The sequence below is a fragment of the Liolophura sinensis genome, chromosome 4, assembly GCF_032854445.1.
Source record: "Liolophura sinensis isolate JHLJ2023 chromosome 4, CUHK_Ljap_v2, whole genome shotgun sequence".
Lineage (NCBI taxonomy): Eukaryota > Metazoa > Mollusca > Polyplacophora > Chitonida > Chitonidae > Liolophura > Liolophura sinensis.
In genome coordinates this window covers 4,091,409-4,163,497 of record NC_088298.1, presented here as the reverse complement: position 1 = coordinate 4,163,497, position 72,089 = coordinate 4,091,409, and positions in this window count along the sequence as shown.

Sequence of the window (72,089 nt, the reverse complement as noted above, 5' to 3'; positions counted from 1 at the left end):
ACTCTAGGCATTTGTGCAGTATTGTCATTTTGTTCTACATGTTATTTGGTGAAATCTCATTAAATTAATAAAATATGATACTTTTTAGAAAGGTTCCGATTGAAATATGTTTAGGCCAGGTGCTGTTTTATCCTGTAAAATCATGGCCACCGTTTTTCACACAGACCTCTTCTTTTCTCAACGTAAGAGCTTTAATGAAAACTACAAGGACACAGACCAACATTACAATTTCCGTTTTTCGGGAGGGGACGAATGTAATTCTGTGTATTTTAGGGTGTAAAGTCTTTCTTTGCTGCCAGCCTGCCATTTTTGTTGTACAGGTGCATGATTGGTATCAAAATGATGGAAATTGTTTAGGCTTTGGGCAGGTATGAGTTTTACAACAGGAGGACACAAGGAGACAGGTGGTGATGAGGCTGCGATTGACGTCTCCTTGGCGTTGCTAGGCACCCCTCCCATCTGCCGGCATAGAAAGGTCCAGACTTTAACTGTCAACTTATATCAAGATTTTTATGGCTTCTTTCTCACAAGCTGGGTCAGGTATGCGCCAAAGCTTATTGGTCACGGAATGTTTGGGACTGAGCTACAGCGCTAAACGTTAACATGGTCACATATGGAAAATTAATGGGGGTCTGTGGCCACATGGCCTTCTGTCATGGCGGTCGTTACTGACAGGGATGCTATTCTGTTACCTAAGGGTCCCAGTTGAGACATGATTAGCCGCGTGTCAGCTCTCCAGCAAGTTCAGAGGTTTAGGTCGATGTGCGTACTCTATCACTGTCAACGTTTGTAACTGGCTGAGTTAGACCTCTGTCCACCGAACAAGGACATTGACGAATTAGGTTCATCAAAAACCTCACCTGAAAGTACTTAAGATGATATCGGGAAGATGTGAAAACTACATATCCGGCATATTGTACACATGCCATTTTCTCTTGGCCATTGACCGTTTGCATATCGTCCATTCAAAACGGAAAATAGGTTGTATGGAACGCGACGTTGTTTAATAACAAACTTTAGGATCAGAAACTTGAGGATTTGAGTCAGATATATGTCTGTTAGTCAAAGACAGTCATGCGTCAAACTACCCAAATTAACAGTGCGAAGATAGATGTGACTGCTCTTCACTAAAGTTTATATTTGTTCAGTTTGCTTTCAAAAACATACAAAACAGCGTTTCTTTGACACAAACAGTTCGAAAATGATCCTTTCGCCCAGTCATGAAGCGACAGTGTTTTCAGTGACTGTGAATGCATTATACTTACATGATGTGTTGTAATTTCAAACCCCTCCCCCCCAAGATCCCTACACCCATCCCTGATTCCTCCGGATTTCACGATGTGTGTTCACCAGGTGAAGCAAAGGGTCCCCTTTTGATCAAGATGTCTTTAAAATGTTTCATTTCAAATTTATTACAGGGATTTTTTACCGGGAGGTTTCTTTAATTCTTGCTTCATAAAGTTTATGGGTGCCTATAGCGAGACAGTCAACAAGTAATGTGGATGGGCGATGAAAACGGGTTTATCATTAGATGCTACATAGAGAAAGAATAAACAAAAACTGGCATTGATGAAATTCCACCTTTACCAATCTGTTGTTGATAACGTTGTATATAACTGACGAATTTTCTTGTACTCGGAGTTCCCGGAGTAAACCATAGCCCTTTGGCAGGTGTCTGACAAACGTGCTGATTTAAAGCGGTAGCTGAGTTATAGCGCGAAAGATGGAATCGAACCTGCGATCTCAATAATTCTGAGAGACAGATCTGCTGGGGCTGAAGCAATCTGAGCCACCGAGGGCAACAAGACTACTATTAGATATTTGCATTGCGCAAAACATTTATAGATAATAAGTAAATTACGAAATTTCTGTCACTTATCAATATCACCAAGGAAATTAATGACATTTTTGAAAGTATATGGTGGGTTATGATGAAATTTTGGAGTTAAATTCCATATTGACTGTTAATGATAAAATTTGTAATGTGTACTCTCAAGAAGTAAATGTGTACACTTTTGTACACTTGTTTGTGTACCACGCGATACAGACAGTACACAAGATGCAAAGTGTACATTTGTTATAATGAATGTGTATCAGTGGTAAACACAAATGTTTTTAAAGAGCATCCCATGAATGATTTTGCTATAATGGTGGATTAAACGGAGATTTTTGGTTCTAGTCAAGGAAAGCTCTCAGGAGAGACTTCAAAATAGCTGTGATAAAGTAATATTCAATTGGGAAAACAAAGCACACAAAACACACATTTCTCATCGCATGTAAATTAGAAGTTAGCAACTCCGGGAAAGGGATATAATGTATAGGTCTTTTCATTTATGGATATGTCCTCCCCAGCTAGCCAGACGACAGCCATTATTCCCCGATTCCATAACGTATATCAATGATGCAGAGTTCAACGTGAACGAGTAAGTTGGGTTTTAAAGCCGATACCATTTGGTCGTTTCAATCTCCGCGACCAGACAGTGGCCATTATGCATTGTTCACATTCCGGGCCTTACCTATGCGCTTCCGGTCTAGAGTCTGACGGCCCGAGCTTTGACCGACGTGGATAAATGTGAACCGCGTGTAAACAGTATACTCCGGTTCCAACGAGGTGCTTAAAAAGTGATCCGATTAATGAAATACGCGTTAGAATGACTGTTGGACAAATTGTTCGTCAGCTGTACCAACAGGGCGAGCAGAAAGGGAGGGACTCTGCTGAGAGTAAAGCCTTATCCATCATGGATGTCAACTCGATGACTTGGCTGTCAGTCATTTGGCCAAGGCGGAGTTCCGATTACAGCCTCTCGGGTTTCCACGATGGCACGTGCAGAAAGTCGGCACGGTTTTATGCTTAGCTGTACCGTATATCTGTGTATGTCTACATATAAATGGTCGAATGCACGTGCATTTTTGTGGGAAACTTCATACAAGATTTTACCACGTGACTGCGTTTTAGAACATGAACATGAACCATGCTTAGCCAGTAAGCATTTAAAACACAACATCCTTGTTTAATTCTAAAGGAGATATCTAGAACAATAGTTGTGTGTGGTAAAAAATGGTTTGCTTTGTCTGCGCATGTCCTGTAATATGTTTCAAAAGAATGGAACGAAGCAATTTGTCCTTAACTGATGGCCGGCAGGTAAAGATTTACAAACGATTGGTCAATCAAAGAATGGCTACAGAAAACATGATGAAACCAAGACAATTAAACTTCGTCTTAGTAAACGAATTCCAAATTAGATGGTTGTTAAATAATTAACGGTTCTAGGATTACGCTGGGCAAAGAAAGGAATTCATTCTTTGTCTATTGAAGTCTATATATGTATATATAGTGTTTTTTCAAATCAAATATATTTATGAGGCTAAAGATCAGTGCCTGTTTACATCTTTTTTCTTTCTCTCGTTATACAATGTGTCCGGAGCAAAGTAAAGCTATGTAGAGCAACAAGAATTTGGGGTTGGGGGGAACGAGCTGGTGGTATTTATGTATATATGTACTTAGCAATTTTTCAGTCAGATGACGACGAGTCAAAAGGTGTGTGTGTGTGTGTATACGAAGCCCATGTTGAAGACACCAGACGTGTCACCCCACCCAGTCACATTATACTGACACTGGGCCAGCCAGCTCTGTTCCCTTCCTGTAACCTCAGTGTTTTTTTTTTTTTGTTTTTTTTTTTGTTTGTTTTTTTTTTTTTTTTTTTTTTTTTTTTTTTTTTTTTGAAATCTTTGGTATGACCCGAGCGGGGCGTGATCCCAAGCCTCCCGACTTCGAAGTTCTAACCATTTATTTATTTATTTATTTATTTATTTTGTTGATTGGTGTTTTACGCCGTACTCAAGAATATTTCACTTATACGATGGTGGCCACCATTATGGTGGCAGACCGTTATAACCATTAGCATTATTTATTATCCATTAGCAACAGAATGTCACTATACAAATACAACGCTGTCTTTTTATATTTTACATTACAGTTTTTTTTAAATGCATGGAGCTGATTCTGTGTGAAGACATTTTTTGCCTGTATATTCAAATATTAAAACTCCAAATTATAATGATTGTTTTGTAACGCTCAACATTTGTCTGTACTATTTACTATTGTTGTGTACAAGTTTAACCCATAGTGGTTTGAATAGAGTTTCAAATGTAGACATCGGTCTTTGTTGACTTTATTAACTGCCTGCGTGAATTCGTGCCTGCGTGCAGTGTTCTGGCGAATTTGAGGACAGCATCAACAGTCCAGAACCCTTGTATGTGGTTATGGGTGGTTAAGATCCCTTTCCGTAGGTTCCACTAATAAGAAATATGAGACAAATGTCACTACAGGCATATTTTTAGGTGCCGCCTCAGTGAAGGATAATACTCAAGACACTGGAGGGACGCTCCATCCACTCACAGTACACCGGCATCATACAGACATGAGCGTACACAGTTACAGTATACTTACACCAAACAATCTGCACCACACATGAATTTCCACCGGTCACAGTATAGGCCTGCTGACATCAAACATTACATGTAATTTATATAATGCAAAAATAGGATATATTTTTAAATGTTTTTGAGCAAAAATCCCCACCTATCCGATTTAATGTTTTACTGATCACTGATACAGTCCAATATATGGATATATATTGGATAAAAGATTAAAAAAAGAAAAAGACATGGCAGTGGTAAGATTCGAACTCCTGAACAGTGATAACGCTTAGCGGAGTCACAAACTGCGGATGACATTTTAGAGCCCTTCTCAGTCTGGAGTAGTCCAGCCAAGGAGGAATAATTATACGGCCTGACATTATTCAATTGGAAGAGCCCTTCACTCGCGACAACAAACAATGGCGAGCTATTTTTGGAAGCGGCCAGCGAGAAGAGGAAGAGACGGGTCTCGCTAAGGTTATGTCATGAGTCATATAATTTTGTCGAATGTTGCGGCGATCCGTCTTCTGTTAGGTCCGCGCTTAATCGACGGCTAGCCTCGGGACAAAGCCCCCGAGGGTCGCTCCAGACAATCCTTTAAGTCCTGGCCTCATAAAATCGTCTGGGATCGCCGAATCAGAGACGATTCAACCATCGCTCAATGGCTGGTCCGTGGATTATGTTGACTTTCCTTTTCATTCTCTCCACAGGACTGGCTATGGCGCTTTTTGTTAGCTTTGGGGACATGTTGTTATTCCTGCAAACAGTTCCTCGGTGATAGTAATCTTGTAAAATATCATTACGCGTGGTTGGAGTTTTGTCTAAGATGATAACCAGCAGACCGGAAGTCCTTACGCGCGGTTTCGGGTTTCAAATGTGATGGACCATCGGAAGTCGTATAATGGATTCACTTCCGGTGTAACTTTTAAGACAAAGCCCCTAAGAGAAACAACTCTCTCGCACGCCATCATCGAGGTGATAATGACAGTCTCTTTTGCGGGAACGTTCCATTATTTCTTCCATTTTCTAGGTCTCATCACGCGATGCCAAACCTTGGATCTCAGGTCGATGTGTATGCGTGAAATAAAAACTTCCGGTTCTGCGCGTGAACGCGAGACGTATTTTGCTCCATAAACATTGCACTTGTTATTCAAAACATTTCACAAACAAGAAAAAAACAAGTCAGAAAAGACTGAAGTGTGTTCATAAATTTAGATGCATGCGGATTTAGCAAGTATAAAAGACTACCATGTAGAGAATAAAACCAGAGGAGAGACGAGAGGTTGATAGTGTAGGCATGCAGATGATCCGGTGAAATGCGACCTCTTGTCAGTTTACTTCAATGAAGGTTTTATTCTAACTGTTCATGTAAATACATACACAGTTTAACAATAAGTGATATTCGGCTTCTACGAAAATATCACGAAAGCGACGGGATTTCGCGAAGCATTACAACATAAAAATACATAGGATCATTTGTACAGAAAGAACACGAGTGCTCTATCGTTTGGTATTCAGTTCCAAACCGGTGATTGCACCCGTTTTAAACACAAACCAGTGAACGTCGAGCAGACAGATGCGCCTATATCGACCTGTGAAAGCAGCTCAGAGTGGCACGGCCATTAAAACACTGGCTATCTTTGATGTCCAGGGGGTGTACAGGTGTCAAGGTATGGCTTACAACACCTCGTTAGCACGACAGATCGATATCGATTTATCACTGCACGTGTAAACTGACCATCTCTTACACTGTGGTTTGTGGTCTGTGGGGAATTAGTGTGGAAGTCAAACTGCGCCCATTGTCAGATGAAAAACGCCGTTGGCAGAACAATATCAAATCGATGTCACCAACATATTAAAATACCAATGGTATAAACCAAAAAGGACGTTCCTGGTCACTAATCGCAACGTCCATTCTCAAACCGACGTTAAACAGAAGCCACCATTATGGAACTAAAAGGTCATAGAAGCAGGAAGGTAGGAAAGAGTCGTGTACAGTGAAGTGTGCCGACAACACTTTCGAGTGATGGATGAAAGGCGTTAGGGATGTTCTGGGCGCGTTAGTGTAATGAGAATATATTCAAATCGTGCTCAGTGTTATACAGGTATCTTAGTTGTGCTTTGAAAATGTTTACGGCTTTAACGTGGCGATACGTAGTTAAACTGCCCCTATATGGCACTGGTCAATCAGGATTAAACGCAGTTACGCAGCAGAGCGCCAGAGATGGCGGGCACTCGAGTGAATTTATATTGATCATATATTCTTTGCGATTTGCCGAATGCGACAATAGCCTCGGTGAGGATTTTATTCTAACTGCTCATGCCCTAAAAGCTTAAATATATACTAGCAACTTATACAGACCCCAGTCACCGACACGGCATGAACATGTCCTATACTTGTCTCTTTACATACACTGATAGAAATATTTAGGTCAATTGACTCAAAATCTGAGTTATACAATCTGGCTAATTAAACTCAGAAAATTGAGTCATATAAGCAGATCAGCTGAGTGTTGAAAAAATACTGTGAGTTTTCCGATTAACCAAGTGAGCCAGGAATAAAACCAGATAAGTTTCATGACTCATATGACTCATAGATAAGTCATATGACTCAGCTGATCTGGTCATATGACCCAGTTTTTTGAGTTGAATTAGCCCAGTTGTATAACTCAGATTTTTTTTAGTTCTTTAACCTAATCTTTTCTCCAGAATGTAAGCTTGGTGTCAAGCATTGAAGTAGTGAAACAGCCAGCCAGAAAATGATTTACTTAACCCGGAGAGAGAATTAAGTCCGGAACATCCGCTTATTATTCCTTTTATTCATTGGTAAATATTTATTCATTGGTTAATATTTATTCATTGGTGGATATTTATTGGTGGGTATTTATTCATTGACAGTATTGAATACTCGCTCAATAAAAAGCCTGACGGTCAATGAATTTAAAACGAGCAAGAGCGTCCATTTTTGTAATGTTACGTCGTACAACAATAATTACATTCATTTATTTACTTATTTCATGTTCTTATGCAAGACTTTGTTCACATGGAAACCAGGGATGTTCTGTCTTTCACTGCCATTGTTACAAAAGCAGTCAAATTGACGTTGTATGTATATATGCTTGGTTTTACGTCGTCCTTAACAGTTTTTCAGTCATATGACGAGTAGACAGGTGTGTGTACATGTAATGTGTCTTCTTGTGACGGCGACAAACAGACGGTGGAGCTTTGGACATATGGTGTGGGCCTACATCGTATGTTACAGTCTGCGGTGTAACCAAAGATCTCATGATTCCTAAACGTCATCAGGAAAAGTTCCACGCTCTCTATGTTAATTATAGGGATAATGACATTTGCCCGTTCACTTTTTGGCTTAACTGGATTTACCAGCGATGTTTTCTTCAACTCCTAAACCCCACCAGTGCGTGTAAATAATGGGAGGTTTACCCTGAGGCTGACCATTGTCCACTTCACGCGGTCAGACTTCTGTCAAGTGACCATAATACTGGAGTTGACCCCAAAGGCCAGCACTGGTTTCGGATGACCACCTTTTGTTAGGAGATTAACGCTGATTGGATGAACTGTGCACCTGTTTGACAGCTGTGGACCAATGAGATTACACATGTCTCAACAGTTATTGAATTAGTGTCGAGAAGGGCCAGATCTGATAAAGCAAGATGGATGAACAAAGTGGTGAACTGGAACGCTGATGTACATGCATGACCAAAATGACGCTATGCTCACTTGGCGGGAAAATTCATCAGTGAAATTGAGACTGCATGGAACTATATGGGTTACATTGATCGTTGACGAGAAAATAATTTTAAAGGAGAAGAAAACTTTAAAACATGACACTATAGGCTGAAAAGAGCACATTTTTTTCTATCTGGTGGTGCCTGCTGCATAATTTTGCGATTTTTCCTCGCCATACACGTAAAGCTTGAAAACGGCAAAGATGGCATAAATCGCTGAATCAATGTCGTCTTCCATCTTTAACACCCTGTAATTTATGCAGGGGGTGTGTTGCCCCTCAGCCAGTGAGAGTCGTTAAAACTCGAAACCTACGTCCAACATTCCGGTTTCCCGAGCGTCAAGCGGAAAAAGAACTGTACAGTTTCCTACCTTCTGGGAAGAAGAGTTCTACCGGAAATGTACGGACAGCACTTCGGCGGTTTCCGCCGGCAATTCTCCTCCTAACACAGAAGACTTCAGGACTAGTTCTTGGGCAAAATGGAGTCGCCCACAGCGGATGTTGGCGCTGACTTTATTTATAATTTATCAACTTGAGGTACATATTAGAATTTTTTATGGAGTGCACCTGCGAGGAAATACATACCCTTTTCAATGGTATTTGATTGATATTTAAATTTTCTTCTTCTTTAAAAGATACTAGAAGTTGAGACTGTCTGATATAATATTAGGGCAAGTATCCTTTAAATGTATTTTTTTTATATGATTTGGTGTTTTACGCCGTACGCAAGAATATTTCACATATACAACGGCGGCGAGCATTATGATGGAGAAAAACCGGACAGAGCCCGGGAGAAACCCACGACCATTCATAGGATGCTGACAGACTTTCCCACGAACGACCGAAGAGAAAGTAGTCCTTAAAATCGAGTTTGCTTTATAGGATGTAACAGATGTTGATTCAAAGCCAACTTTAGTTAGGACAGCGAATCTTTTTGCTCCGGGCACTCCGGTTTTCCGGTTTTCTCCATCCATTAAAACTAGTCACTGTCATAGAAGTGAAAGATTCTTGAGAACGGCCTTTAACCCCTATAAAATAAAGGATTTAACTCCGGTCATATAGGCGTAAAGCATGAATAAGATAAATCTATTCATCGAAACACAAATTCGTATAACCACCCTTCAACCAAACGAACCTTCCGGGTCAATGAGTAAGGGGCTTACACTGTAAATCAGCAGGTGCCTGACAACCTGTAAATTCTAACACGTCTGGATTTTCTTTGGATAAAATCCCATTATTATCTATCGTGTTTTTTTTACGATTATAAAACAAAAGCTGTCGGTGTTTATAACGACCTTGTTTATATCTAAAATCTCTTCCACTGTGACAACATTTGAGAAAAATGAAGACCGAAGCATGAACTGGTACTTATAAAAATGACACGAAACTTTCGATAATGATTTTTGTTAGCGGTAGTGAACATGTTCTATAATAAATTCTACTATATCCTGCTTGGTGGCTGGAATTGTAAGTCACATTGGGAATCAAATAATGGGGAAACGGGGCATGAGTGCGCAAGGGTTAAATTGTACATGCAGCTTTCTGGGATCACCCAGATCTTCCAGCAACTGATTTAAAATTCATTCTTATTAAGACGAACGATCCCCTTAGCATAATTACGAAACATCTTAGGCTGTCGGAGCAAGTTTGCATTCTAACACGTCTTCGATTCGCTGTGGACTTTGTGTTTGGTCTCACCGGAGGCTCACTTTCCGTGACAGATGTGACAGCTACGATCGCGTTTAACGAAAATTGTGATGGAGAGAGAGAAAACAGGGTGATTTCAAAGCAAATTGTTTTTAGTCCCATTGGAACTGCTGTCATTCAGAAATGTCACGTTATGGTGGCTCAAATTACGATCTTTAATTTGCGCATCGGTCTGTATTGTTGCAGTATAATCCCAATAATCAGCTCTAGGAGCACAGACGGAAGAGGCTTGCTGGGCAATAATAGTGTGAGACAAAAGTCTCAGGGCCGGAGACAGTTGGTTAACAGAGGCAAGGAGCCCCGGGTTAGGCTTGGTGGGGTGGAGGGTAGGGGATTGAAGGGCTTAGACTGGTGCTAGATTTAAACGATTTGATAATTAGCGGGCTGGTTGGCATAAATTTAAATTACGGCCTATCCCCGGTGGATTGGCGTAATCTAAAAACGCGAAACCGCTTAAAGATTAAACGCAAATAAAGTCAAATACACTTAAACACTCAGAATAGTTACTTAAAATAGCATTATTGAAAGTCCTAAATCCGTGCATTAAGCTGATGATGTCTGAACAGTGTATATGGCAATTTTATACAATATAAGAAACATCTATAAATTGACTACAAAGAGCTATTAATTTGTCTTTCAGCACACATAACAATGCTTTGCTCTTATCTAACTTATATTTCATATTAATTTTGAAACCCATTTCCCGCAGTCGTATAGGTGAAATATTCTTGAGTACGGCGTAAAACACCAATCAAAAAAATAAAACCTATATCACTCTGCTCAACGATACTGTTCCTTTAGGGAAAGGAAGAAAACTGTGAAAAAATTTAATTTCTTGAGGAGGTTGAATGTAGACATAATGTTTGTTCGAAAAGCAAGTATATCTACCCCAAGCCACGTTTTCAAGCTCAAAGAAGAGAACAAATGGCGTGTGAACTGACTGGCTGGGCCGGAAAAAGCGTAGTTATTGACTGACAAACTCACTTGTGAAAAAAAAAACAACCCCGCGCAATCTACTTTTCACCAAATGCACCTTCCATTAAAATGCTAACAAGGCAAGCAAGCAGACTCCAACGACAATTTCCAGGTTATCAGGCGAAACCTGAGGGCATCCATCCACTGAGGTTTATTTTATTACCTTTCGCTACTTCCCGCAGTCTGACTTTTCGTAGTATATATGTATACTTAGACAAATGATGTAAAAAGTCCTTTTCCGTTTATTTAGTAGGAATGATGTTTTATCACCGGGCGTTAACACGATCACTGTTTTTCCATTAACTCGTTTACACAGTCCTCCAGCTCATGTCCCCATGATGCAGTAGCCATTAGCGATAAAACAAACGAAAGCCCATAACGTTGACAGTCACGCAACAGCCGATGTCTTACTAGAGATTCCGTTTCCTTTAGTACATTCACTCTAACACACTCACATTTCAACTTTTTTTTGCATTAAAAAACTGTAAAAGTTAACTGTATTTCTCTTAGTTGTTGAATTCGTGATTCATTTGATTGGGGTTAAAGTAACTGATTTATTTTTAAGTGGTGTTTTACTCCGCATTCCGGAATATTTCCCTTATACGACGGCGGCCAGCTAATAGTGGGAGGACACCGGGCAGTGCCTGCAGGAAGATAGGGGTTTAAGGCATTATTCGTGGATACTGAACAGATACGACTACATTCAGCGTTATGGATGGAGGAAACCTGGACAGAGACCGGGGAAAACCCCAACACGTCCTGACTCAAAGCCGCAGCCCAACCGACGGACTCTTCATTATCCGCATAACACATGTCCGGCGCGGAGAAATGAATAAGGTAGAATTTTTCACACAGATCGTGACGTCCAGCTTTATTGTTTGAGTTAACCATAATGCCAACGGGCAAATCACCGCCTGTCACCAGAAATCTGGCAAACTTCTTGATTTAAACCAGCCAAAGCTTAACTTGCGTCTGAGGCCTCACTGTTCATAGGTAGCAATTTCATCTCATGCTTTAAACTTCACTGACACGTACAACTCGAAACCGTTCATATATTCGGTATACAGGGATTCCCGAAGTCATCTGAAGTGTATAGACAAGTCAAAGCCAACATCAGTAAACCATCTCTTAACAGCAAAATTGTTTAAACGTTTGGATCGAACAAGTCAAACCAACGTCCGGCATGTTTTTAAATTCGAACTTCCATCAATGACCACCGAAGCTATTTGGCTAGACTAGACGAGACTTGACTACACTATGTATGCCACGCCGTCTTAATCGGGGTTCGCGGCTGTGCGTGGGAAGGTTTGCCAGCAACCTACGGATGGGTTCTCCAGGCTCTGCTCGGTTTCCTCGCATGTGCCATAATACTGGAGAACGTCGTGTAAGTAAAATATTCTTGAGAACGGCATAAAATAGTCGTGAAATAAATAAATACATAAATACTCGGGGTGGTTTAGGTGATCAACATTGTGGTATCAAATATTGTTCTGTCGCCACTCTTTCGGGTTCTATACACCAAGTATGATGTCAATTTCACTCCGTTTGTATAAACACAGTGTTACACCAAATGGCAGATCTATCAATCGCCATTTTGGGTCATATACAATTGTAGTACGTTCTTCTATACCCACTGTGTTATGTCGTATTTAGTAGTTTCAACAAGTACCTCACTGTCGTTAGTATTTGATATATTTATTTGTTTGATTGGTGTTTTACGCCGAACACAAGAATATTTCACTTATACTACGGCGGCCAGCAATATGATGGGGGGTGGCGGGGTGGGGGTGGGTGGACCGGTGAGATCCCGGGGAAACCCTCGGTCATCCGCATGTTGCTGGCAGGAGAGGAAGCCAACATGGGCTAGACATGAACTCCCAGCGACCGCATTGGTGAGAGACTCATGAGTCATTGCGTAGCGCTGAAATGCTAATGACCGTTCCTATTTAGAATCCTTTACGCCAATGATTCGTTGTACTCGGTAATTGTTAAGTACGACGTTAAACCCCAAGCACTCACTCACTCACTCACTTACTCACTCTAAGGATTCCTTAGTTGTCATATGACTGAAAAATTGCTAAGTACGACGTTAAACCCTAAGCACTCACTCACTCGCTCACTTTAAGGATTCCTTCGTCGTCATATGACTGAAAAATCGTTAAGTACGACGTTAAATACCAAGCACTCACTCACTTACTGTTTGGGGTCATATTTATATATACATAAAGGATGCCTCCGCAATCGTTGCTTTGGGTAGTCTGTAATATGAAAACATGTATAACATATTGTCATTACCTCATTCAAAATCCCGTGTTTCCCAAGATATCCACCTGACTTTTCTGTACAATGCTTTTTCGACCTTGACCCACATACGAAAATCGACGAAATGGCGCAGGTGGTTTCAGAGGCGAAATCGAAGGAAATTGGCCGATGCTGTTAATTAGAAGCTGGTCCCAGATCTGTATTGGTATCAGGTAGAATGATCGCCATATGTACATTAACAAAGTCGTGAGTTGCATAAATAATGCAGATATTAATTCAGATATTTATTCAGTCATTTCTTTGATTGGTATTTTATGCCGTTTAAATAAGGGTGTTTCACTTATACGAAGGCGGCCAGCATTATTGTGGGAAGCAACCGGGCAGAGTCTGACAAACCTTCCCAGGGAGAGGAAGCTAGCATGAGCTAGACTTAAACTCACAGATGCCGCATTGGAGAGAAGCACGTGAGATCATTGTGCCGCGCTGGCACGCTTACCACCTCGATCACGGAGGCCCCGACCTTTCAATCGCTAAATGCATCCCAGCTTGTGCAGGAGGTGTGGGTTCTACTCCGGCCTTGGACAGAGGATTCGTAAACACCAGCTGCCGTCACTGTTAGTAGAGATTGTGTGATAATAAGCGATCGACGACGGTACGGTCGTGTGTGGCCGTTTGTGGTGTCGCTTATCACTATGTACATCAATATGTGGTGCACATGTCGTGGGTTAGTGCTTCAAAAGCTTGCCAAACGCGGTCGAGATTTACCCTGGGCACCCTGATTGTGTGAACAATGGTGCAAATAAATGAAATAATAAATCAATGAATAAACGTCTTAAAGAATTATACTAGTGCTTTCGTATGGTGTATTTGGCCTGTTCTTGTTCATTCGCTCAAGCGTTGTTTGTCTGTAAACAAACGGCACCAGACCAGTGAGGCCTCAGGTTGGAATCCAACTCTCGCTGGTATGCGCTTGCGGTTTAATGTCAAGGAGGCTTGTCAAGAGCCTAGCGAAAGCCAGTGGTTTAATAGGCACAGGGGTTTACTCCAATCTTAAACATAAGTATAAGTGAAAAGTTTATGAAATCATGCAGTATTAAACATCAATAAAATCTATAAATCCATGAATATCTGAAGTATCAATCACAGCACAACATGTACGCAGATTGAGTGACTCGAAAGCTAATTTGGCAAAACGACCTTTTCTACCTCCCTTTCATGAGAGAAGTCTGTAATCATGCTTTGGTGCGTTCTCTAATACCGCGTTTTACAATGTCACCGTCCAGGCATGTCCGCTTGTGTAGTGCTACTGTATACATTATATGATATAAACCTGTTGGTTCCGTTGACAAAGCCTCATCATGCATTGAGGAAATTCAATCTGCCCAGAGACATTTATGGCTATTAGCCGAGTACGGTGTTGAATGGATCTAGCCACACCATTCCGGTTGTCCAAATGGGCCTGAAATCCTTAACGATTCGACCATTAGTGGCCATCCCACATACAAGCGTTCTGCGACGCTTTGGGAGAAAAAAGGTCGAGGACGTTAACACTGGTCAGCATCGACCCGGCTTGTTAAGAGCGTTGTGCTGGACAAAAGAATGACCAGACCCTCCTTTGGACCACCTGTTTGCGGCTTAAGGAATCTATCTTTCAGACCGATTCCCGGAAATGTTTCGTGTCTATAATTGTAGCGTCCCTGGGCGACAGGGCTCAGAACGAAAGTGGAGCTCAGCGAAGATGACTATAAAGCTGTGCTCTAACACGGCAAGTCTTTGGAGAACGTAAATCTCTAGTCGTTCAATTTCTGCCTTTGAATTGATTACTTGCAATAGGAAAATATTGTCACCACATGGGACCTGCGTTTGGAACCGCGTCTGAGTCGCCCTCGAAGCGCTGACAGAATCGGAATTGAGTAGTTTTACACATCCTCCGTTGAGGGAAAGCTCCTGCGCTAACCTTGTCCCTAAATCCAATGGCGGCCATGTTTTTTTTAAATTTTCCATTGATATGTAATATTTGTTTATCATTATCCAGTTTTCTGTACAGCTTTACATAATGTCAATGTACAGGCATGTAAAGAAAATGTAGCCTCGTTTGTCCAAGTTTTGGTACCATCAAAATGGCCACTGCTTATCCCACCGTCTTCCTTGCACTATATAAGCATACAGAAATCCTTTACGCTAGAGAACAGCAGAGCGCTGACTGTGCATATAAACGCCTCTCTGGGTAAGTGTTGGGGTCAATCAGCAGATTATTCCAGAATTAACGCAAATATGAAGAGAATTTCCAAGGAAAAAATTTGCGATCAGATTAGATGTAGTTATCGGACATAAAGCAGATGTAATGTTTGGACAACACGATGAGTTTTGAGACGCTCGGTTGATATCTAAGCGGTTCTGTTGACGCTGTTGTCCGCCATGATGGCTACGGTAAACATTGCTCCGCGGAGACGCAATCTGGTGTAAAGAATACCCCATGACGCAAGAGACGCGGGCGGTCTTTCATCGAAGTCGCTGAGACAGCTTGAGTATTCAAAAACTCATTACATACCGTTTATACATCAGTAGTTTTTTTTATAGTTGGTCACATCGTGGAAACCATGCTTTCATCTGTTTACAGAGGAAGTATACTAGAGCTTGAGCAAAAGTAAAAAAACACTGAATTACCCAGTTGTCAGACAATGGTTAATTTGAATTTAATTTCCACTTTGCATTGATAGTGCTTTAGGAAAAACAAAGAAACAATAGTATATACATCTGGTCTGTACATTCGCTGCCGTGATTGCGCATTGCCGTGATTGTCCATCGCCGTGATTGTCCATTCCTGCCCCTGTATGTTTGGTCAGTGTCTCCACAAGTGTAAATCCACTTCCAGCTTTGATTGATTGATTTATTTGATTGGTGTTTTATGCCGTACACTCAAGAATATTTCACTTATACGACGGTAGCCATCATTTTGGGAGGAAAGCAGAGTCCAGGGGAAACCTGCGACCATCCGTTGATTGCTCGAAGACCTTCCTACGTACAACCGGAGAGGAAGGTTGCACTGAACTTGAACTCACAGCGTCCGATTGGCCATTGCGCCAGGATGGCATGCTAACCACTCTGCCACAGAGGCCCCTTCAGGTTTAAAAGTTAAGGCTCCATTACTAACGTCAGTGAATCCTCCAGCAGTGCGTAGCATGCATTAGCCCAACAATTCAACATGTATGGCACGCGTGATCATGGAAGTCATCACTCATAAGAATGACTGCTAAAACACGGAAGGGAATCAACTGAGAAGACGACATACGTAACCAATCAATCACTAACAAGAACAAATAACGGTTGTGTTCTGGCCAATAAAACTGTCTAACAGGCACTCCTTGGAAAGAACGATGGAGTTCAACAACTCAACGGTTATTGCTAAGGAGATGTCAAGACGATACGAGGACAATGAAGTGTCGTGTCGTGCAAATGTCATGTTTTGTCCCGTGAGGAGATCCCTGGCGGAGGGATAAATTGGAGCTAGGTGATTCGTCAGGGGAGGTTAATATGTTGTTGACGTCGGCAGAAAAGAATTATCTCATTGAAAAGGTCGTGTTGGAAATATAATAGTTATTTTGGGGTTGTATCTTTCATTACTAATGAAGCCGCATGACAAGGCACATGAAAAATCGTTTGGCAATCATAGTAAACGTTTACCAGTATAAACAGAACTTCAAGAAAGTTACAAGCTAGTTGTCCAGTATTCTAAGCTTTTTTTGAGACAGCTTGGCGTAAAGCTAGAGGTCAGACGAACCGCCAAGGTTTCCCCCTGCAAGTCGACCTATAAATCACGAAACTATAGCAAATATGTTAATTTTATGGAAGTTGCCCGAGAGTTGGTATAAAGTTTAAGCATCACCATAAATAGCTGAATAAAACCCTGACGCATTGAAAAAAGTCACATGACCGTATCATACTTTTTTGTGTGGTCAAATTTCAACTTCTTCAAAGTCGTCGCTCTTTTTTTTACAGTTTCGTCTTGCGCTTTTCTACGAAAATTTACAAATTACTTTTGTGAAAGTTAATTAAAGTGAAAGAAAACAAGAAAATATTAGGTAAGCATTAAAAGAAGTACCATTAAAGCTGTGTCAGAAAAAAAACTTTTAAAAACTTTTTATAGATTTTTTTCACCAAATTAAATGCAGTCAAAAGTATGGTGATCTTCACGGGGCATAACTTTCCTCTGGCTCTAAACATAAAGCTGTAGGTTGTCTGACGTCATTCTCTTCAGGTGGTTTAGGGCTCTTACGATTATACGGAAACACCGGTGTCGTCAGCCTAGTCTAGCTAATCGTGTGACGTTATTAACAGTTACTGAAACGTGATAGGTCCCCATAAGCTGGCGACAAAATCGTAAACGGCCTTGATCGCAAAACACAAAAAACGTACAATTTTGTTTCAACACACATAAAACTGATACATTTCACGACGGCTGATGTACAGTTTCACGATTTGTAGGTCGATTTTCATCAAGAACTCATGGAGGTTCGTCTGACCTATAGCTTTACGCCAAGCTCTCTAGGAAAGACTTAGAATACTGGACAACTATAACTTCCAAATCTGTTGAAATTCGGTTTTATTTTGGTAAACGTTTACATTAATTGTTTTCACATGTGCCCTGCCACGTGGCTTCATCAGTATAAAATATATGACCCCATAATAACTATTGCTTCACAAACCTCACCTTTTCAAAAAGATGATTCCTTTCAGCCGACGTCAGCAAGATATTAACATCCTATTACGAATCACTCAGTTCCTATTTCCTCCAGCTCGGATCTCCTCACGGACAAAACATGACTTTTGTACGACACGTCGCTATCGCCATCATGTCGTTTTGACATTCCCGTAACAATAATGGTCGAGTTGTTGAACGTCATCGTTTCTAAGAAAACTCAAACAAATAAGATGTTGTTTTTTTTGTACAACTTATGTAGCACTTTGTCCCTTGTTATGTCAAGATGGGATCATGTGTTCTGTTGCGCCAAGCAACGTTTTAAGACATATTAATTAAAACTTCAAGTAATCCACGATCAATCTAATTACGAAGTTCTTATGTTGAATTTTGTGTACAAAGCTTCAGATCCGTTTACTACACTTTACTGACGAATATAAACGTTCAATCATACGCCAGGAAAGGCGATCCGATCGTGTCGCGATGGCCAACTTCTTAAGGCGTCACCCTCGTGTCTAAAACTATGCAAAGGCTAAAAATCTTTTCTTGGTCAATTTTTGAGTTTTTCTAAAATTTTTGATTTTTGTAAAAATATTTTTAAAAATTAAGAGAAGAAAATAATAAATGACACACAATTAATCTTCATGCGCAATAATTTTCTTAATAATTTATTTTTCATGAGGATAAATTAGTATAATAAAAGGTTTTTTCACCTGCAGAAAGAAAATTGTGTCTTCTGAATTAGGAAATTTTAATAAAACTTTCAAGAAAACTTTTTGACAATGTAAAGCAGACAATCTTGATACATTTTCAATGCGCCTATAGGATAACCTGAGGAGGTAAGTTTACAGCCATGTTCACTTTTATACAGAATAGGTGTTACTTAGATTGATGTTTTCCCGTTGTCTAAGGGATCATATCACTTTTATCTGCTAATAGCAAGATTTTCTTCACAAAACAAAGCTAAAAGCAGCTTAATTTCTGAGACGGTTCCCAGAGGAATGGGTTGATGGTAGATCTTAGCCCTCGGTACGTAACATGTATTACCTCGACAGTGACGCTTATGCTTGCTACGACACGGCAAAGTTGTTTTGAGTAAATGTCAAGCCTTTGCGTGCAAAAGCCAATATTCTTTGAAGCATATTTTTGTCCAACACCATTAAGGTAATCAAACTCTGTCTCTACAGAGTAGTCAAAGTACTTAACGGGTAAACATGAAACCCAACTCATGTTATGGCTTAGCCCAGATGTAATAAAACAGTTCCGGGCAGCCTTGTCTGAAATTGTTGTACCATCGAGACTTGTAGTATGAAATCTCCTAAACACAGACCGCCTGCATCTGAAAAAATAAACCCTGTCACAAAAGAGCGCCATTGCTTTAATGACAGCCATATCGGGACAGTTAATGTACAAAACAGAAAACATAACCTCTGCACGGCGACAAACACAAGAACTGAACTATAATTAATGAGGTGTACAACTGCTTTTTTTGGGGGGGGGGAGGGAACATGTTCCATTCTTCATAGAAGGGCTGATTTGATTTGCGGTACACCCAAAAATATTTGAGTCGCCGGCGAGTTTTTAATGGTTGGGGGAAATCGGAAGAAACCATCGGCCTGTGACAAGTAACTGCCGAACTTTCCCATGTGGGATATAAACATATAAACTGGTTCCCTTCCACCATAAAGTTGTATATGTGAAATATTCTTGAGTAGGCCTACGGCGTAAAATGCAAATAAATAAATAAATAAATCAATAAATAAATAAATAAACGTATAAACTAACATGGTACACTATTTGGATACTGATTTATTTATTCGCCTAGAATATTTCTTACGTCTTTCCAACATCCCTGAAATCTGTTGACTGCTTCTCGTTACATGAATCCGTGTTAATTTCGTTCTTTAAACATATAATAAATTGCAATTAACAACACTGCAATTTTGTACCTGCTTCAGCTTAAGCCATTGGGCTAGAGGTCGCACACTTGGCTACTATTCAAACATTTAGACTAAAAATCTAAGAGAGGGAAATTGACAAGAAGCCGGATTTCACCGGTAATGCGTGTGACCATCACATTGGCGTCACTGCTCTGGGTTTGTTGTCTAAGCTTAGTCTTGTGTATCGTGACAAGCTACTGACGGAGTTTCCGAGGTTTGACGAAGAGATTTTCATCCGAAGAGCGGAATATATATGTCACATCTATTTGGTTTTAAATGCATGCAAGTCATATCAGATGAACTTCATGTATGACCGCCTGAAGGGACATACGGCACTTTATTTGACCATGTCAGGCTCACAGGAAATGGAGGCCGGCATGACAATCGGAGTTTCATTGTGCGAGGCTGGGACATACCCGGTGTGTCCTGTAACAACCCAAAGACCAACGCCTTACACGTAACGACTGCAGTATTCATAAGCGAGCGCTTACGACCCGATGAGTTTGGTCTTAAGCTCCTGTAGTTTGTTCTTTTACAGAGTCGCTTATATTCAGCTGGCACACTCGCTACCAAAATTGTCAGTATATAGCAAGGAAATTGCAGTTAAAACACTTTTTCTAATTCATGATGTTGAAATCCATATACACTATTTGGACGGCATGAACCAATTGCCTCGAGTGACGTCATAATTATTAAAAAACCAGCGAAATGCTGGATATTGGGCAGAGTTCAACCTGTTTTGAAGGAGGGTAACACCAGTTACCAGAACAGCTGTTGACTTTACTGTAAACCGTGTTTCTGACACTGCCATGTTTGAAACTGTTCACATGTTTTAGTATAATATAACCTAAATAAGTGAATTTTACTTTATCTCTTGTAGTATATGATTTCCCCCAGTATGTGTTTAGAGATGGATAGATAAGAAAACTTAAAGCCTTCTCGTTATTCGCAGAGACAGTAGTGTGGGATTTGTTAGTGCAAAGAGTTTTTTTCATCGCTTGTCGGTGCAGTCATTGTAAACCAAATCATTCTCCATGCCCATTGCCCAGCATGCAACTTGCTTTTGAATAATTGTGACGTCACCCGAGGCAACGTGTTCTTGGTGTCGAAACTAACATTATGGAGTTTAACATTATGAATTAAAAAAAGTATTCTAACTGAAATTTCTTTGTAATAATATGGATGTCCAACGTATCAATATGTAGAGCCTGGGTTGTTACGTGACACTGGCTAAAGGCAATTTTGGTAGCGAGTATGTCTGAGTTTACGGACAGTTGAATACAGGCGATTCTCTAAAGGAAATAAACTATAACTGATCAGACCCTGTGTTATGTATATAGTAATTTGTGATCTAGACTTTTGAGTCTGAAATAAAGAATTATTATTATTATTATTATTATTATTATTATTATTATTATTATTATTATATACATGAGAATATTGTACATATAGTTCTCCGTACATCATTGTTATGCTGTAAGTGGGAAGGTCTTCGAGCAACCTGCCGACGATCGTGGGTTTCCCCCGGGCTCTGCCCGGTTTCCTCCCACCATAATGCTGGCCGCCATCGTGTAAGTGAAACATTCTTGAGTACGGTGTAAAACAGAAATCAAATAAATAAATAAATAAATAAATAAATAGCTAAATAAAACATTGCATCTTTTTTATTTGTCAATGTCTGACCTACATTCTTCCTTCTGTGTATGTTATAGCCTGCACTGTGATTCAATCGAGCGTTCTCGAGGCTCCGTTGTTTATGAGTTTAGTGCCATTGTTAATAGAGTGTACATTCTGGAAATATGTATCGGTGTTGTAAACATGTTTACGATCAAACCATTCAGAATTTTCTTTGACGTTAGTCTGAAAATATGAGCGATAGAGTTGTGAAGCTCGCAGACATTCATTCAAGTCTACTTGTGAGCAGCTATTTACTCAGGTCCATTTGAGAGCAGTCATATTTACTCTCATTCACTGTGTAGGGTTTAGCCGAGTATGGAGATATCGACTTTCAGGCTATTCGAAGTTCGTCCACTGCACTCCATTTTCTGTACAAAGCACTTTGTGAGCTTCTGTTTCGCCACTTGCTATTATTTGGAGACGTCATTTTGGAGCTTGTATCGCTCATTGTCTATTTGTGCGACCACGTACAATTCATCTCAGTTTACCTTGAAAGTGCCTTTGTGTATTTTTCCGAGGAAACATACAACCACAGCTCTGCATCACGGACGCTATGACAACCAGTTTGCCCTGATAAGTTACACATTCACAGGCAGTTGGGGAATAAACTACTTATCGGACTTTCATTCGTAGATTGAGAAATTCATCTTAACTGTGGGTTCTGTATTTACCTGGGCTGACTCGCCTTTGGAAGCCAGAATATTCCATCTGGATTTGGATGCTGTGAGATATTGTTTGTATTGTTTTGTATATTATTGTCAGTTGTATTATTTGTCTATTCTGCTAACATATCTGTATTGTTTTGTATATTATTGTCAGTTGTATTATTTGTCTATTTTGTTAACATATCTGTATTGAGCTTACTCAAGTCTTCTTGTTTCTTTGTTTGATCTCCTGTAAGGCCTATCGCTGATCTGAGAGTTAAACAAGCCAGTTGTTTCTCATCTTTACTCTCCGATAGTGGTACCCTTACATGAATGCAGTGAACCAATAGGCTGGCCAGTCTTTCAGAATTTTTCTAGGTTGGATAAACCAGAGCAAGTTCTTCATCAAGGGTATAGGCGCACATTTTAGTATTTTTTGGCGGGTTGAGCATAACAGAACTGCATAGGTGGAGTGTCATGTCTGGTATCTTCTGCATGGTGTTTAATTGGTGCAGCACCATATCAATGTGTCCACTCTTATAACTGCTTGCTAGAAAGCGGAACCAATTGTACCGTCTTACTTTTGCTGAAGACCAACTGTCTGTGGTGTACGTCTATACGTCACACGTGGGAAATTTCGTCAGGAACTTGTCAGAGGTCGGTGGTTTTATCCACAGGTTCCCCAGGTTGGTGGTTTTATCCTCCTGTTCCATCTGCCCTTAAAAATGACGGTATGAAAAATTAGTATGGCGTTAAACAAAAATCAAATAAACAAATATTAAATAGGTATAACTTTCACTTCGACAGTTAAACACTATGAATAAAACACTTTAAATTTTGGATGAATTGCATTAAACACTATAACAGCCGATACGATGGACAAACATAAATCCTCATGATTGGGGGAGAACAAACAACTCGATTTACCTAATATAGCTTTCCAAAAAAACGTCAGTTGGTGACTCGTGCATTGATATGAATTGTCGAGAAGAGTGCTGGTGTCTCTTTCTTTCCCTTTTTCCCAAGTGCAAAGATAAGCTGCATATTTTAACTTATGAAAATTAAATATACAGAGCGGATTATCGAATACTTCTTTTCACGTAAAGAGTTTTTACAAGACCTCAGCATTTTTGTGTCATCACCGTCTCTTGCGTTGCTTTTTTATCAGTGTTGCGTAACTGAAAAACACGACCCGGAAATACCAATGCTTTATAAAATCGACCTTTACATTAGGAGGATTCTTTTATGCTGACGTCAGCAAGTTATTAACCTCCTCTGACGAATCACTCAGCTCCAATTTATCTCTCCGCCAGGGATCTTCTTAAGAGACAAAATATCACATTTGCACGACATGCCGCTATCGCCATCATATTGCCATGACATGTTTTTAGCAATAACCATCGAGTTGTTGAGCTTTATCGTTTCTAAGAAAACTCTTTTCTCTCCTGTTGGACATGCTCATTTTATACGGTTAAAGTGCATGTTAGTGACTGATTGAATGGCTATTTTTTAATTTGTTGGCTTTTTTCCCTGGGAAGTTTCATTTTGACATGTTACATGTTTTGCAGACATTGTTGAGGAGGAATGAATGAGAGTTCAAATCTTGGACAAAGTGCATTTCATTGCTTTCATTACTGATTTGTGCATCTTCACTAAATCATATCAAACAGTATATACATCGATATACGCTTTTGCAACACTGCTGACCCGACGGCGATGCTGACTTATTCCTACCGGAACTTGACAGATCGTACTTGTTATCCAATGAGACATTCACCTTCATCATTAACATCCAATCAGATACTGACCTGTTCAAGTTTGGAAAGGATCTATGCACAGTGAACATTTCAATCGCGCCAATCAAATGCATTGTTTTATTTATTTATTTATTTATTTATTTATTTATTTATTCGATTGGTGTTTCATGCCGTACTCAAGAATATTTCACTTATATGACGGCGGCCAGAATCATGGTGAGAGGAAACCAGGCTGAGCCCAGGGGAAACCCACGACCATCCACAGGCTGCTGACAGACCTTCATCAAATGCATTGTATGTTGCAAGAAACGGAACATCTGATGGAACATCTTGTGGAGGCGATGGAAATCCCTAAGAAATATTCTGACATTGGGTTTATGACAGCAAACCAGCATCTAGCTGGCCTGAGACACCAATTATTTTTCCGCAAGTGGCATGGTTAACGTTTACTGCTTTAAATCAGCCCCAAACGCTCCGCGGTTAATAAACTTTGGTGCATACCAGGTCCAGCCTGTGAGAAAGCAGCCATAAAAATATTGACATAGGTTGACCATCAAAATCTGGACCTTTGTATGCCTGCAGCTGAAAGGGGCTCCAAACAACGCCAAAGGGATGTCACTACCCGACACCTTGTGTCCACTTTAAAATTGCTAAACATTACTAAAACTCATGTTAGCCTAAAGTTTAGACACTTTTCATTCCAAGCATGCACTTGTGCAAAAAAAAATGACAGGCTGACAGAAAACACACAGAATTACATCCGAAACGGAAGTGGTAACAGGGTCGTGATACCAGTTGCTGCATGCCCCCACTCGCTTTGTCCGCGCACGTGCAAGGAGTAGAGAACATTGTGTTAACATAGTTTTCCCGTCATCCATCATGAAAGCGGACGAACTACGCATGTCCGTGTTGTTTAGTCTTTACTGTCCATCAAGAAGGAACTGCTATTTGATTGGATGCTTGGATACTTAATATTCATCAGCTATGTATGGAGACGGGTGGATCGGTTATTCCTTCCTCCTGGATTAAGGCAGTAAGCGTAGATATATCTATGTACCTGGCTTCATGAAGATGTATTCGTGGGGTTTTTGGAGTCACCAAAACGAGGCTCACGTGCGCTTTAATTTGCTGCAGTCTAACGTTCACAAATCACAAATATATGGTATGTATGGTTAAACGTCGTACTTAACAATTTGCCAGTCACTGAAATCATTATCTACATATATATATACTGTGATTCCATGCCACCAAAATGTTATCGCCACTGAAGTATCATGCTAAAGACACCAGACATGACACCCCACCCAACCACATCATAATGACACCGAGCCAACAAGTGATGTTTCCGTGCTCTAACCTCTAACGCCGTGACCCTCAGGTTTACGGAAGCCGTCCCACAAATATATGGTGTGTATATTTGTACGTTAGACTTAGGGATATTTACCAGTAACTTATGGCCTATCCTGAGTGGTTTACCGCCGGCCTTTCAGTTTTCTCCACCCTTAAAACTGATCGGTTCCCGGGGGCACTCCCCCCACCTCCCCACCTCTCAACTCTCAACTTCAAACACTCTTGAACAAGTGAAATATTCTGGAGTACGGCGTAAAACATCAAATATGCATGCACGATCTCACGTATGCACCAATCGACTGACCCATGATGGACTGGCAATTTACTTCCTGCAGTCAGCAATGTTCTGAGAAACTTTTTTTCGTATTGAGGCCATCCTATATAGAAGGCTTTTATTGCTTGTAATGCATTTATTTGTTTCTGATTGATAACATACAATAATTTACTGTTCTGGTGTCTAATGTCTTCTTGTGATTCTTGCTTTTTTCTGCCTCCCTGTTTGCACTTTCATGAATCCGATAAATTACAGAGCATAAAAAGGAAAACGAACGTATATATCCATTGCTTTTGACAGTGATTGGTTGTTTGTGTTATGTATAATTGTAAAATTTACGGTATGTCATAAATTTTATTCCCAGTGTTAACAATAGCCGAATGATGGCTTGTCTTCATACTTGACCGGCTTGGTCGGCTCCTTCCTGGCTTGATTGATTGATTGTTTGATTGCTTGGTTGATTCAGCTCAGTTCTCACCTTCTTAACTGTTATGCAAGAAATTCGAATGAATTTTTCAGATCGATTCCGACATTTTATAAGCGAGAAGACGGAGATGGTTGCCAACTTCAATACATCCATTCCGAGTTTCATCACGTCCAAAAGTACTATCTGGAATATCGACCGAAAAACTCTGGGCAATCACCGTGGAAATCATTCGATCCTCTCTGTTTTGAGCGTGTGCCAAGCTATCACTCTCACATCCCTTAACGCTGTTAGCATGACGGTCTATCCCTACAGCTGTTCAATTCGTTCATCGAATTAGTCCGTTTTTCATATTTATGTACACTCCGCTTGTTTGCATAACCCCGTATTTCCTCGTTGCACGGGTTAATGCTCTGTTTATTCATCTACTTTTTCAAAAAGAAAAAAACCATACAAACACGCTAGGCACCATTTTTTCTCTTAAATGGTGTGAGATTGTTGCGTTTTGTTGCGGAATTCTTTTGATGTGTTAAGTGAATAGATCTACCATTGTCTGCGCAAACATCCGGGCTATTTTTTTTTTCGCTGCCGTCACTAATGATGGCCATTTTTCTTTGGACTGTGTAGCAGGAACAATTTATTTGATGAAATCTTGGCAGAGTTGTGCAGCTCCATTCTGCTCCACAAAAGCCTAGACATTGATTTAATTTTTCTTGTCTTCCTCTCGCCGTCACTTTATAGGCTTGGCTCGTGTTTATATGGCGAATGTTTTGCTTGAAAGGTTTGGTATACAGTTACTTATATATGTATACACACATACAAAGCTCTATTTATGACCGATTTTATTTGATGAACTATACAAGACTGGCTTCGACAAAGGACGTGTGGCGATTAAGGCTTGGCTCTTTTTTCATATAGAAAATGTAAATGTTTGCACCGGTATGTATGCTGGGGTTTTACGCCGTACTCAGTAATTTTTCAATCATTCATATGACCTATCATAATGGAGTCATTAGACGTGTATGTACATATACTGTATCTTCTTGTGACAGGGTAAGTCCATGCGGCCAAAGTGCTGCAGACACTGAAGCATCATGCTGAAGACATCAGACAAGACACACCCAACCCATACAGTCAAATAATACTGACACTGGGCCAACCAGCCAGATTTCCTTTCTTTAACATCTCAACACTGACGAGGCAGCAGAAAGTACCAATCTTTTAAGTCTTTAGTATAATATCGAGATCTCCCGACTTCGGCTCTAATCATTAGGCCCCGGAAGTGATCTTATGTATATGGTGTTACGTAGTTACGTTTACATATACCTGTAGATGGATGCTTGTATATTGAATATAAATATTGTGAGAAAGGTTTTGTTACTGTGCTGATTACGTACGCTAACCGACTGAGCCACGGAGGCCCCCTCTATTGTTTGAAGTATACAGGCCTAAATCCAACGTTGCACATTGTGGACATGTCACCGTATAGAATTCACGTCATATTTGACAATACGGAACTAAAGGTCATTCGGTTTTGCGGGATGTCTTCGACACGATTCTTTAGTGAGGTAGCACAGCAAGCAGATGTATACTGGGATTGCTACCAAGAACAACTACACGGAGATACCGTTGTGGTATGGCCAGAAAATGCTGGGAATAGACCTAAAACGGGGCTCAAATCTCTTAAAACTGGAAAGTTATACATGATAATATTAAATCGGATATTCTAACGTGATGGAGGAGAGAAAGCATTTATAAAGTTATGTTACCACAAAGTGTTAGAAATTTAAATTCTTCCATGCGGTTGTAATGTAACACGATCTTAGGTCAAATTAACAAGTTTAGGTGTTGACTTCTGCACTACAAGTGTATAATTTATTCGTCATAAATGTTTTAGCAATGGATTAGGGTTTAACATTTGCGTCTTAAGAGTGAACAATCCAGTTAAAGTACCGACATTTGCAAATCCAATTTCTCATAAATGTTATATATACCTTATACATGTTTTAACATCTGTTGACAATTTAATAGTTTCGTTTTAAGAAAGAACAATCCATTTGAAGATCTGAAATTTGCAAATCCATTTTCTCATAACTTATTACGCCAGGTGCACAACAAGTGTTATGACATAAATCCGCTGTCGAACAAGCGAGAGCTAGATTCGAACCTGAGATCTCATTGGTCACTGGCAGGAGTGAATGCTTGGGACAAAAGATCCCCTGTGCGCTCAAGATTACGTTTGAAACTTATGTATGAAATGATTTCATTCGAGTATGGTACAAAATGGAGCCTTGATGGGTTGACAGCGATGGCTTATATATTTCTTGACAAAGGTTTATCCTTAAAGGTCGTGGTCTGTGCAATGATAAGTAGCTGGTTAACTCTATAGTTTCAAACAGAAAAACACATCTTAATTCTACAGAACTAACCTGGCATAGATTGACATCGACATAAGCTTAATTTTTGTGAGATTTTCATCTTCTTTCATCAATTACACATTCTATAAAATATATTGAAAATAAAGCAAAATGAATTGTACGTTTTGTAGCAGATGTCAACAGATTATCGTCGTCTCTGGGACACTCAAACAAATTCTTTGGCTCGAGGAAAACAGGGCACGGAGCGATTTCTCGGAGATTTTGATGCCCTGCCAGAGATGAGAAATGGTTTTCAATCTACAGGATGATTTATATCTCGGCTATGTACTCCGAAATAGATGTTCTCCTCATAACGCGTGATTGTTCTCACAAGTCGATAACTGGAAATTCAGATTGAGGATTTTCTGCTGTATTTGTGAACTTTATGGTTCTGTGTATCTTTCTTGTGTGTATGTTTGTTTGTATGTCTGTCGTTTTTGTCCTGCAAATCTGTCTGCTTGTCTTCATATGTGACTGCCTGCTTGTCTGTCTGTGTCTGTGTTTGTTGTTCTCTCTCTCTCTGTCCGTCTGCCTGCCTGTTTTTGTCTTTTTCTTTTCAGTCTGTTTGTTGTTGTCTGTCTTTACCTGTGTTTTTATGTCCGTGTTTGTCTGTCTGTATATCTGTTTGTATGTCTGTCCCTCTTTGGGTCTGTATGTCTGCCTGTTTCTATGTGTCTGCCTGTCTCTGTATGTCTCTATCTGCTTGGCTGTCCGTCTGTCTTCCTGTCCATCTGTCTGCATGCCTGTCCGTTTGTTTTCCTGTCCATATGTGTACTTGCCTTTCAGTGTGTCTTCCTGTCCATCAGTCTGCTTGCCTGTCCATCTGTCTTCCTGTCCATCTATCTGCTTGCCTGTCCATCTGTCTTCCTGTCCATCAATCTGCTTGCCTGTCCGTGTATCTTCCTGTCTATCTATCTGTCTGCTTTTCCGTATGTTCGTCTGCCTGCTTGCCTGTCCGTCTGTCTTCCTGTCCATCTGTCTGCTTGTCTGTCTGTCTTCCTGTCCATCTCTCTACTTGCCTGTCCGTCTGTCTTCCTGTCTGCTTTTCCGTCTGTCCATCTGTCTTCCTGTCCATCTATCTGCTTGCCTGTACGTTTTTCTTCCTGTCTGCTTATCCGTCTGTTCGTCTGTCTCTGTCGGTGTGTGGAATTCACCGTCACCAGGAATATAAAACACGCTCGACAGCTTGGACCGTAATTTACCTTAGGTGCAAACAATTCCATATATTGACATCTCATCTACAGCTAGACCTACAGTGATTTGGCGGGGTTAGCTTTTCCGCATCACTTAATCTACCTTTCCGCGCTAGAGAGTGACACATAAACCAACCCGATCGATGGCTGGTAGGCTGTACCGGCTGGATCTGATCATTTTCTCCACCAGGGCCAATAAGTATATCACTGGGATAAATACCATGCTGATTTATACCGATCCGCAAAGTCGTTAATCAGTCTGGGTTCTCCTCACCCCACTAACATTCCTTCCCTCTCCCCCACAGTTGCCCTTCTCATCGGCTTAATGTTCACACCACGGATTACCATGCCCTCAAATTTGCCCTCTATTAATAACAGGGAATCGGTGGGTCGGGCGAGAAGAAGAATGTATGTCTATAATATACTGACTAGCACAACAAACTAACCATGTTGAATTTGAAACATATTTTTCTGCTTTGGGCATATATGTGGCCTATACTTTGTGCTGAATGATATGTAATTTTTCCCTAAACACACAGGCTTTTTTTCTGGTAATATAATCTCTGTTTATTTACCACTTTTATTTTAATATGGTAATTTCAGTTTATGTGCGCATGCCTAAATATCTAAATGATGTGTTCGTCAGTGTATAAACGCTAACCCACAAAAGGTTGCATGACTTTCTTCTGGCAGCCATACTGGAGTACTGTGGCTATACTAGTCCGTGTTAACATGACTCCAGTATAGCTGATTGGCAATTGCTCTGTCAGGCGATAATGTCAGGTGAAACCCTTCAACAGGATGTCAGCTGCAATTTGTGTAAATCGGTAAATACAGGGTTTTATTATACATGTATATCATATACTCTCAGGAAAGCAAAATGGTCGGTGCATGTGCGAACTAAACCAGTGACACATAAACACTTTTAAAATGCAACCCATAATCAAGGGTAAAAAGTGCACCATCACCAACACAAGAAGCACCCTGCCCGGAAAGCACATTTGGTAGAGTGTCCACTTCGGGAGCGGTGGATCCAGGATCAACCCTGGGCCGAGTCACAACTAAGACTTTAAAAGATGAGCCCCAAACACTCACTCTCTCACCCCGACAAGGACAACAACTACACTCGTCTTTTCTCGGCTCATAATTCCCGTCATGCAACATTCATGCACATATTCAGCAATCAAAGATGATACAAATCTTATTTTGGACACTATACTGCGAATAGAGATCAAACTATTTTTCTCTCCTCTTCTAGAGATGCGACCACTACATGGGTTCGAACACACCTTCTCACTGGTGAAAGGCTGGAGCAGAAAACAAGGACTATAACTGCAACGGTAGAATATCCAGCGCCTTCTTTTCTTTATTTTACTAATCATAATCGAATTGTCTAATTTACCTTAACTGTATAGGGCTCTGCTTCTTAGTATATTTGTTCATTTCATCATTGTACCAGTATGTTTAACACCAAATAATTTTTTTTATCTTATACTTATTTGAGTGGAGTTTAACTAAAGAATTTTTCCCTAATACATATACGACAGGTAGGTTTATTTATTTGTTTATCTATGTTTCACGCCGTACTCAAGAATATTTCACTTATTACGACGGCGGCCAGCATTATGGTGGGAGGAAACCGGGCAGAGCCCGTGGGAAATCCACAACCATCCGCAGGCTATTGGCAGATCTACCGACGTATGGCCTGAGAGGAAGCCAGCATGAGCCTGAACCTACAGCTACCGCATTTGTGAGAGGATGTTGGGTCATTGCGCTGTGCTGTCACGCTACTCCCCTCGGCCAGGAAGGCGAAGGCCCCTTTACACAGGGAGGTTTATGAGTGGAGGACTTATGTGTGGTGCATGGAGCAAAACCACCGACCTTATCCAGGTTCCTCGCAAAAGTTTGGGACAGCTTAATCAGTGACAGGCCATCATGATGCGGCACAATGAGTGTGTAGTGTTACAGAAGCATTAATTAGTTACAAGACACCAGATATGACATCAGAAATAACACCAGATATTGCATTAGATATGGCACTAGATATTCATGACACCGGACATGACATCAGGAATGACACTAGAATGGCACCAGACATGATGCCAGACATGACACCATACAGGATTTCTCATCCAGTCGCACGTTACTGCTGGACATTTTCGCTTTCTCATAAATGTATTGTTAGCGCCGACAGCATTAATGTTTTTTTCTGGATAAGTGGTTAGACGTTGTAATGACAACTTCCTGTCTTCGTCACTTAATGAATTGAGCGGCGGCTTAGTTCAGTGGAAACAATAATTGCAATCGCGTGTCACAAATAAAGTTTTAGGTTTATGTTTGTTGACATTATGATCACTGCATTGAAGACACAGTGAACTGTTTAAAATAATAACTACAGTGTGTACAGACAAATACAAGGCTTGAGGAAGTAGCTGACATGCGCTCTGTAATAGAACACCTAGCCATAGTTTTGATATAACTCGGCTTGGGGTGTTTCAAAAACGCTTTATTTCTGACACACGATAACCCGCTGCATAAGTTTATCAGTCCCGCTCCCCTGCTCCTTCGCCCTCCCCACCCCAACGCCTATAACACCAGATTCGGAAAGACGATATTTGAACGGCCAAGGTCAAGGTCGGTACCGATAAGGCCTCGGTATGAGGTATGGCAATGCCGGAGAATAAACGCGGCCTGGAAATGCCAAGATCCAGTCCAAACCTACATGACGAATGTAAAATGTCACCTTTGACACTCCGTGTGGTTCTCCGGCAAATTAGTAACGGCGATTCCGGCCTCGGACATGTGTGAATAACTGTTGGAAACATAAGCGTTTTCAGCCCATCATTATGTGTGCTCAGTCTAAGCGATAACTTGTCAACGGATAGTGGAGGAAATTATGGTGGCATTCTCGAGTGACAGATTACTGCGTGAATGGATTGATTGATGGAGAGGCTGAACATGTCGGTTTGTAAGTGTAAACACATCTCAAACGCCCAACATAGTTTATTAGACTCTCAGGCTGAGAGATGGAATCCTATTGTTAAAATTAGGAAATCAGTGTCCTTGGCATTTCAACATATTTGAGATACGATTAATAGGTTTCTCGTCAAATGGCATGACGCTAGTTTAGAAATTGAAATTTTAGCCCATTCAGGTAGCCGAGACGTTGCGGTTAATGGGACAATTATACGGTCTTTAACTACCTAGTTAAGTCTCCATGATGAAGCAGAGCGGGGAGAGTATCTTAATACACCAGGCAAAGTGTCTGTGCTGCTAACCCGTCTGCACTGAAGCAGAGGCTGAAAACTATCCGCGAATAAAGACTGCTTGGAAGCCGGGAAACTGCAGGCAGTTCTGGTTGTATTTATGAACAGCACTTCACTCTGAAATGTTAGATCTATTGTTAGAGTATTATTATTTTTTGGGTCATGCTAGAATAGATCATGTTGTTGTAACATGATATTATTTTATGGACACTTTATCCCGTGCGTTTACACAAACAAAAGGATTCTGTTGGAATAACAGAACGAGTTCGCCATACATAACATACTAGTGTGTATTTATTTATTTATTTATCTGATTGCTGTTTTACGCGGTACTCAAGAATATTTCACTTATACGACGGCGGCCGGCATTATTTGTCGAATGCTACAATAGTATGAAATAGTGCACGTGCTATTTTCACTGGACTAGCTGAATTCGCCGACGCATTTTTCAGTAATTAAGGCAATAAGTAAATAAATAAAATAATAAATAAAAACATAAATTCATAAATAAATATAATCGCCATCACTTAATGCATGTGACATTTAGAATGTAGTAATTTGCACACGATTTCAGTGAGCCTAAATGGCATACTATGTAGTCATACTATTTCTTGTTGTTGTGTTTTGTTTTATCTTGTTTATTTATTTATCTTTTTTTTATTGAAAATACATCAGAATTTATTCGTTCACCATCACGAGGACCGTATAAGAATTCTAAATTAACACACTATCCACAAACAACAGATTGCTGCCATAAATGCATGACATTCAAGAGGAGACATGTATTAATTTTCAGAAAAAAACAACCTCATTGACCTTTCGGGAAACTTATCTTGAAATTGTGTAATAACATCCGGGCTTTTGGCACCTCAAGGTTCACGAGAGCGTGAGCTCATTATGCAACCGCCCCAACAAAACACATTCAAATTTGACAACTTGAAAGATGAGCGGCAAGCGGACTAGACGAAACAATTCCACTGCACTTCGTCGGACCACCGAGGAAGATGACAATATGTGGACACTGGCTTTATGTGCAGTGTGACCTGGGCGAGTGGCAGAATCTATCAACCTCTATCGGAGCTGACCCTGGTTATGTGTACGCCGAGCAATCCGCTGCATAATTAGAACCTCGGGCCAACTCGTCTGGTTTCTGCGGACCTCCGCAACATCCATCAGTCTGGAATTTTTAGACCACTTGACCTCCGCGTTTGCTAAGGCCAAATCGTCAATCGCCCAAGCGATATTCATACGCAGCGCTGTATCTCGAGCCATACCGGTCGTCTCCTGGGCCGTAATGTGGTTAATAGGACCAGAGAATTGATTGATTGTCGACAGATTTCTCTTTAACACCTCTGTTAATAGATACAATGGAATGAAAGAATTCCGCGCTCGGAGATCATCAAAATATTTCTATAACCGTTATGGAGTCTCCGCGTAGCTTAGCGACCGATCATTCCGCGACTCCGCTGGCAGATCCAAAATATTTGAACTGTACGACAGCATACTTACATTCTGTTCATAGCACGATGACCGTGGGTTAGTTTTTGTTCAGACAAAAAGGTCTTGAGCAACGATGTTATGAGTTCTAATCCATTAGTCGCTGGCTAGACAGCGGTTTTATAACCTGTTCCATAACTATGACAGTTGGACCACATTCAGATGCACATGGGACTAGAGGGGGTGCATAGCGCTTTTATGAAGAGTTTCAATCAAGGCGCGACTGGGATACGTATATTTGTATCCGACCCGGACATTACAGAAAGAATATCCCCAAAGTGTGCATCTGTCTTCCCAGCATGCATCATTGAAAACCGACGTCTGCTTCTCTCTTACAAGTTACCAGTTTTATTATATATATCCACTGTCTATGAAATTATTCTTTTACATATTTCCTTGGTCATAATACTGTGTCACAATCAGTATAATATCCTATTAGTCTAATACAATCTTTATGTTGAATTAATAGAATATATGTGTTATGTTTAACAGAATAATCTGTTGCAATAGCGGAATGCATTCTAGCATCATTCAGACAACAGACTTTCTGTGAAAAAAAAAACTGAGAAATTATTTTCTGTGTGTGTGAATCGACTATGTGAAACGCACTTTTAACAGAAAGTCTGTTGTCTGAGTGATGCTAGAATGTATTCTGTATTCTGTTACTATAACATAATACTGTGTCATATTCAACATAATATCCTGTTAGTCTAATACAATCTTTATGTTAAATTAATAGAATGCATAGATTATATTTGACAGAATAATCTGTTGCAACAGCGGAATACATTGTAGCATCAGCAAAAACAACAGACTTTCTGTAAAAATTGACGAAATAATTGTTTGAGTGTATCGACTATGTGAAACGCATTTTCATGGTTTACGAGTGGTGCACGAATTTCACTTGCCGCTTACTTTTATGTCACGAGATTTTGCATTAGCCCTACACGTTTCAAGATCTGTGGTCAAAAACCTAACTGCCGACATTTAAATGATTTTTTCTTTGAGTTTAACGTAAAATAATGTTAAATACACATGTATTTCTAGAAATATATCAACGTATATACAAAAATCAATACGAAAAATAGGATGGATTTCAATTTTGTTCATCCACGTTTATACACTGAAAAAATATTCTGTTAATCTTAATAGAAAAATTATGTTGTCTGAGTGAGGCTAGAATGTATTGCCTTGCTATAACACAATAATGGGTCATATTCAACACAATACTGTGTCATATTCAACACAATATAATGTTATAATGTGATACAATTTTTATGTTCAATTAATGGAATATGTCTGCTGTATTTAACCGAATATTCTGTTGTAATAGCCTGATTCATTCTAATGTCACTCAGGCAACAGACTTTCTGTTAAATTTAGCATATTATTTTTTGGAGCCTTTGCCTGGTCAATGACAGCAGACACATCATTTTCTTCAGGTATTTGACAAGCCGATCATGTATGTTTCTACTCGCCATTCACATATGCTTTAACGTGTTTCATCTACAACATGCTTTTGTGAGGGCAATGCCACAAAAGCGGCTGTCAGCAACACACCTGCAGAATTTCCATCATCTGATATATACGAGAAGAATATCACACCTGACAGGTGAAAGTATAGTGAAAAGAGACCAAGGTGTGACTGAAATAACATATGAATATCGGAAGAAAATGTCAGCCTTGTCTGGTCCGCGGGTTTTAGAACTTTAGACAGCCGCTACTAATTATTGCGTTTTCTAATATTCGTATAACGCCTGAGCTCTCAACATTCCGATATATGAAACAAATTTTCATACCAAAACTTTGTGAATGACAGATAAACCACATGAAAGAGACGTCCAAAATAAAGAGAAAATGAGATCATTGAACATAGAAAGAAAAATCCATGCAGTTATGTATGTACTTTAATGTTCCGTAGCTTTACAGACGTTGAAATGCATCATATAACAGCTGTTAACCTATATCTACACACATAACTTTCATACATCAAGACAGAATCAGTGCAACAGAACTCAGTGTGAATGAAAATATACCAAGAAGAGCATAATGTTAAGTTATCAAACGCTCTATAACAGACGTTAATTTTGTCGTTATTTGGATTCAGTTTTAGCTAATAGGTCCTGAAGTTTTTCTCGAAACGGGCCTTGTTTCGCTGGTTACATGTGACCATTTGCCAGCTATCACACTGTCGTCGCAGCCCTGGTTTTCCTCTCTAAGTTGTACGTCTTTAATTGTATTAATACATACTGGGAACAGTTTTGTTTAAAATATACAGGATACAGGTATATAACGTTTATAAAGGCCAAACCACGTGAGGGGCTGTTGATTTATATTTATGATATCATTTGTCAGGTAGACCACCAAAGAAATGTTTAAATTCATTCGGGAATGTCTTTTGAATCACCTTCAGATGTGCTGATTGCGCCTTTTGCCCGCAGCCATTAGTGACATCAACCGTATCTACGCGTGATCTCCCTGGTGATAACATAGCACAATGGCAGCCACGGTCATCATTCATCACTGATGTAACTCTATCTAACCTAGCTGTCATAGAATATGCTACGCTGAAAATCACGGTCTGCAAGCATTCTGAAAAAAAAAATAATAATGACGTACCGAGATGACTTCAAAGCATTCCCTGACAAAACGATAGTTTCACCCCACTTAGCAAGCAAAACAAACCCTGCGAGCTATTATGTGTATTTAGAGTAACCGAAGAGGAAGAGGCGCTTGACCTGCGTGGCGGAAGTATGTAGGGTTACCCAAACAAGCGGAATGTAAATAAAAAACGAACTCGGACTATTTCCACAGCGGGCGACAGCTTGTTAGTAAGGCGTGTGTTTTTTCATGTCGATATTATTCTACATGGCTTACTTCATGGGAGACCGCGCAGTTCAAACATCTAACAGCGTACTGAGCCATCGCGCTAATTGATTTCCAGACCGAATTATCGATCCAATTACAGAATCGATGAACGATATGGTGAACAGTCTATTTGTTGATTTGGTCTAAAGATTTCGTCAAAGTAAAGGACCAGCCAGTTTGATATTTGAACAATTAACAAGAAACAGAACTGGTCTAATGTCAAGCAGAGTCCTGAGTCAATAATACAAAAAGCGTCCATCAGTGAAATCAAATTTTGTATTTTGTCTGTGGAAATATAAGGTATGGAAAGGCTGGGCGTACATATGCCTTGTTTTTCTGTTATGTAAACGCAGCGCTAATGGGCCATTGGTACCGTTTACGCATGTAATGGCGATTCTGGTCCAAGCCAAAGAGGCCTTTGTTTTCATATATATGTAATACATTCGCACTATTCATTACCAGTTTGCTACAAATCTGTCCCAAAGACAGAAGTGAACAATAGAATGGTACGAATAGACCTTTCCGAACTGTCAATCAAGAACACGAAATTGACCAATCAAAAGCTGTATTGTGGCAAATAGGTCAACCGGATGTCCTACACAGTGGTTACAAATGTTCAACTGAACAATTTGAGACATCATAGGTAATAAAATGATTTTCGGCAAAACCTCAATATCGCAATTTTCTGTGGGGAACCGTGGTGCATTATCAGCCAAGTCAATCAAAACCGTAGTATACAGTTACAGTAACGATTATTAAAGCCCCGCAATCCATCCCCTTACTCCCTCCTCCAAAAGCAATTTGTGCATAAGCACTTAGTAGTAATGATCAAAAATGCTTAAGGTTTAAAGTCGTACTTAGCAATTTTTCAGTCACATGACGACGGGGAGTCATTAGGCGTGTGTATACTGTGTCTTCTTGTGGTACGGCTTGAGTCCGTGCCACCAAAGTGCTGCCGCCACTGAAGTATCATGACGAAGACACCAGACATGACACCTCCACCAGTCACATTTTACTGACCTGTCTTGTTTCTTACTCTGACCTCTCAGTGCTGAGCGACAAGCGAGGTAGCAACAAGTACCATTTTAAGCTTCGGTATGACCAGACCCGGGTTTGAAGCCGGGTCTCCTGACTTCGAGGCGGACGCTCTAGCCTCCGCAGCGGTTAAATACTGGTATTATTGAAAGTACATGTTTATTACATAGGGCTTGTCACAATAATACTGAAGGTATACCGTATACGATTTATCATAGCATTGTTCATGCACGTACGTTGTAGCTACAAGCTGTGCCATAGTAACACAGAAAGTATTCCGAACAAATAATACTGAAAGTACATTGAGTGGAGCTTGTCATAGTAATGGATGGGTCCAACACACCCGTCCCACCACCCATTCTCGTGACGTTACTTTTCATTCCATTCGCGGTGAATGGCATTGTGACGTCATGACGTCACAGAAAGATTGAACATTTGTAACCAATGTGTGGGACATCCGGTTGACTTATTTGCTACAATACTGCTTATGATTGGCCAAATGCGTGTTCTTGATTGACAGTTCGGACAGGTCTATATGAAGATTTACTAACCTACAGGACTAATACCGACAATTCACTATATATATATTTGTCTGATTATTGTTTAAGGTTATACAATCGAGATTTATCGCTTATACGATATGGGAAAAGCTATCTACCTTTGGCAGCTTACTGACAAAAATTCTCTGTAAAAGAAAGCACATTTGCTGTAGAAGTTTGATAAGCCATGTAGCTAGGCAGCCTTATCTATAATCTATCTGTCAAATAATCTGTTAAATTTAACAGAAAATCTGTTATCTGAGTGATACTAGAATATATTCTGTTATTGCAGCAGATTGTTCTGTTAAATATAATACACATATTCTATTAAGTCAGCATAGCGATTCTGTTACGCCAACAGAATATTGTGTTATAATAACATAATACAGCATCACTCAGTCAGCAGACATTCGTTAAAAATTAACAGATCTTGAAAGAATTAATATTTCAAAATAGGTACCATAGTATGACATGCTGTATATATGTATAAAAAGACAGTATTTTACATCCATACCTAATGACTCCTCATCGTCATATGACTGAAAAATTGTTAGGCACGACGTAAAACACCAAAACATACATACACATGGATGCTCTCGGTTACATACGTTAATTGGGTCACATTGGCGTTCAGTTAAATTATCAGAAACACAAGTGTTAACAAATACGGTATAGTCCTGTGTAAGTGTGTATATCTTATATGTACGATATGTATCAGCCGCTCAATCGGCATGTGAATGTTTAATAACGATATCATTGTATGGCTGTTTATGTAATTGTTCCCTTATTAATTCCCCTGAAATTGCTACACGGCTGCCCTTTGTAACACACAGTATAATTGGACCACTTGTTTGTTGCCACGGCGGTATCGTGTTATTTTCATCTGACTCTATGGTGAGCGAGTCGCGCCATATTGCACCGCTCCCTCTATTTCTCTCTGTCTCTCATCGTGTCCTTTGCTACCTCGGCTCTGTGCTGGAATTACTGCTTTTGTCCCGCTGTGGCCATTAATTTGTACCGACTAAATCAGATCCATTCAACGAGGCTGGGTTAGAATGCTTGATCAATATTGCGCACAGAAGACCGTGAGTGGAAGCTGTGCCGATGCTGCTGTGTATAGGGAACATGCATCAGTTAGAACGCCAAAGGAGATGGTGAACAAAGACAAATCCCTGCAGTGCTGTAATGCAAAGTTGCACACATAGCTCTGCATCTTTGCAGATACAACTGTCAAATTTTATTGGACGTTCCACGCAAGTCAATAATCGCAAGATTAATTTCCAAAACAGCGTACAACACAAATCATTAAAGGATAAATAATAGAATCACAAATGTACAGAGATTCTGGACACTTCTGTATTCATATAACCGGCCCAGTTCGTAAAGCGTCCAGGGTCAATCCTGGGCTTGGGACGAGGCAGCTTCCTTGCTTGGCGTTCAGCATTAAGGGGATAGTGCAACGACAGGTGGACGCGTATCAGTATAATAGCTCGGGCGGGGCAGCTTCCTTGCCTTCTGTAAGCCGTCTCAGTGAAGCAGCACTAGATAAAACAGCGGTGAAAAATCCGTATTCATATACTCACAAGAGAATTATACCATTACAAATTTTAAAAACCTTAAAAGTGAAAGCGTTTGAAGGATCATATTTCAGACCGACACTAGTTTTTGTAGTGACCCCTGTCTTGTGAAGACGAAGACGAACGCCTTCGGTGGCCTAATGATTAGAGCGTCCTCCTCGGAGTCGGCAGACCCACCCTGGCGCTCAGCAGTGAGAGGTTAGAGCAAGGAAATATGACTGGTTTGCCTGGTGTGATTAGGTGGGTTGTCGTGTCTGCTGTCTTGTATACAGGCCATGTGCCAGATCTCTTGCGGTGCATTGAAATCCACGAGATATTATAAGGGTCATGTACTGAATCCCTCGCGGTACATTGTCATCCACGAGATATGTATACGGGTCATGTACCGAACCCCTCGCGGTACATTGTCATCCACGACATATATATATACGGGTCATGTACCGAATCCCACGCGGTTCAGTGTCATCCACGACATGAGTATACGGGTCATGTACCGAAGCGCTCGCGGTACATTGTCATCCACGAGATATGTATACGAGTCATGAACCGAATCCCTCGCAGTTCAGTGTCATTCACGAGATATGTATACGGGCCATGTGCCGAACCCCTCGCAGTACAGTGTCATCCACGAGATATGTATACGGGTCATGTACCGAAGCCCTCGCGGTACATTGTCATCCACGAGATATGTATACGGGTCATGAACCGAACCCCTCGCGGTACATTGTCATCCACGACATATATATACGGGTAATGTACCGAATCCCACGCAGTTCAGTGTCATCCACGACATAAGTATACGGGTCAGGTACCCAACCCCTCGCAGTACAGTGTCATCCACGACATATGTATACGGGTCAGGTACCCAACCCCTCGCGGTACGCTCAATCCATGCACTATTTAGACAACCGGAAAGTTATTACACTTTGATGTTTTAAAATAGCAGCGATTGCCGCTCCACTCCTGAACAAAATTCCCGCTGTCACTACATGGATAAAGGAAAGAAATTCTGGTTTCAGTGGCATGGGGATTTAGTTGAAGATCAAGTTCTAAACCATCCTTTCATTTAATTATGAGCATATATAGATATGATTGTAACGGCAATAAAAGAACAAAAAAGATTGACGTGCGTTCATATTACTGTCAAAGGCAAGGAGAATGCTATGCCGAAGAACAACACCAAGGCCGTATTCCGGTTGAGCTGTTCGTCTCAGCTAAAAATATTTGTCGAAATATACTCCTCTCAGCAGCTGACGAGAAGTCAAGAGCAGCTCTTTCATTATTTTCTTAATCCCGTTCAAAAATGAAAATGGATCCTTTTTTCCGATTTCACATCCAAATCGCGAATTTGTCAGCGTGAGTCTAAGTGGTCAGCACCCCAGGACCCCTGTCATGCGCAGGCTTAGGAGGAAGTTTCCCAGCAGCTGACCCAGACGGCCGCGTAATTAGTCCCTTTCTTCTTAAGGGAACTCTCCTCTTTGTTGAGGGGGAAAATGGTGTGAGTAGTCAAAATCACGACTCTTTTGGCGCGAATTAATCACAAAGAGCAAAGCAGACCTTCGTGACAACGCATATTCTTTGGGATACGTAATTCATCCGTGTCTGACGTTGTGGCTAGGATTAATTTTCATGGTACGCGCTGGCGCACAGATCTAAATCGTTGTCCCCTAGAGATCACAGAATCTTCGTTGTTCACGAGTTCGCTTGTGCGCACCCATCTGTCTTTCAGACGGTTGTGGCTTTACGTTAAGATGTTTGTGAGGGTGTCTAGCTTTCTTATTAAAATCAAACCCCAAATAAACTTGAAAACAGTGGGAAGCATTTGTAAAGTAACTACTTAAATTATTTCCTACATTAATTAGTTATTTATTCATTTATCTGATTCGTGTTTCACGCCGTGCTCCAGAATCCTTCGCCTATACGACGGCGGTCAGTGTTATATATCGACTGAGAAAACCTACGAAAGTCTGGGAAAACTTTTAATATTTAGAGATATATTTTATGATGGCCACTATACATTTGCAGATTACAACGCTTTATCTGTTGAAAACAACTTATTTTGTCTTTATTATTCTTTATTATGGCGTCAAAAAACGACAAAATAAAGAAATTGTGTATTGTGTCTACATGTAGTAAGAACATAATGTATGGTAGCTTGTAATACTAAACTTGGCTGAGTTATTTCAGAAACCAGGAAGACATGGATCAGGTGTCCGATTTAGTCAGCTAAGGTGTCCTATTGCGAGGATAAGATGTCCGATTATAAGGAAAAAGTGTCAGGTTTAGTTTGGCAAAGGTGTCTAATTGTATGGATAAGGTGCTGGAATATACCGATAAGTTATCCCATTGCGCGGATGTTCCATTTGGGCAGATAAGGTGTCCGATTGCGCGGCACAAGTTGTCCTATTATTCGGATAAGTCTCATTGTGCGGATGTGTCCATTTGTGCAGATAAGGTGTCCGACTCTGCGGATAAGGTGTCACAGAATGCAGAGAGATACGGCCTTAGGGTATCATCGGTCTCACGGCCACAAAAAAAAACACCCAAAGTATGTCCTGTTTAAGTGAGTGAGTGAGTGAGTGCTTGGGGTTTAACGTCGTACTCAACAAATTTTCAGTCATATGACGACGAAGGAATCATTAGGGTGCATGTACGTGTAATGTGCCTCCTTGTTGCAGGACGGATTTCCACCGCACTTTTATTTAGTGCTGCTTCACTGAGACGACTTACCGAAGGCAAGTAAGCTGCCCCGCCCGAGCCATTATACTGATACGAGTCAACCAGTCGTTGCACTATCCCCTTCATGCTGAACGCCAAGCGAGGAAGTTACAACTTCCTCTTTTAAAGTCTTAGGTGTGACTCGATCAAGGATTGATCCTGGATCTACCGGTCCCGAAGCGGTTGTCCTGTTTAAGGGCACTATGTAGTTGAAGCAAAGAAACAAGTGAGAGAGTATATACGCTTGCGGTTTGTGATGCTGTAGATGTAGAAACAGACCTGCTCTGCTACTCAAGAGAGTAGCTGGAGAGTCGGCTACCATAAAATGGACTAGGCCATTAAATAGATGACGGACACCATTTACGACAAATTTATTTTCTCGTAGTAACAGCCGATCCCAGATATATTGAATGGAATATCTTCGTGCCAAGTATAAAATATCATTTAAAGTCACATAAAGTGGCCCCACTCTTAGGTTTTAGTCCGTCCGCTGGCCCTCGTAGGTTTATAATCGGGTAGGTGAAAACATTAGTACCCATGGTAAATGTAGAAATGATTGAAAGAACGGACGTTTTCGACCTGGGAATGGTCGACTGCTGGTTAGAAATTTGAATCAGATGCCCTGCCTAGAATACCGGGTGTCTTCCTACATGTTTCCAAGTTACCAGCTTTATTTGCTGTACGGTAGATCCAGGATCAATCCTTGATCGAGTCACACCTAAGACTTTAAAAGAGGAAGTTGTAACTTCCTCGCTTGGCGTTCAGCATAAAGGGGATAGTGCAACGACTGGTTGACCCGTATCAGTATAATGGCTCGGGCGGGGCAGCTTACTTGCCTTCGGTAAGTCGTCTCAGTGAAGCAGCACTAAATAAAAGTGCGGTGGAAATCCGTCCTGCTACAAGGAGGTACACGTACATGCACCCTAAAGATTCCTTCGTCGTCATATGACTGAAAAATTGTTGAGTACGACGTTAAACCCCAAGCACTCACTCACTCATTATTTGCTGTATTCGTGCTCACCACGATATGGCTGAAAAATTGCCCATGTTGTGTTAAGCCATAATGATTCATCCTATATTTACATTTTATTTCTTTCGTATTCCTTTGAGATCTGGTATTTTAGGTTGTTTCAGAAATGGGTCTTGCAACTATCAACTTGGAACGCCCCCTTGCGGTTTCACTTGGAACGCCACCTTTCCGTTTACCAGTGGTATACAAATGTCGAACTTGCATTGACGTTTAAATCAACATCCCAAAATACGGAAGCAGGATTTCTAATGGACACAAAGTAGAAGACTATAGCAAAGAAAATAAAACCAGAGCAGTGACCAAAGTGACGACAGTTGTCAAATGATCACACATATTGCTGGTGAAAACCTGCCTCTTGTTAATTTACCTCAGTTAGGGTTTTATTCCGACAGTTCACGAATATGCTTTCACGTAACAACATACTCACTACCACGATGACTTAAGTAGAATTATGTTTTAAAAAGTACTGACATGTTAATGGCAATGTATTAGACGTCACTGGTTTAGAATAACTCAAAATGCTGTGTTGTCATCACATTTAACATGCAATACCATTAAACGCTAACGTTTTCAAAGCGGCCTATTGCTGACACACCGACGGTGATTTGTCCAATGTGGCACGTCGGCGAAGATGGTTGATATTTGATTGTGATCCTGACAAGTGAGTTAGTTCACGCCCAAATGTGAGTTTTCAAGAACAGAAGAAAACTGTTGTGGTTCCATCAATGGCTTTATTGTGCCAGCACACGGCAGTACAGGTAGTACCAAATTAGTCGAATAGAGAGCTGGATCGCCGCAGGAGGCTATAGAAGCCGAAAAATCGATCCGTAGAATAGATCAATTGATGACAACTGTCCATTGTTTTAATTAATTAGTAACTCAGTCAGGGAGTTTACAACATAGCGCACAGCTCTTGGACAAATCGACCTCATACAACTCAATCCATGCAGTTTCGTAGCAGTGTGTCAGGTTTCAAGCAGATCGGTTTGTCATTCTGTATATACGTGGAAAGGCCTGCTACCAATCTGCGGATAGGGGTGGGTTTCCCCCACGGCTTTGCCCAGTTTCCTCCCACCTTAATGCTGCGTGCAGTGGTATGAGTGAAATAGTCGTGAGTACAAAAGAGAACGCCAATCAAATAACAAATATAGTTTGCCTTTTGGGATTAAAGGAGAAAGTATATAGCCCACATTCTATGCTTTACGGCAACAAAGTATAAAAACTGTGCTTTGGTAACTATCACAATTTAAGTATGTTGTGCAAATTGTTACGTTTTCTGCAATACTACAATTTCACAGTTCTTATAATATCTCCCATTGTTTTACGTTTCCATATACCTTCAATATAACCTTTCACGTTGTGGTTAGCTATCCACTACCATAACCGTGTATAGTGCCCGGATGTGCCCGGTCGCTGTCGCTCAAAACATACGAGCTTTTCGCTCCTCAGTTTCATGAAGACCCGAAGTTCCGATACAGCGTTAATCTGGCCTGTCATCGCCGCTCAAGTTGCATGGCAATCCGTTACTCGGTTTATCGACTTCCCTGCCGTATTGGTGTGAACATCTCGCGTGTAGCGCTGGCATCGAACACTCTGGCGTCAAACCTTAACCAGGGCGATTGAGGATGAAGCCGTAAAGCCAACCATGGTATAGGCCCAGAACTACGGGGTATTGATAATTACCTCTGTGATGAAGTGAGGGCGGGGGCGGAGGGGGGGGGGGGGGGATTGAGGCGGGAGAGTGGTGGAGCCGAGGTGGTGGGGGAAGTGGATGTTATACTGCAAGAGAATGGAACATTTTTAAACAGAAGAGGACCGTGACGCGGCTGAGCGCCTCCCACTGATTGAACCACGCGGCTCAGGTTCAGCCCAGGCTTTAGGCAGGAAATTTGTTTAGAATTTCCCGCTCTGTTTGTTTGTGGGGCGTTGGTGACATTAACCTCTCATTCGCGGTTTAATGTGTGGCCAATTTTACAGCCTAATATGCGGTCAATTTCGCAGTCTAATATATATATTAGACCGCGTAATTGGGCCTATATTAGATGTGTAAAGGCCTACAGGGCTCAGTTTGAAGTCTAATATAGGGCCAATTCCGTAGTCTAAGTTACAATCGGTGAAGAAACCCAATTTTGTTTTACCAATATGAAGTGCAAGTCAACGTATTTAAAAGAAAAAATATTTGCAGTTGGGCAAACAAAAGCACTGCGTAAACAAGTTGTAACGTTAGATATCTGGTATTCTGATGGTCTATTTTGTGTCCCAAGTTGCCTGGCCTCTGGAGGTTATACCGTACTTACTTAAAAGACTGCACCATAGAGGGTAAAAACCAGATTAGCGACGACAGTTGACAGTTGGCAAATGGTCACATGTGACCGGTGATGGAGGGTCTCTTGTCTGTTTACTTCAGGGTTTTACTCCAACAATTCACGTAATTGTTTAAATAGCAGCAATTTACATGCCCCCTAGCACCATTTTTAAGCAGAATTAGATAAAAGAAAACAAACAAACAAAAACAAAAAAACAAAGGGCACTAATGATAATTACTGTTTATTGGACAACACCGATTGTGAACTGCTCAAAATGCTGTGCAAGTTGTCATCACATTTAACATACAAAACATCAAAACAAGGCAAAGGGAAACCTACACGTGGCCGTGCCAATCTATCACACCCAGTGTGTATTCTTTTCATCATATCAACTTCACTATAAACTCCGCTATGTAAGCCAATTTCTTACTTAATCTTATTTAATAAGAGTTTTCTTATCCACCTAATGAGGGTGTAATTCGTTGGGATCTGCTGCCTCTCACTGCACAACGTTCCAGAATGTTGGAATGTCGACTGGGTCGACGTGCCGACCGAACATGTAGGCGACGGTCCGCTCAGCGCTGATACCTTGTCACAAGAGAAACGGCAAAGCTCGGATCGATGCGATCATCGATCGGCAGGGGAACAACTCTCGGAAAAGCCGGCATAAATCACGCTCTGCGGGCCTCACGTCGCGACCAACGCTTTACGCAATAGAGACTCAGGTGTTAACGTTCCCAGGCAGCGGATAAAGCCGAGGAATCGGGGTACTGGTGGTAGTAATACATGGTAGAAGTGGTGGGAGTGTGTGTGTTTTGTCGGGGGCAGGGGGGGGGGGGGGTGTAGTGCATGTCTCGTTTGTGACATAAAGTGCACTTCCAGGTGGCTGTGAATGTCAACCAAATTAAATGTAAGATACGATTTGTCCACTGTAAAATCTATGATCATGGTAGTGATGACAGACCTTCCTATGTATGGCCAGAGAGGAAGCCAGCATGAGCTGGACTTGCACCCCCAATATCCATTGATGATTTGACCATCTATTGATGATTTGTCCGCCCATTGATGCTTTGTTCATGTATTTGATGATTTGACCATCCATTGACGCTTTGACCATCCTTTGATGCTTTGTCCATCCATTGATGATTTGTCCATCATTGATGATTTGACCATCCATTGATGCTTTGTCCATCCATTGATGATTTGACCATCCATTGATAATTTGTTCATCCATTGATGATTTGACCATCCATTGATGATTTCTCCATCCATTGATGATTTCTCCATCCATTGACGCTTTGGCATCCATTGATACTTTGTCCATCCATTGATGATCTGACCATCCATTGACGCTTTGACGATCCATTGATGCTTTGTCCATCCATTGATGCTTGGTCCATCCATTGATGATTTGACCATCCATTGATGATTTGACCATCCATGGATGCTTTGTCCATCCATTGATGATTTGACCATCCATTGACGCTTTGACCATCCATTGATGATTTGACCATCCATTGAGGCTTTGTCCATCCATTGATGATTTGACCATCCACTGATGATTTCTCCATCCATTGATGATTTGTCCATCCATAGATGCTTTGTCCATCCATTGACGCTTTGACCATCCATTGATGATTTGACCATCCATTGATGCTTTGTCCATCCCACTGATGATTTGTCCATGCATTGATGATTTGTCCATCCATTGATGATTTGGCCATCCATTGACGCTTTGACCATCCATTGATACTTTGTCCATCCATTGATGATTTGACCATCCATTGATGATTTTGACCATCAATTGATGCTTTGTCCATCCATTGATGCTTTGTCCATCCATTGATGATTTGACCATCCATTGATGATTTGACCATCCATTTGATGCTTTGACCATCCATTGATGATTTCTCCATCCATTGATGCTTTGTTCATGTATTGATGATTTCTCCATCCATTGATGATTTGTTCATCCATTGATGATTTGTTCATTCATTGATGCTTTGTCCATCCATTGATGATTTGAACATCCATGATGATTTCTCCATCCATTGATGGTTTGTACACAAGCTTCGGACATAATCCTTAGAATTACCGTTTGTTATAAAACCGTTTTCGACCTGCTGCTGGGCTGGAGTATAGGTTGTGTGGGGATGGCGTGAGGGTGGGGTGGAAATTGGGTGAGCGTATGGTGGCTTTTCATATTCCGTGCTGACGATTAGCTGATTTCATAGCTAGATAACCCCGCGTCTATAAACACCTTTCGTTATTGCAAACCATAAATTACCACCGTCTTTATTTTTTCGATTTTTTTCATTGAAGAGAATTGGCTATCGCTGTAATAATACACAGATCTTAATAAAGCCTCTGATTAATACACAATGTCCTGCTTAATCTATTTCCGGCATGATTTATTTAGTATATATATGATCAACTTTTTATGTTAATGGTTGTTTCCAAAATCTAACATCTCAAATCAAATTCGCATCTCTCAAAGGACCAGCACTTACTTCGGGCTTGATTTATTTACCACATATCGAATCAACTCAGTGTGAGAAACGCCATTTTATAAGAAATTTGTTCTCGAGACAACCACTAAAATAAAATTTTGGAAATTCATTGATTGGTTGATTCAGCCGTAAATTGTCTCATTTAATCATATACAAAATGACGGGTTCAACTTCATACGAATGCGCAGAACTATAACAGAGACCAGTTTTTGCTGCCCATTGATCATTTGAACGCAATTCTCTGCGGTCGTTCTGATTTGTTTCGCTCATTAAATAAAGTTTAATCCTGAAAATTCCGAAGCGCATTTAGTATTTATTTTATTTGATTGATATTTAACGCCATACTCGAGGATATTTAACTTATACGACGGTTGTTGTTGCAAGACCTTCCCACGTACGGCCAGAGAGGAAGTCAGCATGAGGTGGACTTGAACTCACAGCGACCACATTGGTGAGAGACTCCTGGGTCATTACGCTGCGCAAGCGCGCTAACCAACTGAGCCAGGGAGGCCCCCGCATTTAGTAATATTACCCCTTATCCCAACATATAACCAAGAATTCAGAGCCTGTGACATTTGACCTGAATTCACAAAAGGTGATGTTTTTCTCCAGTCACTGAAGTGAAATATTCTTATATTGGCGTAAAAACCAATCAAATAAATAAATAAATAATTAAGTTTTCCAGTCACTCTGGTTTCTTCCACACATAAACCTGACATTCGCGTCTAACAACGATTAAATTATTTTCCATGCATCAAATGTCCGACGGATTTCCGCGAGGAATGGGTCACACGGCATCGTCACCCAATAGCGAACCTTCACGCAGAAGTAGTCCGGGTTCTACTGAGAGCCAATGAAAACCCACGTTACATATGCCAAGTAATAACCTCTGTAACGGTTTATTTACGACTGGTTTTAATCACATTCCAGTCTCCGATGAAAATGCACTCACTCCATTACTGTGAAACTCTCATTTATTATATGGTCAGGCGAAAGGAAATGCCCTTTTATTTTTTTCTTCGCTGTTCAACAATTTCATTAAATAGAAAGGGGCCTTTGATTAATAGAGGTACGAAATTGTACTAGCACTTCCGAAATATCCATCGAGGGAATATTACCGTCATTTATCATAGAGAACTTCAAATTTTCAATCCAGATGAAAAATAACTTCTTATTGGTCATGAGACATAAAACACAACAAAGGATTGTGATGTGAGATGTGGTAAAAATGGAGGGTGTGTGGGGGTGGGGGTTGGTGAAGGTGCAGCCAGGGAGGATACGTGAGTTCGCGGGCTGTAATTATTTGAAGACGGCGTAAGGGTGTTAATTTAATGAAAATGGTCGAAAGGATTGTCGTTGTAAAAATATTGGCATGAGGTTTAGGTTTTCCACCTGCCACGGGCCTGAAGTATGGATTGCCTGGGGGTGGTTTGAGAGTGGCGTGGGAAGTGTGTGGGGATGGCGTGAGGGTGGGGTGGATATTGGGTAAGGGTGCGACCGCTGAATCGAAGAGACAAGTTCGACATTTATACACCACACATAAACGATAAAGGGCCTTTCCGACTGGATAATCGCAAGACCCATATCAAAAACAAGTATAGGCCAGTTTCCAAATCAGTATATAATATATAAGTCTCTCCATGCGGTCACTAGTCAGAAGAACGCCCTAGATGACTGAGCCAGCCATCAAGTGCCCTGGGCCATCTGAGAGCATTACGATGTACACGTACCAAGCTGTCATTAAGCCGGAACAAACTTGATGGATTACGTGGAATTGTGGATGCATTTTTCTGTCAACGATTACAACATCCACTGATGGATAATGGGATAACGGCACAGTGTTGGCTCCTAACTATATCCAGATTTTAATTAAGATGATGTATACATCCAATAAGTCACCGAGATTGCACTCGTACATTTACGGGAAGAGAGTTCCGTCCGTAATATATAAGAGTACACAACAGCATGTAGAGAGTAAAACCAGAGCAGCAACGGCAGTGTGATAGTTGGCAAAGGGTCACAAGTAACCAATGAAATCCGGTTTCTTATGAATTTACATCATTCAGTGTTTTATTCTACGTGTTCACGAAAATGTATAAAAAAAAGGCAAACTACACAGCCCCCCCCCCCCCCAACATGGCTTAAAGACAGCTAAGTGAATCAAGTGCAACTGCAATTAATTAGACGTCACTGACCTAGAAATACTCAATATGCAAGCTAAACGCACCATGTATTAAACACTTCCTCCCTGCCTGTAACAGATTTTCCGTATTCCGGAAATATAGCTCCGGATGAGCAGTTATATGTTATCCTGGCATCCTGGTAATCATTCAACGACAAGTCAATGCAATCATTTATTTTTACGCTATGAAAAAAGTCACTCGAGGCTGACGTCTTTGATTTTTATTCTTTGTTTGTTCGCTTGTACTTGTTTGTTGATTTAACTGACTGAGGTTCAACGTCTTACTCAAAAAGTTTTCGAAGTTGACCGAGTGTTTAGCGTGCTAGCGAAGCACAATACACCAGGAGTCCCTGAACAATGCGATCGCTGTGAGTTTAAGTCCAGCTCATGCTGGCTTCGTCCCTGGTCGTACGTGGGTAGGTCTACCAGCAACCTATGCGTTTTGGGGTTAAAGCCTTACAGAAGAAGAATTTGTAAAAATGAAGTCACCATCAGCAGAAGAGTCATTAAAAACTACATCTGAAAACACCTTTTCCGATTTTTTTCAGAGTTTTTTCACTGAATTAAATGGAGTCAAATGTTTTCATTGTAGAAAGGGTTGTGTGGGCGATGTCAATAATGTGTGTTTAAAACCTCTTCAAAATGTTTTGGGTTCTGAAAGTTGGAATTTGGACACATTTGTCTTAAGATAACACTAATCAGGTGGACAGAATATTAATTTCTAAAGCAGAATAGTAAGCTTTAAGATCGTGTTTCAAATTCTGGCTAAAGTCAGAAATGGCTTTGAATAGGTCCAAGGTTCGCGGATAAAGCAAAGAGAAAAAGCCGCTGTGACGTTATTGACGATATCCATTATCATTATTATGCATTATTGTTACATTTTTGACTCCCATAAACTGGACCACCATCGTAAATGTGAAAAATACTTAAGTATGGCGTTAAGCAACAATCAAAGAAAAATGTAAATTGTCCTTTAACACGGGTCGTCCAGTTGACGAGATAACTGATTGTAAAGTATGTAACAGTTAATGCGAATTTACACTTTTTTATGGAGTCGTGGGTATTTATAGATTTACCAGTATAAAAGTGTAGGGATTCTTTGTGCATGTGCAGTTTTCCGGGCATTACGAAGTGTAGCCACGAGTTCGTTTGAAGTGGGTCCTAGTGGAGTCAGAAATTTGAGGCTGGCGGTGGGGGGAGGGGGTCGAATGTTAAGAGTAGCTTTAGGAGTATGGCAGTTCCACAAAGGGGTAGGGGATTCCTGTCTCAGAAGCAGAGATAGGCCTGACGGTCAGAGGGTGTTTGCCATGGCAGGCGAATCCGCAAGTTGTTTACGCTGATGTATGGCCCGAAGCATACACAAATCACCAGTCATAAAACATGCTATATATTGGTAGCAGAAATTGACCGGATCCCGGAAAAGTTCTACACAAAACACAACATGCCTCGATGACAGCACAGTCAGCTTGAATTACCGTTCTCAGCAAACCTGGTCAAGTCAAAACCCGCCAGATGGCGCTAAATATTTTTCCTCGGCTATTTCCGTACACTTCCGGGCAGGCGGACTCTCACTAATGAGGTATTATTGGCCTTGTCGGAACACAAACAATCCGAGCGATGTTTGGAAACGGTTGGCCTGAAAAAATGTCAAAGTGGCGGGTTAACAAGCTGTTGTTGTTGTTCTAGTACACAAACACGGGATGACTTATCTTAAAGCGCGTGGGCCTGGAATTTTGTCAGCCAGTCAGAAACAAAAGCAGGCAGCTTGTTACAAAAGTATCTCAATGCCGTCGACATGACCCTGCCGGCTGGAGAGAACCGAGGACTGCAAATTTCTCCTTAACAGACTTCTCCTGCTCATAACACAGCAGTGGTCAAGATGCCAAGCCATAGTCATTTGCTCGCTGGCTAGACAATCCATTTGGTGTTCATTATAAGCTTTATATCGTTAGACCATTAACGCCACAGGGGGTATATTTCAACGGACCACGCACTCCTTCCTTTGTCCGTCTTTAGTAAATCCCACTTTGCATTCGTCTCTGAATTATAGGCTATGCATGAGTTCATTGATTTTCCTTACTGTTTACGCAAAAATATATATCCCCAAACTTTCGCGTGGTATGCCAAGCCACTATATGCAACTTACACTTTTCTATGGAACAGACCAAGAAGGTAACATAGCATGACACCAGGTTTAGTTTTTTGCTGGGGCTTCCTGAAGTCATGCTATTTTGTCACCTTGGTAACATCAAAGCGGATGGGTAGTAAAAAAGTTTTCAGATCTACCCAAACGGACCAAAGCGTGGTGAATTTTATCTAGGTGCAAAATAACACTGCAGAAATGTATAGTGTGTGTTAATGTCAGAGTGACAGTATTATCTAATATGTGCTGCAGCTCTCTTCAATTCGGAGGTGAATCGCGCATTTTTTGAATTCTGTTCAAACTGGCCTGCCAAAATGCATGTTAAATTTCTTTGGTATACATATTTGATAATGTGGGATCAGAGGATACTTCTTTCTTTGATTTCTTTCCTTTATTGATGTTTAACGCCTCGCCCGCGACTACGTCCTTTATATGACGGCGGTCTTTAAAACATTGTTGGAAACTGTGACTTGTTCCTACTGTCAGGTAACTTTTTCCGTGTAAATCATATATATAGATTTTTGTAAACAGTTTATGACGCTGATTTTAATAATGAAGTAATGGTCTTTGGGAATTTGACTTTGGATATGTTGTTTTGGATATATTGCCTGGGGCGTGTTTTATGGTTAGCGGCTTGGGGTTTGTTTTAACGGTTAATGGCCTAAGGTTAATTTTATGGTTAATGGCATGTTGCTTGTTGTACGGTTAACAGCCTGAGGCTAGTTTTACGGTTAACGGCCTGGGGCCTGTTTTACTGTTAACAATCTGGGGCCTGTTTTAAGGTTAACGGCCTGAGACTTGTTCCACGGTTAATGGCCTGGGGTTTGTTTCACGGTTAACGGCCTGAGATTTGTTTTACAGCTAATGGTCTGTGGCCTGTTTATGGTTAACGACCTGAGATTGGTTTCACGGTTACCGACCTGGGGCCTGTTTTACAGCTAATGGTCTGTGGCCCGTTTTACGGTTCACGGCCTGGGGCCTGTTTTATGGTTAACGGCCTGCGGCCTATTTTACGGTTAATGGCATAGAGTCTGTTTTACGAAGCGTGAATCCATGACAACACACAACAAAAATACATCACCATGGTGAATGCGCTTGACGGAGAGTTGCGGCAGATTTGGAGCCTAGTTTTACGGTTAACGACCTGGGGCCTGTTTTACGGTTAACAACCTGGGGCCTGTTTTATGGTTAACGACCTGAGACTTGTTGCACGGTTAACGGCCTGGGGCCTGTTTTACGGTTAACGGCCTGAGACTTGTTTCAAGGTTAATGGCCTGAGGTTAATCTTACGGTTGATGGCATGTTGCCTGTTCTACGGTTAACAGCCTGAGGCTAGTTTTACCGTTAACGACCTGGGGCCTGTTTTACGGTTAACAACCTGGGGCTAGTTTTATGGTTAACGACCTGAGATTTGTTCCACGGTTAACGGCCTGGGGCCTGTTTTACGGTTAAGGGCTTGAGACTTGTTTCAAGGTTAATGGCCTGAGGTTAATCTTACGGTTAATGGCATGTTGCCTGTTCTACGGTTAACAGCCTGAGGCTAGTTTTACCGTTAACGGCCTGGGGCCTGTTTTACTGTTAACAATCTGGGGTCTGTTTTAAGGTTAACGGTCTAAGACTTGTTCCACGGTTAATGGCCTGGGGTTTGTTTCATGGTTAACGACCTGAGATTTGTTTTACGGCAAACGGCCTGGGGTTTGTTTATGGTTAACGGCCTGGGGCCTGTTTTACTGTTAACAATCTGGGGCCTGTTTTAAGGTTAACGGTCTAAGACTTGTTCCACGGTTAATGGCCTGGGGCAACCTTTACCCACGACCGACCACCCCCATCCCGCTTCTAAGGTTAATGAAATTACTACATATAAAGTTCTTCACGTAAAAACTTGATAATGTCTCCAAATCACAGTTCAGGAAATCACCCAGTCTGCAACAAGTAAATGTAATTCTAGCGAAAAGTATATCTACATCGAAAGCGAAAAAGAGTCAATACTTTACCTTTTATATAAGAAAGATTAATAGACGTAATATACATGGCGTCAAATACTTCACGTTGTCCGTAACACGGCGTGTTTTAACACTCATAAATATGCTATGTTATTTTCATACAACAAGCAAGCATGGTGTTTGAGTCTAATCCATTTTACGATCTATACCTGTATAAACGGCTGGCGTTAAGTTGTAATGCACCTTAATGTTAGATATTGGTCTGTCACAGAATATACATTTATATACATGCAATATTTACATAACCTGTTTACATATGGTGATATGTATGCAATGTTCAAATTTACTTTACATAAGTGGTCTTACTTGGGCTAGTGAAGTAATTAGCCCATCAAAACAACCACAAACTTTCTTTATATTGATCCGTAAAACAAAGCACAAAGAATGAAATCGTCTCCTATATATTTTAAATACCGCGTCTACATACTGGCCTGGTCTATAGTGATCTAATCCATGGGCAAATCCCACGATCTTTCTGGGGCGCAATCTAGACATATTTTCTTCAATTTTTTTTCTTTTTCTTTCTTTCCGTTTTTTTCTTTTGGCACAAGAATCAACGTTCTGGTAAGAATAAGACAAACGATAGTCTCCCGCAGACTTTTTCCTGAACTCCAGTTGGCAGAAATCATGTCGGGTCTAGCCGACTGTGCGACTAGGTCCTTGTTTTTGGTGTAACCACGTCACTTCTCAGACGCGAAACAACCCCGGCCGTCAAGAATTAGACGCAACCTGTCCAGCGTAATTAAGGAATGCGAGGTAATTAGGCAGCGACTTTTACCAGGGCCTGCCACAGAATGCTTTATACGCACTCTCCAAGAAAGAGTTGAAACGAGCCAGACTACTAGCGGGTCAATAGATCAACGAACAGCCCCACATTTTTCTCCTGGTAGTAAAGCATTCGCGGTAAAACTATGCCAGGTTGCAAACTGTGGGTGGTGCTGGGAAGACTTGAATCCACCTTGGGTTAGGGATGCATAAATGTTCCATTTAATTCTCACACGGAATTAGTGAACTGGGAAGATATAATATATGTACATACTGAAATCCAAACATGCGAAGACCAAACTTGTTCGAGATTCTGATACTACATATAGACCTTTGGTTAAATCAACTCACACACTTTAGCTTGCCATCATTTTCTGCACGGTATCAGCCATTCAGTTTAGCCTCGATCACCCTGTATTTTCTTGTTAGGGAGTTGTTTACCTCACTAATAAAGCTAAGAAAGGTTCTGCTAACCAAAGATCGGCACGGACGCAGACAAATTTTCTTCTTAAATCATTGGTCTCTTAAGTACAGCATGCCATATGGGTATATAAAAAGTTTTCTTAAAAAACATCGTAAACAACAATAAGCTACAGGGTTGGCTGCTCTTCCATACGCGTCACGTGACCTCTCAAAGTTATTAAATCGCTATATCGTCTACAAAATTCTCTTTTTTTTCTGTCTCAAGTATTTCTATGCCTTAAACATCGCTTTTTTTATTTTTTTTTTTTTACTTTTTTTCTTTTCTTGGCACCAGGCTTGTCGTGTACGACGTGCTCTTTAACAAATTTCTACTTCCCCTGCCAAAACAGTGCCGGCCCCGCAATCGATGCGCTTCGCCCTTCCAACCATTTACAGCCAGCTGGCTAAGTCTGTACATGCCACATGGAAATAGGCAGATGCTGGTATTCTGACCTCTAGAGAGCCGTTTATTTCTAAAATAGTTTCTGTTTCAAACGGCCGCCATGATGGAATTCTTACAAATCATAGCAAAATGACATCAAGAAATTTACGTTCATTGCTATGGTATAAGGTAGTATATATAAAGCCACTATCGTTGATTGTATGCTCAGCTAAAAGAAAATGATCATAAAAGGACCCTGTCTGATAAAGAGTTACGAAAGTCATATGGCCGCCACAGGACTTATTAGTTTGTATAAGTTACCAAACCCAAATGACCGCCATAAAACGTTGCCTTCATTTGTAGCATAAATTATCAAACCTAATTGGCCGCCACAAGATAATACCTTCATCGTTAGCGTAGGTTACCAAAGCCAAATGAATGCCACAAGACGATACCGTCATCGGCGGTATAGGCTACGAAATGCAAATGGCCACCACAAGACGATACCTTCATTGACAGCATAGATCACCAAAGCCAAACAGATACCAAAAGACGAAGCCTTCATCGCTAACAGAGGTTACCAAATCTAAATGGCCTCCACAAGACGATGCCGTCAATGACAGCAGAAGTCAACAAAATCAAATTTATGGCACACGACGATACCGTAATTGGTAGCATAGGTTACCAAATCCAAATGGATGCCACAGGACGTTACTTTCATTGGTAGAATAGGTCACCAAAGCAAATTGCCCGCCATAAGACGATACCTTCATTAGTACCATAAGTTGCCAAAGCCAAACTACCGCCACAGGGCATTGCCACCGCAATTTAACACGGACCAGTGAACGAAAAACGGCAACCACATTTGCCCAATAATTATCTGGCCGTGATTACCTTCATGGCTAGTACTGAATAATAGTGCGAATAAGGCAATCCCAGGATTATCTTAATTGTTATCCCGGATAAGTATATAGAACTGTTACAGTCATCGCAAAATGGCAACTACATTGGCCAGAAAGGGTTCGTATGAGAAAATATCTCCCCGGCGGTTATCGTCTTTGCTAACATAGGTTGCATTTTCACCTTTTGTGTAAAAAAAAACATGGATGCCTTTTTCATCAGCGATTCTAAGACCGACTCGCTGGGAGGCACTGAAGGTGAGATATTTGTTGAAAAAAGACGATAGCGGCGAACACATCGTGGCTTGTATGCAAATAAACGCCCCTCGGAGATAAACATTCTCACTTGAAGAGTGTAACAGCAACTAAACCCGGCAATTCATCAAGATAGTAATTTTTCTCTTCCTCTTTCGAAATGTCAAACAAAAAGTTCTCGCTCCGTTGGCGCCTCTCAAAATTTACAACGGGTAAGCGGTTTCAGCTCACGTTTTCCTGAACGGAAAGGTGTGGGGAAGTTCCGTAGTTTTTGTTTGCGAAACTTGATGCTAATCACTGAATGTTGTGACACCATTCCTGTTGTCCATACGGGCTTGAATTAGTACTTTTCACTGTTAGGTATCAAATACAGATTTAAAAAGACCAAAAAACAATCGTATGTTTTTACTGAATGCAGTATTTGCTGTTCACAAAATTCCGCCTGAAAATCGGCGGTATTTTCATCGTGGCAAGATGGGAGTATATTGTAACAGTTGTATGTGGTCACCTTTCCACATATTCATGCTGCTTACTATATCTATACAACCTTTATTGTTTTAACTTTAAATTGTGAACTTCTTGGGCCAATTTAGGGGTTTGTGACGGCAAAAAAGTTTTCTGTTGATGCCAAATTCCCTGTTAAATGATTGTTGGAACGTTTCATGCATGACTAGTAAGCTTTGTAACAATTTTATTCAAAGGTAAAGATAAACGTACAACAACTCAGTTTCACATCACTCTTTCATAAAGTTCACAATAAAATTTAACCATTTAGCTGCAGTTCAGTTTTAAAAAATTCAGTTAAACAAAAAAAAATGAAAAACAATAACGGCATGTACTGCTTAAGACTCATAGTTGTACGTCGCTTCAATAATAATAATAACATCAAGACATCACCCCGTAAATGTCTTAAAATACTGAAATAAAGTGTTTAGTCACTTGATAATGATCCCGGCATGTGGATCGAAAGCCTGTGAAACCTTTTACATTTACGTGGTGATGCCTTGACTTTGTTACAAATAAAGACATATTGTATACAGTGTTCAATGGCTTTTCCAATGGCGTCTCCTTACTTTGGGGGCTTTCCTTCAATTTATTCAAGTTCAAAATACTCCTACACTTTTTAGTGTATCATTTAAAAAGATGCTCCTGACAGTAATGGCCAGGTCAATTCCCAAGACGAGGCTTAACACAAACCACCTAAGAACAAAGAAGGTGTAATAATGATAATGATGGCTCTATTCTAACGAATAATGTGTGTCACAGATAAATGTACAGCAGATCTATAAGAAAGTATATAAAATACGATATTAAGACAAATTCGTGCAGAGAAGCAGTAAACAGTTTTCAGCGAAGATGGAAAGATAAAGGCGACTGAGAGAATTCAGTATTCAAATCGTGTACCATGCTGGAATATCATGTTGTCGGTAACAAAATATGTATCTCAGTGGCGCTTTGATTGCAACTGTTCATATATCCAACCTGGCGAGCTAACTCAACACGATGAATATACATCCCCTGACCACGAGTTAAGTGAAATCAATCACAATTACGAAGCAGAGTGCCAGAGATTCTGGACGCTCTGTCCATATTTATTACCAAGAGAATCATACTCATTTTAAAACAAAAAAAACTTAGAGTGAAGGCGTTTTATGGAATAACATTGACACACCATTTATGGCGAGAAAAACACTGATATATTTACTAATCTTTTACGTGTTTTTTTTTCATTAAGTTAAACGCAGTCAACTTTTTTGTTCTCAGATAAATATAAGCGTCATATCCGACATTCATATGCCATTCGTAGTCCGTTTAACACTACCTCCCAAAGACAAAGGTATGTAAGAAATTATACAAATAAGAAATAAAGCCGGTAACTCACAAGAGAGAAGCGGTCATAAGTGATATATGTCGCCAGAAGCTATGCCCTATCCTAGAGTTAAGTCCTTGGCCTAAAGTTACGACCACGCCCTGGCGTAAAGTTACGCCATAGTGTACAGTTACACTCTGTCCTACAGTTATGCCTCAGTCTGAAATAACACTTTAGTCTAAATCTAGTTGGCTTAAAGTTAAACCTTGTTCTAAAGTGATTCATCAGGATAAAGTTACATCGTTGTCTAAAGTTATAATGTACCTTTCTCCAGATGCCCGTGAAATCTCTTGACTTAAAACCGCATCTGACCCAGCGAGATTCGAACCTTCGACCTCACTGATCAGGGCGGTGAAACCCAAGTTTGTGGCGATAATGCCAGCGAGGCAACGCAAATTATTAATAGATCCAATCAGACCAAAAGCTGTTCTATGTAATAATACAGAAATACTATATTATTACAGTAGCAAAAAAAAGAGTGTAATAAATAAGAAAAAATCTTTTTGAACACAAGTTGTAATTCCAGTTCAACGCAGCAAAAGTTCTCCGATTGCTGTGAAGGATTTTTCCATGTCAGCTCTAGTTTGAAAGTAATCCATTCTCACCCTGTAGAAAAAGTAGATCGAGTGCATCACGAAATAAGTCTATTAAAATCGACAGCAATCGGTAATCATTCCCATTTTAGGGGTTTATGCAAAAACCGAACCCTTCTGCAATGCGAATTTGAACAAATTTACCGACTTGTGCATGCAGCAATTTAAAAAAATCGTTTTTGAAATGGGCAGCAATATGCCGGGCATTAGATATATAATCGCACGGTTGATCCGATAAATTATTATTTTTACGATTGAGGAAGTTATTATTCGGAAAATTGCATGGATATTACAGGCTGTATGTGCTGAAGTGAAATGAGATTGACATGTGGGATCATCAGTAGAGACAGTTAGTCGATCGCACCGGTGATGTAAGCAGCCATCACATCCACTGTGTTATAACAAGTCGTTCAATTTTAAACTCACCGAAAAAAGAGTATTGCTAGAGAGAAAAGAAAATACATTTACGTTATCAATGGCGCCCTGCAAGTATAAAGAAAATGTTCGCATTCTCTCACAAGTTTTCTTACACATTTGACTAAAATAATTCGCCTGGATTTGTCGTTGTACATTTCATTGTGCCTTTGGTTTGCGTTATGCACAAAATCACATCAATACAGAGGACAGCATACATGTTGTGTGTTTTGTAAAGGCTGGTGAAATATTGAAAATCTCCATGGTGCACAATTAATGCTCAGGAAATATTGAACTGGGTTTATTTTATAAAAGGGCCATTCTGGCCGAGTGGTTAACGTGATAGCGCCACACTATGACTCGGAACATTTCACCAGGGCAGACGCAATGAGTTCAAGTCCAGCTCAAGCCTGCTTCCTCTGCGACTGTGCGTGGGTAGGTCTTGCAGCAAATCTGCGGAGTGTAGTCCACTATAATACGGCATAAAACACCGATCAACTCGGGAAATACCTTGAAGGCTCAGCATTTTGACCGCTTGTAAAGGGTAGGGGGATATACACATTATTTTTGAATTTACCAAATGGATTTCTTAAAAGTTATGCGAGATTCCCACGTGCTAAATGAGAATCTGTGCTAAACAGTTGTCCTTGTGTCGTTATTTTTAAAAGGAAATTCTTTACGGTTTTCGGGAAAAAAAGATAATCTTAAATAAAGAGTGGTCCAACACATATCAATTAGATTAGACCTAGTATCGTATATTCGAATAAGTTGTTACGCAGAAATTGAATTAACCCATCAAATTACGGCTATAGACAATTTCCAGATTATCTCAACAGAACCTTATCTACGTCAAAATAGAATGGCTAAATGTTAACTTTTCAATCAAATGATGGGGCCGGTGAAGTTGCTATGAACACCTGCCTTAGAGAGCCGCAGGTGCGGCGCGGACTCGGCTAGTTAAGGTGTGTTCCGCTCCAGAGATTAGATTCGAGTTTTAACACGAACCTGCACTTATCCTCTGAGGTCAAGCGGGCTCTTGAAACGAGTTCATTGAGTGCATCTATCACCCGAATAACCTATACTCATGCCGAGGAAAAAAACAAGCACCATGCTGTTACTGTTAGGCCTATTTACAAATCTGACGAAAATGGAACCTATCCATTCCTTTTTGTCTCAGGGGTTTTATTTACAGCCATCACGTCTTCAGTGTTCTCGATGGAAGCCGAAATTCTGCCATGGAGACAAAAGGTTTTCATTTCCACAGCGCCGCGGCCTCCAACGACGTGTGTACACAGCCGGGGCCAGTTTGACAAATTAATCCTTGCCTCTGCCTTATCTAAGGAGCACGTGCCAGCCATTGTGGGCCAGTAGTGACAAGTACACATTATCGGGGAGTTGCGGCCATCTTCTCTCTAGATTCCACTCTCGTTCTCATCGCTGATGCACTTCCCGCCAGTTGTAGCGACATCTGGTCATCGTATAATACCACTTGTCTTGTCACTGATAATGTTGTTTTGGATGAAATTTGATCCGCCATAGGAGCGCAGCGTGTCATAACAAACGAGATATGCACACACTTTTGGGGGGGGTTGATAATATCATATGGCGTCGCTTTAAGCTGATATTGCTACCAAACGTGCTTCAGAAAAAAAAATTAACGCATCATTAGAAGGCAAGAACCTTCCCAAAAGACTTCTTCATTACACATTTATCTTCCCATTGACAACATGACAACACTTGATTAGTAACGCGAAATCAACAATAGGCCTTCTCTGATTTATTTTTTCCCCAACAAATTTAATATGACTGGGCCTGTTATAAAAAAACTTTTATATTATTTTTTCCATGTCTTAAGTCAACAAAATTAAACTCATTCCTATGTTTGAACTCCACCAAGGGATTTGAGACCATTCACTTTTTATTGCACGTAACTAGCATAAATCTCTGACATGGCCTTAATTTTTGTTGTTAGGTCCATATTATATCTTCTTTGAACTGCATACATGGCAGTACTTTTTTTAATCATGCATGGGGAAAAGATTTCGATTCGACGTTATAAATGCATGCTCAACGTGGAGTTGTAAATACAGAATGCGTATTATTTCCTTAAAGCAAGGAAACCCAGGTCAACTTTATCTATTAAGCCCGGCATACACCAGATCATTAGACCAAACTCGACTATTGCGTTAGGCCCTAACCGCTCACGTATACAACACAGCGACGCGACGGGAGTTGCTATGAGTATACGCCGTTCAGTCTTACAGTCGTTTGGTCGTCAGCGTCACAACTCCGTGCGACCAGTTGAGTTGAGCTGAATTGCGTCTCTCGTGTTACGCCGAGCTTCATTCTGTGGCTTAAGCTCGGCGTACACGAGAGCTTCAGATCAAACTCAACTTAAGTCGATTAATACGTCTTGTCCTAAGCCCTCGTGTATGCCAAACATCGATGTGACTCAACTAGAGTTGTACTCCAGTCCTTATGTGTATGCCGGTTCAGGACGCGTGAATTCGTCATGTAGAATTACAAAACAGGTCGTCAGGTCCCAAACCTTGAGAAAAGCGGAAAGTGACAAGGTAGATGTATGAACGTTGTATTTACCAATTTTTCAGTCATATGACGATGATTGTACATGTACTGTGTCCTCTTGTGGCAGGGTGAGTCCAAGCCACCAGAGTACTGCCACCACTGAAGTATCATGCCAAAAACACCAGACATAACACCCCACCCAGACACATTATACTGACACTGGGCCAGTCAGTCCTGTTTATTTGCTCTTACCTCTCTGTACTGAGAGCCAAGCGAGACAGCAACAGGTACCATTTTTAGAGTCTTTGGTATGATAAGGTAGAATAAGGAATTTGATATATACATGTAGTAACACAGCAGAATGCAAGATTTTTTACGTCCGGTGTAACGAAATTTTGAGACAAACAGAGTATCAGATCTGTAAGCTTAGATTCAGTAGAATTTGACACAGTGACACGAAAGGCCAGATCTGAACACTTTGGTTACGCGATGTTTCACCCAGTTACCAATCAAAAACGGAAGTAACGGAATTTGATAATAGTTTCAAAACCAACATCAGGCTCAACAGATTGGCTACAAGATACCCAACTTCAGGTTAAAAGGAATTTGACACAGTCACTAAAGAGGCTACAAGATACCCAACTTCAGGTTAAAAGAAATTTGACACAGTCACTAAAGAGGCTACAAGATACCCAACTTCAGGTTAAAAGGAATTTGACACAGTCACTAAAGAGGCTACAAGATACCCAACTTCAGGTTAAAAGGAATTTAACACAGTCACTAAAGAGGCTACAAGATACCCAACTTCAGGTTAAAAGGACACAGTTATGAAACAAACAGCCAGAAATCCGGGCCTCCGTCTTCTGTATCCTCTCCCCGCCGTTTGTTTTACGTGCAGCCATTTTTAGGCTGTCGCTGGTCCCTATAGGTTGGTTACACATGCGCAATTTGTGCTATTTGTTCAAAAATTTGCCTCCCAACTGAAGAGTGCTGAGGCACCGATTGAGTTCCGTAATAGGCCATCTGCCACACAGACATCCTTCAAAGGTTGTTGAAAAAACATTTCCGCACTGTTATTTTATATCTAGTTAAAATTTATCATAATTTTGTCTGTTTTGGATAGAACTGAAAATTTTTTTGCCAGATTTACTTCCCACCCCACTGTAGGTTACCAAGGTAACAGAGTGCTATAAATTCACTTTCAGCTAAAAGATGGTGGTCATACTGGGTTGAATTCTTGATATGTTGCAGAGAAAAGTGCAGGCCACATTGAGTGGACTCACCGTCCGAAATTTACCGTATATATTTGAGTGTATGGTAAGGCGGGGAATCGGCCCTAGTGCAAGAAACTGTGCACCTCAAGAAACGAAACTGACTATAACTGTGATTGACAGCGGCTGATACACTCGAAAGGCTGCTTCTCTTTTCAGTTCTGGTTTGTTTTTCCCCCCTGTTATATGGCAAGCATGAAGAAAGTATACGTCATAAAATCAAAAAGTGGTAGGCTGCTCAAATCAAACTGAAATATCTTTTTTATTTTTTTGAGTCGGGGAAATCACCTTACCACAAATGTAACTTCCTGAAAAATTCGTCACCATGCAGCTATGCAGCAATCAATAAAATACATATATAACAAATGTTCAGCCTTATACTTCCGCTACGCAGATCATGTTAATGGTAGCGAGAGGACCACATGTTCTCTCAACCAGGATTCACGCATGACTATTGTTACCACACTTTACGAAATACCATAGTTTAATAATTACCGTTGTAATTCATAACACTTATTTAATGCAAGACAGCCTATAGCTTTACTCACACAAACATATGTTGGCAAAGAAAAAAAAAACAAAAATACCAACGAGGAACAGAACTTTTCATAGAGATGATACCTATTTTCACTTGTGTCTGCGTTAGTTCACCGTACTATGAAGGATACCTGACAGACTACGGCACAAATAAGGAGTTCAAACTTGCTAAAATATAATAAAACTGATCACGTTATACGGTTTTTTTCATGTATGAAGACAAATGTTAACCAAAACGAAACCTTGACAGCACGTACAAATACACACAAGAAAGCTTCAGTAAAAGATATTTTTCTGATTAACGTTGATCTTCATACTGTAAATTAAAGACACAGTGCCTCGTTTGAGCGAAAAATTGGCGTTTTTGATCGTGAGTGCATTTTACTCTCTCTTACCCAACAACCATTTCTTTTGTGGGTGATTCAAAGAAGTTTTATTCTTCTGATCTGGAAGTTTAAAGAACTGTGCTGGGATTTTGAAATATGCCCTTTCTTATTGTACCTCTCTGGGGCCGATTCTCCACCATACCTGGTCTTTTACTAGATAAACAGTAAGCCAGATCAATGCGCTCGTGTGACCTAAAATGTGGTACTTAGCCCCAAACCCCACTCCAACCTCCAATCACTTAGGAAGTGATGCGACTTGGCCTCTATAAATATTTGTAAACAATACAAACTTTTCCATATTTGTATGTTTTTCTAATGATTTGATCTAATTATTAGAAACTATATAGTATACCGTTTATATTCGCCACATTTTCCAACGCCGCAGACGACAGGTCACGTGACAGCCATAGTGAACCCTAGAACTGCTTGCCTGTTGTCATCGGGGGGGGGGTATATTGACGTTGTCTGAGTGGATGTTTTTAACTGTTTCTCATTCAGTTTTATTAGCAGTTTGTTTTGTGCTCGACACCTAACACCATCTGTACCTCGTTTGTATATAAGCCTGGTTTATGCGCTGTCTTCGCCATTTATTACGTACACGTTTGCCTCCCTCTTTCATTACTCCAGTATGTACACTATCGGGTGTCTCAAGTCAAGAGTTCAAACACGGTAGTTGTCGGTTTGTCGTGTTCTTGAGGACGGAGGCTAACACGATTTAATCAACTGATCAGTTATATCATTAAATCAATTCATCAAGTTGCTTTTTCTCTATTTTATCGTTGTCAAATCTAGGTGACACAGATTTCCATGCATTTATTTCGTTGTTTTAGTTGTCTACTCTGTTCTAGTAGTGGGACCCTCCATGGCCGAAAGGGTTAGCACGCTAGCGCGGCGCAATGACCCAGAAGCCTCTCACCAATGCGGTCGCTGTGAGTTCAAGTCCAGCTCATGCTGGCTTCCTCTCCGGCCGTACGTGGGAAGGTCTGCCAGCAACCTGCAGATGGTTGTGGGTTTATTCGCCCATTAACAGACTTTTAACTGAATGTGTTAAGTGTCTATAAAAGACAATGCCAAACACTTCCTTAAAAGCAAATTCGTCAGGTTTATGGGTAGAGGAAACCACAGCATGTTCGCCAAACCTACTGACTTAAAAGCCGAGGCCTACATATGTGCTGGATTCGACCATATACAACCGCACTGATTTGGGAACAATCTCCGTGATGACGAAATCAACGTTTCGGCGACATTAAGAGCCAGTGAGTAACACGTACGTTTATTTGATACAGATTCGGTCTGATACAGAGAACTCAGGTGTATATACTATCCGAGATGGCAGCTAGTATCAACGTTCACAGCCGATGCATCTCGACGATGCGTTGGTCAGCAAACTCAGTCACTGACCCCTGATTAGGAGACAATTATAACTGTGATTGGTCATTACTTTGGGGATCAGTGAAGTAATTTACTGATGTGTCTTTGAGCAAAGAAAAATCAGGGGAAATAGGACTCAGGTATATACGTGTCTGCATGCTGAATAAAAAAGGATTTACCCTGGCAGAAAATTTGACTGAAAGAACATCCGATCCTCCGGCTCAGAATAAGCTGTCTTGAGTCTAATGAGTGCGACCAAAAATAGCAACCCGGAAAAGAAACGACAATGAAACCTTTTTGTACGAACACGTAGTATCGAACTGTCTCTTTGATTCCAAACACTTCAAAGGAACCAGCGACAGCTAAATCTTTCTTTTTTTTTTTTGATTTGGCTGGGGAATATTCGTCTTATGAGGATGGTCAGGGCTAAGCCAGAAGGTTTTACCTATAAGACTTGAGAATTAGTGTCCAGGAGACCGTTTCAGCCGCTTTACTGGTACAGTTTAATGAGGTTTTTCCATCTGCCTTTACATCAAAAGTGTACATCAAAAGCATTAAAACCGGTGTCATTCCCAGAATTAGAGTGAATGTCCTCATGCTTAAGAATTAACATTAAACTTCAACCGTATCCATCGTGGGGTCGTATAAGAGAATTAACATTAAACTTCAACCGGATCCATCGTGGGGTCGTATAAGAGAATTAACATTAAACTTCAACCGGATCCATCGTGAGGTCGTATAAGAGAATTAACATTAAACTTCAACCGGATCCATCGTGGGGTCGTATAAGAGAATTAACATTAAACTTCAACCGGATCCATCGTGAGGTCGTATAAGAGAATTAACATTAAACTTCAACCGGATCCATCGTGGGGTCGTATAAGAAAAACAACACAGATGCAGATTTAATATCCCATTGTAAGAGTACTTTCATGAACAGTTCATATAATTAATATAATTAAAGACATACAGCATAGAGAGTAAAACCAGAGCAGCGACGACATTGTGATGGACGTTGAGCATAGAGAGTAAAACCAGAGCGGCGACGACAGTGTGATAGAGGGTACAGCATAGAGAGTAAAACCAGAGCGGCGACGACAGTGTGATAACCCTAAACGCAGGGAGTAAAACCAGAGCAGCGACGACAGTGTGATAAGAGTACAACATAAAGAGTAAAACCAGAACAGTTACGACAGTGTGATGGAGGGTACAGCATTGAGAGTAAAACCAGAGCAGCACCGACAATGCGATAGCCGTACAGCATAGAGAGTAAAACCAAAGCAGCGATGACAATGTGATAGATGTACAGCATAGAGAGTAAAACCAGAGCAGCGATGACAGTGTGATAGACGTACAGTATACAGAGTAAAACCAGAGCAGCGACGACAATGTGATAGCTGACAAATGGTCACAAGTAACCGGTGAAACACGGTAGACGTAGCCATGTTAATACAAGTACATATAATGTATGTATGTATGTAGGCTATGTCTGTATGTAGGCTTTGTATGTATGTAGGCTATGTGTGTATGTAGGCTATGTATGTATGTAGGCTATGTATGTATGTAGGCTATGTGTGTATGTAGGCTATGTGTGTATGTAGGCTATGTCTGTATGTAGGCTATGTCTGTATGTAGGCTATGTATGTATGTAGGCTATGTATGTATGTATGTACGCTATGTCTGTATGTAGGCTAGATATGTATGTAGGCTAGGTATGTATGTAGGCTATGTCTGTATGTAGGCTATGTATGTATGTAGGCTATGTATGTATGTAAGCTATGTATGGGCAGTTTTACTGGTGGAGGAAAGTGGAGTGTCTTTGTAAACAGCCTACCTTTGGCAGGCTGCAGACGAACTTTTACACTTGGCGGTCGATGACGATGGTGGGCAGTTTTACTGGTGGAGGAAAGTGGAGTGTCTTTGTAAACAGCTAACCTTTGGCAGGCTGCAGACGAACTTTTACACTTGCATTCACATCATATATTTTACATCAGCAGGAATTTTCTAGAGGACGATCAAGTATACCCATATTTGCTTGAGGAATTGAAGCTGCAAACCTGTCTGCCAGTAATCTGCAGATGGTGGTGGGCTTTCCCCGGATTCTGCCTGGAGCCATCGTTAAAGTAAACTATTCTTGAGTACGGCGTAAAACACCAATCGAAGCAACAAACCAGGCCAATAAGCAAGTGTCCAAGGGCCGCCTTCGTCCCAGTAGCTCGGTTGTCTTAGGTAGGCGAAGACGCGTTTTAGACGATTTCAAAGGAACAAAATATTATCAGGAAGACGGAGTAAAGTCAATAATTTTGTCACAAAGATTCATAACGATTGCTGTGCGAGGCAGCTGATCTACTGTCACAGACCAATGAGTGAGGGACTAGGGACCGCCCAGGTCCCGGAAACTCTCGTTTCAAATATCCGGAAAAATATTGTGAAAACATATCTAAAGTGACAAGCTAATAACGGGATTGAACCCCCGACCCGCCGAAACCCTTTCGTTGTTAGCATAGGATTTAAAAAAAAACAGATAGTTCACGTTTTACTTTGTTTTGAAATTTAGGGTCCATGAAAGGCCGAATTTGACCTTATATATGACTGAAACACTGCCGAAGTGGCGTTAAGTCATAATCAGTCTTTCGTGAGACCTACATGCACTTTCAGAAAACCATGCTGACAAATGGGAGAGCAGCAAATTTCACTGTACAGTTACATTAACGGGGAATAAGTCAGTTGACATCTATATGATCAGTTTCACAATATCATGGCCTAAGCATTTAACAAATAATTTTAAGTGTGATACGTTACATTTGGGGAGTTGACGTTCTTTGTCACATGTGGTAACCATCTTGCATAAGTAATACCAAACGAAACACATATATGCTCGAGTGTAACACAGTGTTTCTTTCTCTTATTGTGTGTACAAAAAAATACCACATGTCACAAAAAATGGTAAATCTGCACGAATGTAACATTTACAATTATTTGCTATATACAAAGGCAACGCTATTGTAAACTGACAATATATAGATCAATGGACGTATTGCCCGCTGTTGTAATTATACAGAGAAATTTGCACCTCAACCCCTGACCGTTCGTTTGAGTGAAATTGTCTTGAGTATTCGTCGTCAAATCCCATCCAAATTAATAAATACATGCTGTGAAATTATTAGGGTGTTTATACTCTACCCCGCCCTATTGTGACATCGTAGCTTATGTAACACAGCGAGCGCCATTCAACGACGCTCCCAACGGAAGATTGCTGTTGATTTGGCTTGTTATCGTCGGCAATTTCCGTAATACAATACAGACTCGTCAATCGATTCGCATACTTACGTGGTGTGTAAGCCGCCAAATCAAACGTGAACTCCGGCAGAGGTATTATTGATCTTCACGTATACTCAACGTCGCCGCGTCTAGGCTACATGGCAAAGTTCAATGGCTAAAGATCAGAAAGAAATTGAAGTTCATGTTGTGGTTGAATTCCAAAAAAGTGAAACTGGTTAACAAAATTGGGGCAACGAATTTTGAGACATAATCAGTCAATCAAAGAATCAGTCAAAAAAATCACATACTAGTTCAGTCAGTAAGTTAGTCAATACATCAGTTTAATGTCAATCAAGCCTTAGTCATGCGCAGCGTTCCGGCCAGTCTACCTTCATCTAATTAATTAACCATGTAGTAATATTAAAGAGGAAAGCATGAAAAGTAAAACCAGAGCAGCGATGGTCACACATAACCAATAGAATTCGGTGCCTTGCCAATTTACCTCACACAGTCAAGGTTTTATTCTAACTGTTCGTAGAAGTGGTTACAACTTGGTCCTAATTTTAGAAGCATGACTTATGCAGAGTTGGGTGAAAAAAACAACACTTTATATTAATAGCGATGTACTAGACGTCACTGTTCTAGAGCTACTCAATTGCTGTGTCATCAGTACATTCAATAAACATTTAGGTCTGTCATTCCGCGGTTAAATTAAACAAGTCAACCACACTTAGTCGAGGACTTAGACAGTCAAGCCAAGTATCAAGTACCAAAGCGATCCTCTTATACCATGATACACCAGTCAGCCCTGCCAGTTATATACGTGTTAAACAGCCACAGTCGACGTGTATAGAAGCGTTGCATAACAGCAGCAGCCGTCTCACATATAGACCTAAGTACACCAAGTTACAGCGCCGTATAAAAATGGTAGCGGAAAATGAATCGAAAACCCATGTAGCGAGCGTTCGTGAAAACGTAAGCCCGTGAAAACGTCCGGGTACACGGGAATACTGAGACTGGGGTACAGGAGCATATGGTTTGGCTCAGCTATCTAAAGCAGGGCTTAGGGCAGCGTGCTTTTGGCGAAAGGATGTAGCATCTGCTGTGAATAAAAAATACTAACACCGCCCCCCATCCAACAACATCCACCCCGTGAAAAAATACAGGTTTTGTAATTCTTAACCTGACTACACTAAGCTCACCACCCCTTACCCTACTCCCCATCCCACCCTACTCTCTGTCTACTAGCGCTCTCTTCTCTCTCTCTCTTGTGATGTAAGGATATTACATATACCGGTACTTCAAAAAAGCAAAGCCACGTACGTTCCTCGTGCCAAAAAAACAGCATCTTGTTTTGATGTGATGCGGAGAACCAGCCGTCAAAGGTTTCGGCATTTGACTCCTGTAGTAATGAATCTTTTATCTTGTCCGCATTTTATCTTTCTACACACAAAACTTCAAGAGTGCAACACTTTGGCTCCGTCAACTTTTTTAAGATTCGAGAGTATATATCTATAAGAGAATCGGTTTGTCGTTCTTCTAATGTATCCAAGCGGTACCGTATTATATATTTATTTATTTATTTATTTATTTATTTGTTGGTTTGTCTGTCTGATTGTTATTTTACGCCGTTTTCAAAAAATACTCAACAGAGCCCGATTCCATTAATGTTTCGTTTTGATAACACGGGTAGTTTTACCCATGGCTTGAAAACCATTTTCTTCTCTAACATATATATTTATATATGTTGGCACCTAGTCTGTATTTTGTGACCTTGTTTCCATACCTGTGTATATATCTGTAATGTTCGCCATTGAAAATTTAGAAATCTTGGACATGCAGTACGATGTACAGCGTCTAAAGGAAGCGTCTATTTTTCTTGTTCAAGAATAAAATAGATTTATCTATGTATTTATTTATGTATTTATTCATTTGAC